General features: G+C 43.5%; 1 long non-coding RNA gene and 2 pseudogenes across 1 annotated transcript in view; 1 reads left to right on the forward strand and 2 right to left on the reverse strand.

The window, feature by feature from the left end:
- The first annotated feature begins 25204 nt into the window (after positions 1–25204).
- Positions 25205–25365, forward strand: LOC123953610 (annotated as a pseudogene).
- A 39944-nt stretch (positions 25366–65309) lies between these two features.
- LOC123952548 lies at positions 65310–66435 on the reverse strand (annotated as a pseudogene).
- A 2027-nt stretch (positions 66436–68462) lies between these two features.
- LOC123953404 overlaps positions 68463–72089 on the reverse strand; it is a 10382-nt gene continuing 6755 nt past the window's right edge. Inside the window, exons 3-4 of the long non-coding RNA XR_006820870.1 lie at positions 71352–71457; positions 68463–68672 (exon numbers count right to left, since the gene is read on the reverse strand). This is a non-coding gene — a long non-coding RNA (uncharacterized LOC123953404). The remainder of the gene's footprint in view (positions 68673–71351; positions 71458–72089) is intronic.

A 72089-nucleotide genomic window follows, 5' to 3' on the forward strand; every position in this document is an offset into this window, starting at 1 on the left:
TTTGGTCAGTTGATTTTTAACTGCTGGTTTCCCAATGTCATTGTCCGATTGGTTTGGAATGTTCTGGGTCCACCCGTGAGCCCACCTTTACAGCCTGTGAGACATTCGGAGCTGTGCGTTATTGGCAGTCCTCCCTGCTGAGTATAAAGCTTGGGGGGTGTTTCAAATTACTGGGGAAGGATGGATTATTAGGGAAGGGTGGGAATAAGTGTCTAACCATTTGGGGAAAACCTGTTTGCAATAAGCATGGTTAATAAAAGACTGAAGAGGCCTGCTACGTGAAAGTCTTATCCATCAGTAAGAAAAACTGTAAGCTCTTCCCACAAGGGGAAAAATGATCAGACAATGCCCAACAAGTCTACCGATGTTTTTCTCTGGAAGTCATACCTGTATTTTAGTTTTTCCTGCAGTACCGACAATGGAGCAACCCACGAAAAACCTGAGAACATTGGAGTTGGGAGCTGGGTGACCATCAGACAGCTGACCAGTGTTTTCCCTATCTAAAGGTGAGCTGTGATTGTCATCCTGGCTCACACAGTGTGTGTCTTCAACCTCTCTATTCCCAGATATTATTATTATTATTTTGCCTACCGCTAGTCTTCCCTAATTGATGGCTTTCAGTTGATCATATCTCTCTGAGTCCTATTTCTTCAACCCAAAGGAGGGCTTGATGTGTGTCCCCCATATGGAGTGTGCCCGGGAAGCTTCCCCGTAGAGTTTCAAAGGAATGAGACTGGAAGTGTAAAATTCAGTCCCATCTGTTGTTAATTTATCATTCATTCCCAGCAAATTGGATGTTAGCCCAACTGAAACAAACTGATTTTTTTTCTCCCTTTTCATTTTGGCCCTGAATTTCCCCTGTGATTGAGAGATCAATCCAACCTTCATTTCACAACACCCAGCAGATATCTGACTGCGTGCCACCGGGGATGGAGTTCCAACACTACACAGTGGATCAGAGTGACAAGCAGAATGATGGGGAGCAAAGCAGGGGGCCAGCAAGTCCATTCGTTGGGTGGATTTGGGGCTGGACCTTGGAGGATTGGGAGGGTTTTGTCAGGCAGAGAAGACCAGGGGGGAAATTCCAGTAACGAGGACAGGGGTATAAGAATGTGAACAGAGTGCTGACATTTCAGTAAGAGAGATGTTAAAGATCACAAAGGAGGAACTGGAGAGGAGGGTCCAATGTGAGGGAGACATTATGAAAGAAAACATGGGGGAGGTAATGGAGCACTGGATTGGCTGGTGTTGGAGGGTGCAGGGAGGTAGGTAGAGGAAGGGGAGGGTTTGCTTATTAAGCCTATCCAAATAACAGTTAGAAAGAAGAAAGCATCAGCTAGACAAATTGTGACTTTCATGTGACTTTTCCCCAAAAGCAAACCAGATGTTTATGGTTTTCCCCAAAACAAATCAGATTAGTCACTTGTGATGCAATTAGTGTTTAAAAGAGTCTTTAGAATTTCCCTTTGGGAGTTGCCTCCAGAATGTGTTAATGACCTATCACAGAGCATCAACTAGTTTTGCTACCTTATAACTTTCTCTGTCTCTGTGTGCCTCTATATAGGATGAGAACGTCCTATGTACATATAAGATAAACATCATTGAAACTTAACCAGTTGCATATTCTTTTTATAAGTTGGAGAATGTGGCAAATGGCTTTTACCTATTTCCAAAAATCAGATACAGTCTAAAAAGGATTTCACTTATGCATTCAGAATACCAAAACCAACGTGCTGTGGGCTCTGATGGCAAGCCCGGAAGAGAGACTCCAACGGTATTTTGAGCAACCATGCACTGGAGTCAGTGTTGGCCTCCTCACTGTAAACACAGGGACCGTGTTGTGTGATTATATAGATTCTGTGGAATTTTTGTCACCGTGAATAGACAAGTCGTTGTGTGACAGTTTATGCTTCACAGTGACCTACAGTGCAGTCAGTCATAATCAGACTCTCTTGCTAAATCACCCGTGAAGACGGACAAAACTGGGGAAGGAAGGGGATTTCCTAGCAGCATCAAAGACGCAGACCGACAACCTCATGGCGGAATCAGCTCATTGCACACTCTGGCTTTGTTTCACAAACACAGAGCTCTTGTTCAAGGGGAAGAGAGCCCTTCCCATGACTTGAACCAGGAAATAGGCAGCCATGCATGCTTCTCTATGTACTGATTCCACTGTGGAGGGCAGGCAGAACTGCCCCCTCCTCGACCACATCCCTGGGCAGTATTCTAGATTTAGAAAGAACATAAAACTTAGACAGAGCTGAGCAGTACACAAGAAAGGAACAGGCTACAAGGACACAGGAGTGATTCCTCAGTAAACTGCCCAAGGTGGTACGTGTGTGTGTGTGTTGCATGTGAACATATATATGTGGGGTGTGTGTGTATGTATGGTGTGTTGCATGTGTGCATATGTGGGGGGATGTGCGTGTGAAGGGCACTAGAAGAATCCTGGTAGGAGTGATGGTAGGAACTGCCGCTGGTCATACTTCCTCCCTTTTTCTTCAGAGGTCAGTAGAGTCAGAAGAAAAAATTATATCGGCTAGAAACTATATTTTTTGCTGTTTGTCTTTTTTCTTTGTTCACTTTGTCTCTTAAATTCCACATATGAGTGAAATCATGTGGTATTTGTCTTTTTCTGACTTATTTTGCTTAACAGAATACCCTATAGCTCCAGCCATGTCATTGCAAATGGCAAGAGTTCATTCCTTTTTCATGGCTGAGTAATATTCTATGTAGAAATACCCTACATCTTCTTTATCCATTCATCTATGGGTGAACTCGGGCTACTTCCATATCTTGACTATTGTAAATAATGCCACTATCAGCATGGGGTGTATGTATCTTTTTGGATTACTATTTTTGCTTTATTTCTTTTGATGAACCTACTGTTCTTTCTTTTTTTTTTAACTTGGAAGGAGGGATGATTTATTCTTAATTGCCCAGCTCTTTTTGTTAGAGTAGCAGCAGATTGCCTGTCATCTGTACTACACATATTTTCCCACATTATTCCTTTGTCTTTCAGCTTCATTTATAAGCTTTTGTTTGTTTGGCTATTGGAAAGTTCTCGTTGTTCACAGTCGAGGTTATCAATCTTTTGTGATTGCCGGTTTTCATGATGTGCTCAGAAAGACCTTCCACCCAAGATTATAGAAGTACTTGTAGAGTCTTTCTTCTAGGTCTTACGTAATTTTAGTTTTTACTTTAAAATATTTGTTGTATTTGGAATTTACTCTGAGTAATGAGTGAAACAAGAGCTTACATTTTATTTAAAATATTCCTCACCAAACCTGTGTTTATCTCTCCTACTATTCATCGCAGTGATAATAGCACAATTATTTATGTGTTTATCTTTTCCCAATCACAGATTTGAATATCACCTTTTTACTCTGCAGTTGGGATACTTTTTAAAATGCTCCCTCCCACAAATATAATGTTGGGATTTTGACCAGAAATAAAAGAATTTCCTGGATTATTTTGGAAGAATTTATGTTTTTACAACCATACTGAAGATTTATCCATAGCATATACCTTTTCACTTAGTTACCTATTATTTTACATTTCTTGGGAATTTTCTGCTTTTTCATATAATTCAAATTTATTTGTGTGATTTCATGCTTTTGTATTTTTACAAATGGACTGATTTGGGGTTATGTGAAACTTGTGGGTTTTGAATGTTAATACATCATGAGAACTTTTCTGACTTTTCAATAATTATCTGCTGAATCTTAGACTTTGTATTATCTGTAAATAATGATAATTTATCTTCCTTATTTCTATATTTAAACTTCTTATTTTGTTCTCTTGTCTAATTGGAGTATCTGTCACATAAGAACAATGTCATAGACATTATCACCAAGGATGATATTGACTTTTGGTTTAAGATATGTCTTGAGAGTGCCTAGTTGGCTTAGTTGGTTGAGTGGCAGCCTTTGGCTCAGGTCATGATCCTGGAGTCCCAGGGCTGAGTCCTGCATTAGGCTCCCTACTCAGCAGGGGGTCTGCTTCTCCCTCTGACCTTCCCTCTCTCATGCTTGCTCTCTCTCATTCTCTCTCAAATAAATAAATAAAATCTTAAAAAAAATATATATGCCTTGATAGGGATGCCTGGGTTAAGTGTCTCCCTTCAGCTCAGGTCATGATCTCAGGATCCTGGGATTGAGCCCCATATTGGGCTCCCTGCTTAGGAGAGTCTGCTTCTCCCTCTGTCTGCCTCTCCCTCTACTTGTGCTCTATCTGGCAAATAAATAAATAAACAAAGTCTTTAAAAAGGTGGGGGTGCCTGGGTGGCTCAGTCATTTAAGCTGCTGCCTGCCTTTGGCTTGGGTGGTGACCGCAGGGTCCTGGGATCGAGCCCCACATCAGGCTCCCTGCTCAGCGGAGAGCCTGCTTCTCCCTCTCCCTCTGCCTGCTGCTCTGCCTACTTGTACTCTCTATCTTTGTGTCCAGAAAAAAAAAAAAAAAAAGATATGCCTTGCTATTAAGAAAGTCATTCACTGAACCCCATTTCACAAAGAGCATTTATCAGGAGTGGACACTAAGTGTTAAGAATTATTGATTTCTACCATAAAATCATGTGCTTTCCCCCTCTTTGGTCAATATTAACTTAGATTTCCTAATATTTAGCTACCTTTGCATGATTGGAATACACACTCATAGTCATGGTGTATTGCTGTTTAAATCTACTCCTAGATTCTATTTGTTAATACTTTATTTAGAACCTTTTTTTTTAATTTTTTAAAAATTTATTTATCCCTTTGAGAGACAGAGTGAGAGAGTACGAGCAGATGGGGCAGAGGGAGAGAGAGAGAAAATCCGAAGCAGACTCTGCGTGCTCGTTTCGGCAGCACGTATACGAAGCAGACTCTGCACGGAGCATGGAGCCACCATGCCGGCCCAATCCTACAACCCCGAGATCACACCCTGAGCCAAAACCAACAGTTGGACGCTTAACCAATGGTGTCACCCAGGCGCACCTAGAACCTTTTAAAAATCAGTTTTGATATCCCTAGTTTCGTCTTGTGAAGTATATTCGTATTTGTTCATTGGCAGGAAATCCTTCTTTCTCTAACTTAAAACATTTTAAGTAACCTAGGAATCTCTTTCCACCTCGTTCTCCAATCAGACTGGATTATTCCATTTTCTCTGTGATTGTGAAGTAGCCTTTGCCCCTAGACATTGCCCCAGCGTGAAAGGAAACCGTGAAGAAACGGTGTGCTTGGCCGCACAGTCCCTCTTACAACACCACATACCTTAGCAATCAGTGATGGACCAATGGGCTCTATGGGGGACTGTTTCTTATTCTTCCAGAAGCTTGTCCATGCCTCTAGAACTCATACTGGTGGGAACCTTGGAATTTCCTTCACTTGAGACCTGAAACACTGCATTGAGTCATGAGCTGAGACTGGTGTTGGGTCATGGGATTCTCAGTTTGTTCCACATGGAACCTATCTGACTGTATTCTTCGGAGGGAGCTGATAAGCTGATGGGAGATGGTTATGTTTCCAAGGGAATCTAGAAAATTTAAAAATAAACCAATAGCTTGTACTCTGTTTACTTAGTGTATTTTTAGATTTTCACTGGAAAGAGGGCACTAAGGGTAGCTAAGAGACAGGAGAGCTACTTCAAAAGGAGAGTGGTCCCAGCTGAGAGACCAGAATCAAGAATTAAGATTCAGAATAGTACATCTCTAAGTGATACCATGTGTCCTTTATTCAGGCCAGAACATTTCAGCTATTTCTGTATGATCTTTACATACCAGAAAATGACAGGGACACTTCTAAATCTCTTAGTTTATAAACAGAATATGACTAGAGGAATGATGATAATCATTCGAATGCTTACCCTGTGCCCGGCATGGAGCTAAGCCCTTTGTAAACAAATTATGTTGTAGGTGTCTAACTGTCTTCATCATCATCATCATCATCCCTATTTTAAAGATGACAAAACTGAGGTTTAGAGTGGTTAAATCATTATCCAGGGTCACCTAAGTACCTAGCAGAGTTGGGATTCCAACCAAGGGCCTTGTACTCTCAATCTTGAGCTAAGAAATTGTTTTGAATACAAAGTTCCGTAACTGCGGACATTTGTCTCACCTGAGAGGAGTTTCTGGATGATAAACTCTACTTCCTGGTTCCTAGCTAAGGTATCACAAAAAGACGACCCCAGGAATAAAAATCAAACAGTAGCAAATACTTCTTTTCACTTCTGAAATGTCAAGGTGACACCCTAGTGCTCTTTTTTCCGAATGTGAATACAATTCATTTTGTTTCCCAGTAAATATCTTTTTAGTTTTGCAAACTTTGACCTTAGGGTGGGTGTGAATATGTGTTTGTTTTAGGTGCCCGTATGTCAAAACAGTTTGTAGTACAGTTAATTTTTAAATTCCTCTTGGCCGTTGGTTTAAACAGCATTCCAGCCACTGGAGAGTAGACAAAGAAATGAGGTCACCTCCTAGGAAACTCCTAAATGAACAACTCTTTTCTTGCTCTTAGTAATTAAATTCTCACATTCAACTTCATCTCAGGAGTAGCTTCTCTTTCATTTCCTGTGATATTTTAACCTATTTTCCCCCACTGCACAGTGGCCAAAACACACCATATGCAAACACTCTTGTGCTTTTCCGAGTCTTGCTTATGTTAGAAATACCCTGGTAAACACCTCAATTCAAGGTACCCCTAGCATTCTCTCCTTGAAGGACATCCCAAGTGAAGCAGGGTGCAGAGAATATGTCCTGTCACACGAAGGGGTGTTGGTCACCTGTCTCTAATATTTTTTCACTCTGGACCTTGCCAAGGCTCACATGTACCAGTTTCAGAAAACAGCATTGCATTGTCTGCTGATTTGGAAGCTCCAGATCTGTGGCTGATAATCTTTTTTTTTTTTCTTTTAACATCTTAATTTTATTTTATTTTTTTCATGTTCCAAGATTCATTGTTGATGCACCACACCCAGTGCTCCATCTAATACGTGCCCTCCTTAATACCCACACCAGGCGCACCCCAACCCCCTCCCCTCTCCCCTCCATAATCCTCAGTTTTTTTCTCAGAATCCAGTCTCTCACCTTTCGTCTCCCCCTCCAATTTACCCAACTCACTTCCTCTCCTCCTCCTAATGTCCTCCGTGTTATTCCTTATGCTCCACAAGTAAGTGAAACCATAATTGACTCTCTCTGCTTGACTTATTTCACTCAGCATAATTTCCTCCTGTCCTGTCCATGTTGATACAAAAGTCGGGTATTCATCCTTTCTGAGGCCAAGTAACATTCCATCGTATATATGGACCACATCTTTATCCATTTGTCTGTTGAAGGGCATCTTGGCTCTTTCCACAGTCTTTGCTATACACTGAAATCAGCTGGGAAGCTTTAAAAAATACTCATGCTTAGGGGCACCTGGGTGGCTCTGTCGGTGAAGCACCTGCCTTCGGCTCAGGTCATGACCCGAGAGTCCCCAGATATGGGATCGAGTCCCATATCGGGCTCACTGCTCAGCAGGGAGTCTGCTTCTCCCTCTCCCTCTGCCTGCCACTCACTCTTGTGCTCTCTCTCTTGCGTGTTCTCTCTCTCAGATAAATAAATAAAAATCTGTAAAATAAGGGCACCTGGGTGGCTCAGTGGTTTAAGCCGCTGCCTTCGGCTCGGGTCATGATCTCGGGGTCCTGGGATCGAGTCCCGCATCGGGCTCTCTGCTCGGCAGGGAGCCTGCTTCCCTCTCTCTCTCTCTCTGCCTGCCTCTCTGCCTACTGTGATCTCTCTCTGTGAAATAAATAAATAAAATCTTAAAAAAAAAAAATCTGTAAAATAAAATACTCATGCTCAGGTCTCACATGACTGATTTAATTAGCCTAGAGTACCACCTGGGCATTACCCTTTTTATTTTTTAAGCTCCTCTTCGAACTCTACTGCACATGCTCCGCCCTGCCCCCTCCACCCCCCCCACCCCGAGGGCAGGAGCACAGAGCTGGCTGGTTTCTTGTTTGGAGCAGAAGAAAAGGGAACTGGCAAATACTAGGTAAAACCATTGCTAGTTGTCAGGAAACAGAGTCTCTGTGATGCCTCAGAGTCCAGTGCCTTCCGTTGGTCTCCTCCCCCAGTGTCTATCCTCAGAATTGTACTTTATAGAGAAAAAAATGAACTTCATCTGTTTTTACCAATAGGGAGAATGCAGTTGGTATTATCTATTTATAACTGAAGTATAGTCGACACGCAATGTTATATTAGTTTCAAGTGTACGGCATTGGGATATGACATTCTTATGCATTACTACTCACCACACTAAGCATAGTTACCGTCTGTCACCACGCAAAATTATTACCATATTGTTGATTTTATTCTCCATGCTGTTCTTTTCACCCCCATTACTTATTTTGTAATGGGAAGTTTGTACCTCTTAATCTCCTTCACTTGTTTTTTATTTTCACCTGTGTTTTTAAATATAGTGTTTAATGTTGACTTGAGAGTATGGGAAATCTTAATGGCAATACATATGATACAGAGTCTGAAACTAAGTCACACCATTTTATGATAATCACGGTATTTTAGTTCTTGTGGGAAGAAGTTTAGGGATGTTTAGAACTCTGGTAGATGTGTATCCCCTTCCACTGACACCTTCCTTCAGGGTCACAAATGTGCAAATCTACCCTGGGCTTTAAAACATTTCTCTCTTGGGGCACCTGGGTGGCTCAGTGGGTTAAGCCTCTGCCTTTGGCTCAGGTCATGATCTCAAGGTTCTGGGATGGAGCCCTGCATTGGGCTCTCTGCTAGGCAGGGAGCCTGCTTTCCTTTCTCTCTCTCTGCCCGCTTCTCTGCCTACTTGTGATCTCTGTCTGTTAAATAAATAAAATCTTTTTTTTTAAGTCTAAAAAATTTTAAAAAATAAAACATTTCTCTTTTTTTTGGCTCCTCTTTCAATACACTGTACTGCCTTCTCGCATCCTCTCACTGCCGAATTCTTCAAGAGCACAACCTATACTTTCTACTCTTTCCCAAACATCGCTAAATCTAGCATCCATCTCCTATCTCCATGGAAACTGTACTCACAAGAGTGATCGAGGTTTGGGGACACAAGTCCAGACCCGGTAGCTTCTCACTCTTCATTTTTCTTGACCGTACTTACTTAGCACCTTTTATTTATTTTTATTTTTTAATTTTTATTATTTTATTATTTTATTTTTAAATTATTTATTTTGAGGCAGGGGAGAAGGAGAGCGTGCATGCAAGAGCAAGGAGGGGGGCAGAAGGGGAGAGAGAAGTAGAGAGAATCTCAAGAAGACTCCCTGCTGAGCATGAATCTGACAGGGGGCTTGATCCTACGACCCTGAGATCATGACCTGAGCTGAAACCAAGAGTCAGATATTCAACCGACTGAACCCCCCAGGTGCCCCTATTTAACACCTTTTTAAGTTCTATGAAGAAATGGTGATCAAAACACTATGAACTTGACACAAAAATCTATACATAGATCAGAGAAGCATAATTGATCCAGAAATAACCTTGGGTACGTTGGGGTAGTTAATATAGGAAAAAGGTGGACATCAGATTAAGTGGGAAAAGAATCCATCTATTTCATTAGTGACCTGACTGCCATCATGAGGGAAATGGGGTTGGACCCGTTCCTCACGCGTCACATACAAAAAGTGTATCTCAGACAGGTTAAAGTTTTAAATGTGAAAAAAAGAACATTGAAGAGAACATATGCATACCCTGGGATAAAGGGAGAAGTCTTAAACAAATCAGAAAACCCAGAATCTATAAAGGAAACATAGGTATGGTTGGCTACATTAAAATATTTTTTTTGTATCTTGAAAAACACCAAAATCAAAGCCAAAAGACTCCCAGCTAGTAAAATATGTAGTAGAGATTTAATGTTCTAATATACAAGGCGATCCTACAGATTGATAGAAAAAAACTGAGTCAAATTTTAAATGGGTAAGGACATCACTAGGCAATTTATAGAAAAGGAAATGCAAATGTCCAATAAATATGGAAGACAGTGTAATATCAATTAAGGCAATTGGGAGATACCATTTCCACTGACATTGGCAGGACACCAGGCACTGATGAGGCAGTAGGAATAGGAGTTGGTGGGGTCTTTAGAAATGCAATCCACGTATATCCATTACGAGGAAAAACATTGATATTTGGCCTTGAAATCTCACATTTGGTAATCCACCTCCAGGAAGTAAGGACACTGGTATGTAAGTATATGTGTACAAAGATCTTTGCTGCATCGTCGCTTCCCTTGTACATAAGAGAAGAGAGGCGTGGGGTGTGTCCCTTAGAATTAGGGGGCTGGGCCCCGAAACAGAGCTTACAAATACCTTTCTGAATCCGTCCTCACCTTATAACTTATTATTCAGTTCCTCTTTTCTCTGCTTTTCTTCCTTTCAGTGCAGGTTTGTTTTGTCACATAATGATAGAAACATTTTAAACTATTTTATTTTTATTCTATTTTTGTCATATTTTCCTTAGTTTTCAGCAGTTTGTACTTTTCCCTATTCAATACATAAAAGATAATGGCTGTTATAATTCAATCATAAATGATATGCCTTGTCTCCATTTTGTTCTTTTTTCTTGAATTCTGCCTTATCTAGAATAATGACAGTCTGTCTTTATGATGCACTTGCATCATATTTCTTTGTTTTTTCTTCTGTGTCGTTTTTTATGTTTCTCGAGGTTTGGGATGTCACTGATCACACTTCAATTCTACTTACTGTATTCTCTAAGATTTCTAAACGCGTTCTTGAAGCTGTGATTCCCTATTTGTCCACGATGGTATTTAAGTAGGGGGATTTGTTTTTCTTATGGAACATGAGGAATTCAGAAAACATCTGTTTCCTCCTGTTTTTGACAGAGCACTTGAAATGCTGCAATTCTGGACACATCTGGTGTGGAGTGGTGTCCTCATTTTTTTTACAATGCAGGTGTTTCTTGTTAGCCTACAAGCTGGAAGGAGTCAGGAAATTCAGATATTTAGCTTCATGAGCTCTCATTCCAGGGAGGAGCATCTCTCCTGCTGTTGGTGTCAGGTCTCTCCCTGCCGGCAGTTGGTCCGGTAGATCGGGGGCTCTGCCAAAGGAGGTAGGAGAAGAAAGGGTTGGGGAGGGCATGAGCACAGGGGTCTCTCCCCCAAGGCTTGCATCCTGACTTCATCACTTGCTGGTTGGGTAGCCTTGGATGATTAACTTATATTTAGTTCCCTCATCTGGAAGAAAAAGTTAGGGGGATGATAATAGAATTCCAAAGAGTGGTTTGGAGGATTAAATGATATCATCCATATTCTCGGCAAGTACTAAATGCTCGTGAAATGCCAGCTACTGTTACTATTTTTATTGTCATCATCATCATCATCATCATCATCATCATCCATGAAGAGGACTGACGAACTTTCAGGATCATTTCTGCCAGCTTTCAACAAAGTAGCATAACAATGGTTGCTCTCTCCTTCTCTAGAACTTTCTGTCCACAATTTTTCCTGCAGACCAAACACATGCTGGCTCATAAGGGGAGAATCACAGATCTATTAATAAGGAGTAAATTTACTGTCACAGAACAGAAACCGAGACTTTCTTCAGTTGACTCATTCCTCTTACATAACATAAGGGGCAAGTCCTTGCCATCTCCAGAAAGAAGGTCAAGTCAGTTAAGCAAAGGGCTTTGTAGCTCTGTGGAGAGGACTTTTTTTTTTTTTTTTTAAGATTTTTATCTTTAAGTAAGCTCTACACCCAATGTGGGGCTTGAACTCACAACCCTGAGATCAAGTCACATGCTTCACCAACTGAGCCAGCCAGGTGCCCCTGAGAGGGCTATTTTAGAAAATACCTTTTTTTTCCTCTAGAGCTGTGGGGAAATTTAGGCAAAATATGGCCAAACACCCAAGAGTGAGTTTCATTAATTTATCCATCTTACAAGGCTTGGTTGAGTCTTTCTTGCATGATGTGTTTGTGGCCATAAAAAGATGTCTTTGAGGCACCCGGCTGGCTCAGTCAAAAGAGCATGTGACTCTTGATCTCAGGGTCATGAGTTCGAGCCCTACACTGGGTGCAGAGATCACTTAAATAAATTAAAAAAAAAAGTGATCTTGTTGTCAGAGGTTGATGGGTGCAGAGATAAGGAGCAAGAAATCAACCTGGATGATGGTCTCTATTTTCCTCTTGAGTGAATAAGTGGGCAAAAGACACCTGTCTCCCATGGACACTTGACAAGGCAATTTCCCAGCACAAGCCCTTTGTATTTCCCAGGTTCTAGCGTTCACTCAATCCCTCCCCTCCGAGGATGCCTTTTCCTATCTCAAATTGCCTTGCGTAGAGAACATTCTCTTCCAGTAAGCCTGGCCACCCTAGTGGGGAGCAGGTGGCATGGGAACCATGTTTGAAGCCAGTGCTATGACTACAGGGGCTGAGATAGGCCAAGGGTACAACAATGACATGAATAGCAGGCACTGTTGAGTGTGTGCTTTGAACTCAGGAGGAATAGGCCTTTTGAGGCTGGGGGATTGGAGACGAGTTTGCAACTAATGTGGCACACGTTCTCCCATTCTAAGAATCATGGCTCGTGTTCCCCAGAGCTTAAGCAATTCACGCAAAGCAGAAGCAAAACAGGCTTTTGTGGGGAAAGTGGAAACTGGCTGGTAGGTGTTCTTCATACCACAGATATGCTGGGAGCCCTCCTGGAGTGGCAGCTGGTAGGGAGCAGTGTGGTTTGTCAAAGTGTTTAGCAAAGTGGCTGATAAGCCAACACTGTGAGTCACCTTCATTGGAGCCTGGTGTCCCAGGGGAGGCTGAATCATACACTTTCCCTCTTTGTCACCAGAACCTCGACCTCCCTTTGGAGGTTTTCCAAGGACACCCGAACACCAGGACCCATTGAGGTGTGAAGGGAAAGTCTGGACTTGTAAGTTTGGAATGTCAGCCCTGAACTTGCTCTGGGGCTAGAAAGTTCTGGTACAAAGCAGGAAAATTTATTGAATAAAGTGGTTTTCTTTGTTTCCTTTGTATATGACTCAGCATTCCGTCAGGTGCCCAGTAATTGGCAGGCCATCTCCCTTCCAGACTTTCCCCCCTTTCTCCTAAGGGATTTGAGCATCTTATATTAGGGAAAGGAGCTGAGAGTGACTTTGAGGGCTAGAGTTTCTAGTAGTGAAAGAGCAAAGATTTTTACCCAAGAGAAGGAACAGATGTCTGCCATTTGGCAAATACAGTTTCCCCAACTCCAAAAGTAGAGCCTTCCAATGAAAACTCTTCCGAAGCCAAAGTGGGGTAAAGTGAAGAAGCATTACCGGGAATTTTTACGCAAACATTTTTGAGCATTCCTAGACACCCCAAATAACTGCTCTCAGGCTTTTCCGGTACCGTAGGCCACATCTTGCTAACGGGGCCCAGAATAAACGGAGAGAGAGCACAGGTGTGCACAGATACAGCTCAGAGCTCTGGCGGCCCCATGCGGAGAGGCTGCGTGACCTTCCCGGGGAAGGAGCTTGGGGGCGCCCCTCACTGCCCAGAGGACCCACGTGGCCTCTATGCAGGCTCGCTGCAACACAGACGCTGAATGCTATTTTTGCTTTTTTTTCCTTTTTTCATGAAATTAAAAATTCCCGTTTTGGAGAAAACAGGTACTAATGTAGGTCTTTCATAAAAGCCAAGTGGCCTAATGTAAACTTTTGAAAAGCGAGGGATACCGGTCACGGTGCTGGGCGGTCCATCCTCCCTAGAAGGTCAGGAAGACGAGGAGCCATCCAGAGGCAACAATTCCCCTTGAGGAAGGTCTTCCCGGACTGCGGTACTGGGGCTCTCAGCCCTGGCAAAGGGCCACCCAACTTCAAGGATCTATGTAAGTTTGGCCTACGGGGATCTTGGTGGAAACCATGTTGATAAGCTGGTGGGCCCATGGGTCAAATCTGGCCCCCCATCTGTTTTTGTTGACCTGTTAGCTAGCATGGTTACCTATTACTGTCTGCCGCTGCTTTCAAGCAATCATGGCACGGTTGAGTAGTTGTGATAGAGACCCACCTGGCCTGCAAAACCTGAAATAGTTACTATCTGGTCCTCTACGGAAAAAAGGTTGCTGGTCCTTGATCACCAGAGATGCCTCCTGACTGTTTGGCTTCCCATCCCGACTTCTGATTATTAACTCTTGGAGAGGCAATGGCAGTAGGAGGTGGGGAGAGAAAAGAACCCTCTCAATCTTTTTTTCCTTTTCTTTTTTTAAATAAACATATACTGTATTATTTGCTTCAGGGGTACAGGTCCGTGATTCATCAGTCTGACAATTCACAGCACTCACCATAGCACACACCCTCCCTGGTGTCCGTCACCCAGCCACCCCATCCCTCCCAACCTTCTCCCCTCCAGCAACCCTCAGTTTGTTTCCTGCGATTAAGAGTCTCTTATGATTTGTCTCTCTCTGGTTTCATCTTGTTTCATTATTCCCTCCCTTCCCCTAGGATCCTCTGTCTTGTTTCTCAAATTCCTCATATCAGGGAGATCATATGATAATTGTCTTTCTCTGATTGACTTATTTCACTCAGCATAATACCCTTTAGTTCCATCCATGTCGTTGCAAATGGCAAGATTTCGTTTCTCTTGATGGCTGCATAATATTCCATTGTGTGTGTATATATATATATACACCACATCTTCTTTTTCCATTCATCTGTTGATGGACATCTGGGTTCTTTCCATAGTTTGGCTATTGTGGACATTGCTGGTATAAACATTGGGGTGCACGTGCATTTTCGGATCACTACGTTTGTATCTTTAGAGAACCCTCTCAATCTTTGATGTTAAATTAAATCCCGCCAGTGGGATGGAACAGGGGCTCACTGTCATACGTACCCTAATTTTATGGAAAGTAAACAGAGCAACGTGCTCATTCTTGTGCATATTCAGGTTGGAGTTACAAATTCACTCCTAACATGCTTCAGCTTCTAGGCCTTCTGTTTGACAATCATGACTTTTGTCTTCCTGAACCCCTTCTGGAAGTAACATCCATAGGTCCCCTCTATCTCTGCATATCCCAAGCCGACCATTAGGTCCCATCTTCAATGTTCGCCCTCCTCTTCACCCCTGAAAGTCTCACTTTGTTTCTTCAGCTTGCAAGTCCGCCTAACAAGATTTTTTTAAACGGATTTGCTTCCAGATATCCTGGCTTGTTTTTCCTCAGACTGTTGGACCATACCTCCCAAATTAAAAAGTTTAGATGTGGGGTTTCCATTCTCTCAATCCTTACTGGATTTTTAAAAAATATTTTATTTATTCATTTGGGGGCAGAGGGGGGCACAAGCAGAGGGGAGTGGCAGAGGGAAAGGAAGAAACAGGCTCTCTGCTGAGCAGGGAGCCCAACACAGAGCTCAATCCCAGGACCCTGGGATCATGATCTGAGCCAAAGGCAGACACTTAACTGACTGAGCCACCCAGGTGCCCCACCCTACTGGATTCTTTTTTTTTTTTTTCTTGAGATTTTATTTATTTATTTGACAGACAGAGATGAGAAGCAGGCTCCCTGCTGAGCAGAGAGCCCGATGTGGGACTTGATCCTAGGACCCCGAGATCATGACCTGAGTCGAAGGCAGAGCTTAACCCACTGAGCCACCCAGGCACCCCTCCCTACTGGATTCTAACACACATTCCCATTCTGGTAATTTGTGTACATTCCTTGTTCATTTCCTGAGTGCAGAACTGAGTCTTAGGTAGCTAAGCCAAACTGAACAAGAGTCAGCTTGATGTGGGTTCAAGTTCTGACTCGTCCGCTAGGCTGTAAAACCACGGGCATATCATTAACATCGTTTGGCTTTAGTTTCATCATCTGAGATGTTCTCAGAATCCCTTCTGTGCCTCCAGAGATGTGAGGATTAAATAAGATAGTGCCAGAGATGTGAGGATTAAATAAGAAAGTGCTTTTGAGGAATCCGTGAACTCGGCACCCTTCGCCATCCAACTTAGAGCCTAGAAAGCCGGAGGTGAAGTCACGTGCAGAACTGTGCCATTCTCCCTGGGGGGCAGGATAAGGCCCGGGCTTGGGAAACAGGCACTTCACACCAACATTTCCTTCTTCTTCAGGGGCTTGTGACTCATCCTGAGAATGAGGAGCTGACCCGACCCCAAGCTCAAGCTTCACAAGCACATCGTAATTGCATGATCCTCGCTGAGCTGGGGACACCCAGGAGGAGAGGAGGGGAGAGCTTGAACTGGACCAGGGTGAGGTGGGGGCCTGTGGAGCCTCCAAAGTAGAGGTGGTTGAGCAGAGCCCCCAGTGTCTGGGCTGGGGTGCTGCAGGCTGGCGGGCCACCCACCCTCAGCCTGGTCGCCAGGGCCACCGCCAATCACGTGTCTTTGCAGGAGATGTGACAGTTCCTTCTCTGCTCCCGTTGGGCCTGGGGCTTTTGTGTAATCTCCTTGGAAAGGGAGCCAACCGTCCCGGGGAGGACAAACAAATCTCAGGATGTACATCCTGCAGAGACAGGATAATTAATGATTCAAAATCCTCCAGATTTATTTATTTGAAATAACCAAGATACGGTTTACACTCCTTCCTGTGAAACATGCTCTGAGCCCTTACTTTGATCTTTTCCTTTGTGCGTTTAGTCGGTCCGCTCCCCAGGGCCTGCTCCATCGCAGGGGCGTCGCCGCTGTCAAACTGGGTGGGAATTAGAGTTTGGAGGCAGGAATCCTGTTTTCTGGCTCTTGCTCTCATCCACATGTTCCCACTCATTGCTCTCCCTTTACGCAATGAAAGACACTCACATGGAGGCTTTGTCAGCCTCTCCCGCAGCTGTGAGGGAACCCCTGAGGGAGGCGTGTGGATGGGAGCCAGGCAGGCTCTGCACCCTTCCTTGTCTGAGACGACTTCTGGGAAGTCACTCTGATGGGAGGACAGATGGGTCCAGGGAGTAGCCCTCCACCAGCCATTTTCTGTGGCCACACTGTCACCGCCAGGCAACTCCCAGCTTCCAGATAGGTTTGACAGACCGTGTGCCTGGTGGTCTTCCACCCAGACTCTCATGGCTGTGGTGGTGCCATCCTCAGGAGAACTTTGGCCTGACCCAGTCCTCTGCCTTCTGAAGGCCTATGGTATGTGGTTGTCCCCTCTTCTGCTCGTCAAATCTTTCCTTTATGGAAGACTCCCCAACCGCATTAAAACATGCTCTTTTCTTCCATGCCCCAACACAAAACCCCAAAACAACCCTCCAAAGACCCCATGCCCTTTTTTAGAAGTAACCCACTTTCTCTTCTCTCCTTAGTAATCAGAGTTCTTGACATTGAGAACCCTCGTGTCTGCCCCCCTCGCCTCCATTCCACTTGCAGCCCACCGCAATCTGGCCTCCCCGGGGCCTGCTCACCTGAAGCTAGCCTGTTCACCTCAGCTTCTTGGAGCTCTGTTGGCTCCCCTCTTTTTCTTTAAAGCTGTTTTCACTGGCCTCTGTGACATCTCATGGTCCCGAGTTTTTCTCTTACATCTCTCATCACTTTTTCGTGGCCTCCTTGTCAACGATGCCTCTAGTCAGTCTCTTCTGTTGGAGTTCTTTAGAGCTCTGTCCTAGACCCTCTTCCCAGCCAATACTCATTCCTCAAGAATGAGGCTTCACATAGCATCAGAGAGGGGCGCCTGGCTGGCTCAGTGGGTTAAACATCTACCTTCACCTCAGGTCATGATCCTGGGGTCCTGTGATCAGGATTGAGCCCTGTGTCAGGCCCTCTGCTCGGTGGGGAGTATGCTTTTTCCTGTGCCTCCCCCGCTTTGCACTCTCACGTGCACTCTCTCATGTGTACGCTTTTGGTCTCTTAAATAAATAAATAAAATCTTTTTTTTAAAGATTCTATTTATTTATTTGACAGAGAAAGAGAGAGAGAGATCACAAGCAGGCAGAGAGGCAGGCAGAGAGGGGGGGGGAAGCACGCTCCCCACTGAGCAGAGAGCCCGATGTGGGACTCGATCCCAGGACCCTGAGATCATGACCTGAGCCGAAGACAGAGAATTAACCCACTGAGCCACCCAGGCACCCCTAAATAAAATCTTTTTTAAAAGATCATCAGAGTGGGGTTATGGACATTGGGGAAGGTATGTCCTATGGTGAGTGCTGTGAAGTGTGTAAACCTGGCGATTCACAGACCTGTACTCCTAGGGCTAATAATACATTATATGTTAATAAAAAAAAAAAAAAAAGAGCATCAGAGAGCTTGCAGCAGAATGGCCCCGCCACAGTGTTGGAGCTGTTGGTTTTGATATGCACGATCAGGCTGGAGAAAAGGGAAGATGGGGTTTCAACCCATAGAATCACTGAAAAAGCAGCCCAGTTAAGTATCTTTCCTCATCCAAGAAAGTCATTCATTGGGTCAGTCAAGGAGAGCTGGACCGCAGTGCAGTCGGTGAGCCTGGGGATCTCCGGGCCTGCAGGCCTCCCAGACCAGGAGCCCTCAGTTTGATAGCTTAGCCTTAGCTCTCACAGATACATTATCTGTATGATTCCATCTATATGAAACATGCAGAAGAGGCCAATCCATAGAGACAGAAAGTAGATGGGTGATTGCCAGCTGCTAGGGGGAGGAGAGAATGAGGAGTAGCTGCTTAATGGGTTTGAGGTTTCCTTTTGGGGTGACAAACATATTCTGCAGCTCGACGACGGTGGAGGTTGCACAAAACTGTAGATGTACTCTGTGTTGCTCATGGTGTAACAACCCTGGGGGTTTCTCCGGAAGAGGAACCACTGCTCCTGAGCCAAGCCAAGTAGCCCACTGATGGGTTCAGGGTCAGCTGTGAGTAGTAGAGAAGGAGCCGTGAAGTGGTAATGACTCTTCCAGCGAAATGACTGAAAACCACACAGTCCTCTCAGATAGTGTACAGAATGTGCTATTTCTAAAGATAACCAGAGGGTTTCTAAGCTATCTTAGTTATCAGTAAATTACAGGTGTGTGTTGCAATGGTAGAATACAAGTTGAAAATTAAATGATATGGGCTTCCCCCCCCCTCTTCAAATCTATTTTTCTGCGACTATGATGAAGTCAGGTTGGATGTGTTGGTGGAACATTCTGGTAGCCTAAACTGAGGCTGGGGAAGGAGGCTGACCTGGAATGTTTAAGGCTGAGAGCTGGCAGAACCCTGTAACCAGGTGGATAGTCTAGAATTACCCTTGGCCAGTGACGTAAGTGAACGCTACTATATGGGGGTTTCTCTCGGATGTTGTCTTAGTGTATTTCTCACAACAACCCTATAAGGGGACCCCGTGGAATCAGGGTTTGAACCAAGTGTGTCTCCCTGTGAAGTCTGCTAAATCCTACTGTGTCTGTGAGGCTGAGTGAGCCCTTGAGTCAGAAAGGGAGGGATTGACTGCGGGAGGGAGCTGCTCGTGCCCCAGGGCTTCCTCTGACCATTGCGGAGCCCACATCTGTGATTTCTCTTACTGTGCCTGCAGTCTGGTGTGGCTTTGGGAGACAAGGCTGACACACTCATCTTGTGACCTTCCACAGCCTTGACCGTTTATCTCTCCTGCTGATAACAAAATGAGACGGAACCGTGCTGCTGAGTTAAAGCTCTAGAGCTGGCTTGCTTGTCAAGTTTCTCCTCACACTTGACATCCCCACTTCATTTCCTGCCTTGTAAACAGGCAGGATGAGAGCAGGTGATAACCGGAGAACTCCGCTGTGCTCAGCGTATCCTGTTATTGTGACTCTCAAGTCTACTTTGGCATCAACTGTTCTATTTCCCCCTCTTTTTTTCTGGCTGACTTGGAAGATCACGAACCTTGGAGACGGTGCTGGATTCAAATTCCAGTCCTAACACCAAACTTCAGTTTCCATTTTGCCTGAAAATAAGTAGAAATATTGAACTCAGAGTATGTTTTTTTGTTTGTTTGTTTGTTTTTAAGTAGGGTCCATGCCCAGGGTGGAGCCTAATGCAGGGCTTGAACTCATGACCCCAAGATCAAGACCTGAGCCGAGATCAAGAGCCTGATGCTTAACTGACTGAGCCAAGCAGGCACCCCTCAGAGCCATTTTTGAGGGCTACATGAGACCATGGAAAAGGATTCAGCACTTTTCCTGACTTTTAGTAGGCATTCAAGAAATCATCTTTCTTCTATTCCCTGTACCCCTTTGCCTCCCATTCCACCCCCAACTGTTTTAATTTTAGCACAAAACCCCGACTAAGCATTCAACCGTTGAGTGGCCTCCATAAGCTGTGGTGCTCAGACTGGAGGGAGTAGGGTAAGCAGGGTAGGTTTGGGAAGTCATGAAGAATACAGTTCAGCTGGAGACGGGGGAGGCAGGACCCCATCTCTCCCTCACTGATTGGAGCAGGAAGGCTGAGGAGATCTAAAGCATGTTCTGTCTTTTCTCTCCCCTCTTCCAGAGTGCACTCCCTGCCCAGAAGTCTCAGCTTGGGCCTCAGTTAGTACAAGTAGCTGTACAGGTTTGTCCCACTCTTTCCCTCCCTCTGGTGTCAAGACTGAGGGCAGCTGGGGCCCAGACTTGAGAGAAATGATAAAACATGGACTTAGTTCCTGGGGCAACAAAAACCCTGAATGTGGTTGGTCCTTTCCCTTGATAGGGTTAGCTTTCCTTGCAGTGCCCTGATGTCTCCATCTTCCCCCTTCACACACACACATCTATTCCCAGACCTCAGCTTCCAGAAAGTACATGGGTCAAGTCAAACCCACTCCAGTCCTGCCACAGCGTATTAGGACATGGTTACCCAGGAAATGCCCAGCAGAGCAGCCCCAGTAGAGTCAACAGATGACTCTGTACCTTTATTTATTAACTTGAATAAAGGAAGTAAGCTTGGTATTGAATTACAATATTTCTCTACTTCTTCCTTTCCTTCCTTCTGTATCAGGCACTTGAGCAGGTAAACCCAGAATAATAATAGCAGCCAGCATACATAAATGTATGATATGTTTTCCGAAAGATTCTGAATTATTTATTTAGGTGTATTAACTTATTAGTGACAACTCTACGAGTTAGGAACTGATGTTGTTCCCATTTTACCGATGAAGAAACGGAGGCATGGAAAGGTTAAGACCCTTGTCCAAGGTCATACAATTAATGGTAAATGAAGACTCACACCCAGGAAATTTAATTCTACATCCTGGGCTTTTAGCATTACACAAATGCAGAATAGGATATAACATGACTTTAAGTCAAGTGCTGAGGTATGAATTTTGGATCATGACATAGGAGTCAATAGTTAATGGGATGCAGTCAGTATCTTTTGAATGGAACTAGTTATTTGCACTTCCTTATAATCAGAGTATGTGGGCTGGGGTATATATCAGTGTAGCCGTCTTTGAAAAATATAATTTGCCCCAACATAGTTGAGGATGTTATAAAAATTAGGACTTTTATATAAAATATTAAAATTTATTCTACTAATAAAAAGTAAAACCCACAAAATTTCTTTCTTCTTCTAGGTTCTACTTATACATCTTCAAGGCATTACCTACGTAGAGGGCTGGGGTGACTCCAAAGCCATTGTCCTTATGTAAGGAGAAATTTAAAAGACCACATTAAAAGCTTCAGCTTTTAAATGTGCATGTTCTCCCAGGTAAAGGACATATTCCAATCCCTTACCTGATACTTAAAGACCAAGAGGGGAAATTACTTTCAACCATAAGGTTCAGAGAGAGAAGCCAAAGCCTTTGGAATTCCCCATGTCGAGGTGTGGTTGCCATAATGAGTGAACAGGACCATGGGTGAGTTCCACACTGTCTCAGATTTTGCTGGGCGAGGCCTGCACTCTCTGAACATGACTGTCACCTTCTTCTGGATGTTGCTGCCCGGCAGCCTGCCAGGAAACGTCATTCCTGGTGACGTTTCTGTGCAACAGACAGACACTTCTTATGGCGTAGGCTCCGTTATGACCAGGACCCAAACAAAAGTGGGGGCTCCAAAGTGATTTCTCCCCTTTGAGAAAAGGATAATCGAGCACATATCTTTGCCTCTGGACTGGAGAAACAGACTGATTAACTGGCATGGATGTGGAAACACACAACTTAACACTATCATCAGAAAAGAATCTGTTCTAACCACAAAGATGGCGAAAGTCAATTCGAAAACAGTGCAGTGTGGTTGCAAGAAGAATGTAATAGTATCAGTTGCTTATTGAGCGCTCTGTACAGGGTATTTTATTTAATTTTGACCAGGAGCCCTAAAACTGGGCGTTAAAATGATCTCTGTATTTATGGGTGGAGCAGTGGAGGCTTTGAAGGTTGAGATAACTTGCCCACAGAGTCACAGAGACGGTCAGTGGGGGAGCTGGAATTGCAATCCAGACCGTCTAACTCTGACATTCACATTCTTCACTACGAAGCAATCCTCTGGGCTCCACAAGCCTCTGCAAGGCTGTTACTTTTCTGCAGCCTGGTTGAGTTAATGGTATCACCTCCCCATTGGTCCCTAAACTCGGGAGTTATCTTTCACAAGGCTCCCCCTATTTCCCTCACATCCACTCTTTGTTTAACCTGTGGACTTAGGCTCTCCCACGTGCCAGACAGTATGGACAGAAGGGGGAACAAGGCTATAAGGACTCCTGCCTGAGTTAATCTGATCTTCTCTGGGGCTTTAAAATTTGGAACGAGACAGAGTAAATATCTGTCTCATTCTGGTGGTGAAAGAGGGAGACGCCAGGCCGGGGAGCCTCTTGCAGCCATGTCTCCTGTTGTGTGGAAAAATCTGGAGGAAAGTAAACTGACATTCGGAGAGAACCGGAAGTGAAAAATGGTGCTGGCAGGGTGTTCAAGATTCTGTTTCTGGCTGTTTTTTTGTTTGTTTATTTTTAAAGATTTTATTTATTTATTTGACAGAGAGAGTAGTAGGCAGAGAGGCAGGCAGAGAGAGAGAGAGAGAAGGAAGCAGGCTCCCTGCTGAGCAGAAAGCCTGATGCGGGACTCGATCCCAGGATCCTGAGATCGTGACCTGAGCCAAAGGCAGAGGCTTTAACCCACTGAGCCACCTAGGCACCCTCTGGCTGTTCTTAAGACCAGTTGTACCCTGCTCTCAGGGCCCTCCCGTTAGCCTTTGGATGATTTTCACCTTCTCCCTCAGATCATTAGAGTTGTGTTTCTGTTTCTTGCAACTAACACGTTCTTGAATGATACAAACCAAAACAAAAAGACAGTCTCATCCCCAGAGATAAGCTAGTTTCACACTGTGGTGTGTATTCTTGTAATAGTTCCTCTTAGAGCATCTGCCCAGCTCACCAAGAGTCTCTTCCTGGCCATGGCCCCTGATCCACAAGACCTCTCATTGCCATGTCGACATCACTTGGCTGTATCCACTTGGCCATAGTTTATTTTTTTTAGTTTTTTTTTTATAATTTTATTTTTTTTCAGTGTTCCAAGATTCATTGTTTATGCACCACACTCAGTGCTCCATGCAGTACATGCCCTCTTTAATACCCACCACCAGGCGCACCCCAACCCACATCCCCCACTCCAAAACCCTCAGTTTTTCTCTCAGAGTCCACAGTCTCTCATGGTTTGTCTCCCCCTCCAATTTCCCACAACTCCCTTCTCCTCTCCATCTCCCCATGCCCTCTGTGTTATTCCTTATGCTCCACAAGTAAGTGAAACCATATGATAATTGAGTTTCTCTGCTTGACTTATTTCACTCAGCATAATCTCTTCCTGTCCCGTCCATGTTGATACAAATGTTGGGTATTCATCCTTTCTGATGAAGACATAATACTCCAGTGTATATATGGACCATATTTTCTTTATCCATTCATCCGTTGAAGGGCATCTTGGTTCTTTCCACAGTTTGGTGACTGTGGCCATTGCTGCTATGAACACTGGGGCACAGATGGCCCTTCTTTTCACTACATCTGTATCTTTGGGTTAAATACCCAGTAGTGTAATTGCAGGGTCATAGGGTAGCTCTATTTTTAAATTCTTATGGACTCTTCACACTGTTTTCCAAAGTTTGGCCATAGTATATTAATCCTATGGTTCCTGAAATAGACAGTAGTAGGCATCTTAGTAGTCCAGATGAAAAATTTTAAGAGATAGTTTCTTGCTGGCCCAACTTGGATCAGGAACGACGGTTTGGCCATAATTTATTAATCCAAACTGTCGTTCCTGCCCCAAGTTGGGCCAGCCAGAAATTCTCTCTTAAAATTTTTCATCTGGACTACTAAGATGTATACTACTATTCCAGGAATTTCTGTCTTCCAAGTGCAGCCTCTGATCTTGCTACTCACAACACCAGACTCGAGGCCTCTTTGCACGCCTTCCTAAAGAAAATTCATTTAACAAAACATTAATGATCAATGTGGATTTGACTAAATATTTGCTAGAAGAGACAGAGGAGTGGGTTTCCATCACACGCCAACACTCAAACTGATCAATAAGCCCCCAGTCCCAGTGGGGCTGAGCCACCTCCGGTAGCCTGATCTGCTCTGTGTTTTTCCACGTTGAGTCTGAGTCCTGGTGGGATTTTAAACTATTTGTTTCATAGTTAAAAGTCAGTTCTCTAGATCTGTACTTGCACTTAAGCTCTTACCCAAAGGTCTTGGTGATCAAGAAATGTGGGTGCCCAAGAGGAGGAGCTAGGGTCCAGGTTGCCCTTGTTAATATCCTTGTGGGATTATTGGGCTCTGGAAGTATGCTACGCACCCCCCCACCCTTGACTGGGACAGCTGGACCTTCTGGTTTAAAAAGGGTCTTTAACCTCACTGTAGCCTACTGGCTGCTTCAAGTAGGTCTGAGGAGACCAAGGAGGACAATTGCATTTGAAAGTTGAATGTCATGACTGTCCTAGAACAGATTCAAGGCATGTGTTTTCTTATCTCACCCCTCACTGAGCAGTGAAACCTCTCTCCCTGCACTACCATCCTATCAAGCATTGTTCTTTGCAAAGTTTTTCCGCAGAGTCTACCTTATTTCCTCTAACAGTTCTGTGAGGTAAGTGATTATGTCCAATTTACAGGAAAGACAAAATCAGAAATCATACAACTAAAAACAGGAAAGATGGGACTAGATAAGAAACTGAACGGATGAGCCTGGTGCAAATTTGTTTAGCTTCTTCCCATGGAACATTTATGATCTTTTCCCTCCCCCGCCCATTTGCTTTCTCCTGTAACAAAGTCTTCAGTTCAGTATTTTCCAGGTCAAACACTGGGCTCTATGCCCTTTAGTCTCTAGGTTCTCCCAGCTTATTTTAGGCTTTCTTGCAAGGTTCTCAGTAGGGCTGCAGGTCAGCTTGAATAGAGACAAGGTCAACACTACTTGCGCAGTGGCAGTATCGTAGCCAATGAGGTTTATCCGAGGCGCGATTATTGCTAATTGAAAGGAGTAGTTTGTGCCCTGAGGCTTGTAGTGTAACCTTGAATTTCTTTGCATTGTTAGAGAAAGGGGCTGAAAAGTCTTGCCAAGCCTTAAGGGCCAACAGCCTTGTTCTGAGGAAATCTCACTTCTTCAGGGCTATTGAAATGAGGAGTGAGGTCTCAGGGTGTGATGAGGTCTGGTAGGTGGCAGGGAGCTTGGCACAGTGAGATTTGTTATTTCATTGAGCTCTTCGCAATCATTAGCACACAGAAATTTTTTATTTGTTGATGATTTCTAAATCTTCATGTCACTAAATAAATCCTTCTAAAACTAGGGACAAATCTGGGGCACCTGGGTGGCTCAGTGGGTTAAGCCGCTGCCTTCGGCTCAGGTCATGATCTCAGGGTCCTGGGATCGAGCCCCACATTGGGTTCTCTACTCAGCAGGGAGCCTGGCATCCCCCTCTCTCTCTGCCTGCCTCTCTACTTGTGATCTCTCTCTCTCTCTCTCTCTGTCAAATAAATAAATAAAACCTTTAAAAAAAAAAAAACTAGGGACAAATCTTATTATTTGTATTGTCTTAGTATTATTTTAAAATAACTAAATAACCCAAAGAAACAGCTCTTGGATTTACTTATCTGTTCTGTCCAATTTCGTTTCCAATTTATTTCCACCTTTATCTTTATTATTGTGATCATCTTAATTTCTTTCCTGTGGGTTTTATTTAAATCTGTCATTAAAATGTTAACGTGTTATTGTTATTCTTTGTTTGGTTAACAAAAAAAAGCATTAAGTGGAAGCATCTCATTATGTTTTTTTTTTTAAACAAGAAAATATTTTAATTTAATAGCAGAATCACCATCCATTCATAACAAGGTACAGGGTGGCATTTTTCCTTTTGTTTTGGAACTATGGCTAAAACTGAGGGCAAGGGGAGCTAACCAAGCACCACATATTCTAAGTTCAAAAGCTTCCGGAAGTTGGGGTCAGACGCCTCACAGACGGCTCTGTGACACATGGAAGAATAAATCTGGCCCTGCCACTCACCTCAGTCTCCCAACCCCAGGTCAGTACAAGAGGAGGCCTGAGAAGCACAAGGAGGTTGACACCTCTTTGAGAAAGGAGTGCTCCTAAGTCAAGGCTCTCCTCACACGCCCCTGGGGAAGAAGGAGACACTGACCCTTTCAATGGCTAGGTGGTTTCAAAATAATCACTTTTAAAGATCAAGAATGGCTTCAAGCATAGAGGATTGGGATTTTATTCCCTGCTTGGCTGTATGCTTACCAGTAGAGAAGCCTACTTCCTCAACATCTTGTGTGGTAGAAATTTTCCACAGGGAGAGTGAGCACTGACTGAGGAAGGTCGGGGGGCTTTAGCCTTCTTTCTGGTCCCCTACCAACAGGGCCATCACCCAGACAAGGAATCCCCAGAGATGGGAGCTGTCCCATGGGGGGTAGGGAAGGGCGGAAGAGGTCACACTCTTCACAGAATAAGCAGGGGAACAACTTTTTTGTAGGGCTTTCAAAAGACCTACCCTGCGAAAGAGCTAGCATTTTGGACCGTGTCTTCGTTTCCTGGGGTTGCCTTAACAAAGTCCCACAACTTGTGTGCCTCAGACAACAGGAATTCATTATCTCATGGTCCTGGAGGCCAGAAGGCCAATATCAAGGTGTCCCCAGGTTGGTTCCTTTGGGGGCTGTGAGACAGAATCTTCTCCATGCCTTTCTCTTAATTGCAGGTGATTTTCTGGCAAGTTGTTGAATTCCTTTGCTTGTAGACACGTCGCTCCAGTATCTGTCTTCACTTTTATGTGACGTCCTCCCCATCTTCACATCCTCTTCCCTCTGTGCAGGTCTGTCTCTGTGTCCAAATGTCCCTTCTTTATAAGGACACTGGTCATGTTGGATTAGAGACCACCCTAATGATCTTTTACCTTGATCACCTCTCTAAAGGCCCATTGTTTTTCTTCCAAGATTTTATTTAAATTCAGGTTAGTCAACCAATAGTGTAGTATTGGTTTCAGGAATAGATTTCATGTTATCACTTACGTACAACAACCAGTGCTCATCACAACATGTGCCCTCCTTAATTCCCATCACCCACATAGCCCATACCTACCCACCTCCCTCCAGCAACCCCCACTTTGTTTCTTAAAGTTAAGAGTCTCTTATGGTTTGCCTCCCTCTCTGTCTTTATCTTATTTTATTTTTCTTTCCCATCCCTTTAAATTCCATATATGAGTGAAGTCCTGTGGTATTTGTCTTTCTCTGACTGACTTATTTTGCTTAATCTAATAAACTCTAGTTCCATCCACGTCATTGCAAATGGCGAGATTTCTTTCTTTTTGATGGCTGAAGGATATTCTTGTGTGTGTGTGTGTGTGTTCTTTATCCATTCATCAGTCAATTGACATTGGGGCCCTTTCCATGGTTTGTCTGTTGTGGACATTGTGGCTATAACATTGGGCTGCATGTGCCCTTTCCAATTACTGTTTGTAGCCTTTGGATAAATGGCTAGTAGTGCAATTGCTGGGTTATAGGATAGTTCTATTTTTAACTTTTTGAGGAATCTCCATAGTGTTTTCCCGACTGGTTGCACCAGTTTGCATTCCCACCAACAGTGCAAAAGAGTTTCCCTTTTCTTGACATCCTCGCCAGTGTCTGCTGTTTCCTGAGTTGGTCACTGAGTTGCTGTTTTCTGATAGGCGTGAAGTGGTATCTCATTGTGTTTTTGATTTGTATTTCCCTGATGAGGAGGAATGTTAAGCATTTTTTCATGTATCTATTAGCCATTTGTATGTCTTCTTTGGAGAAATGTCTGTGTCTTCTACCCATTTCTTAAATGGATTATTTATTTTTGTAGTGTTGTGTTTGATAAGTTCTTTACAGATCGTGGATACTAGCCCTTCATCTGCTAAGACATTTGCAACTATCCTCTGCCATTTTGTAGGTTGCCTTCCAGTTTTGATTGTTTCCTTAGCTGTGTAGAAGATTTTTGTCTTGATGGAGTCCCAATAGTTCATTTTTTTGGGAAGCATCTCATTCGTTTTTATAAGTTCTATTTTATAAATAGTTTGTAATAGTATTTTAATGTTGGGCTGCACAGAAGTCTTTTCTAGTTTCCAATTGGTAGATATTAAAAATCAAGATGGAATGTTAGTGAAACTTGCCAGTAATATTTATATCTGGGATTGCAGAAATGTATAAATCATCCTCATTCAGTCACTCTATACTTCTCCTTGGAGATTCCCACAGAGTTTTATAGAAGAAACATGAATCAAATGGGAATCAAAGCCCTATCTTATTAAGAGCTGAACCAGTTCATAACAATGTTCTAGCTTCTGGAGAAGCTAGAATGGAGCACAGAACTCAGAGTCAAGCCCAACAGAGACCCTGTTCTAAATCTTGGGAGCAAATACCCAGGCATCAGGCTGGGAAAGCTGGCTGGGCTCTAAGGGGTGCCCTGATGGTGAGCACCTGGGCATCAGTGGTCCCCTAATGTGCAGAACTGGAAAAGGACAAAGAAGTGAGCAGAGCTCCACAGCCACCTGGCTTAGGGGAAGAGTGTGAGGGAGGAAGAGAGTGGGCAAAGAAGCATATGGCATGGGGAGAAGAACTAAAATTTCTCTTCCTCTAATGGTAGAGGTTTTATTTTTGTGTTGTAGTTTTGTTATTAATGTCTCTTAGGCTCTGTGGTCAGAGAATATGGTCTGAAAAAGTTCTGTGTTTCAGAGCTTGAGATTTTCTTGCTGGGCTGTTTCTCTGTGCCAATTTTTCCTGGACATTTAAAAAGAAACTATTTTATACGTATTTAATGTATCTACCAATTCAAATATATACATATTATTTGATGTTATTATAAACTTATTCATTGTCTGGTGATAGACCAATAGAAATAGGTACAATCATGTATTTAGAAAATCAGAACATGATGAGCTTTAATATTTCTGCCCTGCATCTCTTACCTTTTATTCATATAAAATGATTCTCTTTGTCTCATTGAAGACGTAGCCCTTGAATTCCACTTTTCTGCTGTGAATATTGCCGGGCTTTTATGTGTTTGCTTGATGTATATCTCTACCCACATTTTATTGAAACTTTTCTGAGTATTTTGCATTAGCTGTGTCTTAATCTGAAACTTCTGTGTTACTTCTGTCATATTGTTTTATATTTTCTTGTGTTAATATGTTAATTATATGTTAACTTATTAACATATAAGTTTATAAGTTATAAACTTATAATATAAACTTATATTACATATAAGTTAACATATAAGTTAACATATAAGTTAACATATAATATATATATAAGTTAATAAGTTAACATATAATTAAATATAACATATACTATATTAATTATATGTTAATGTGTTAAAATAAAATATTTCTTTCTGTTTCTTTTCTTCCTCTTTCCTGCCTACCCTCCTCTGGCAATCACCCCCCATTTCACTAACTGAAATATACACTTCAGTAATTTTTTGTAGATTCACAGAGCCGTGCAACCGCCACCGCACTCCAATTTTAGAACTTTCTTATCATTCCCCTTTTCTGTGAAATTCACACAAGTGAAACCATAGAATATGTAGTCTTTTGTCTCTGGCTTTTTTGCACATAGCCTCGTGTTTTTGAAGTCTTCTGTGTACATCATTTCATGGAGCAGTATTTTGTTCCTGTAATTGCTGGATAGTATTCCATTATGTGGATACACCACATTTTACTGTCTTACTCACCACTGGGTGGACCAGCTTTTGGCTGTCATGAATAATGCCACTCTGACTATTCTTGTATGATTATCTGTGTGACAGTATTTTCATTTTCCTTGGGTAGAGCCTCAGGAGTGGACTATGTGGTAAGATTTATGGTAAAATTCTGCCTGACTTTATTTTTTGTTATGAAAACACAAGTAGACCTGTAGATCATGTTTCTCAGACAAAACTGGTCTTCCTATTCCTCTCCATTCCCTTTTTTTTTTTTCCAAACTGAGAAAGGTATCCTTTATGTAGTTGGATATATCCATATAAAGTTGTTGATTCAGTTCAGACCTTTTGGAATGTGGGTCCCCAGTGTTTTTACTTTTAATTTATTTTAACTGAGATATAATTCATATAACATAAACATTTACCATTTTGAAGTATACAGTTGTGTGGTTTGGGGTACATTCACTACGTTGTGCAATCATCACCATGATCTAAATCCAGAATATTTCCATCAGCCCAGAAAGAGACCCCATACCCATTAGCAGTCAGTCCCAATTCCTCCCTCCCCCTGTCTCCTGAAAACCACACTAACCTACTTTCTATCTCTATGGATTTGCCTATTCTGGAAATTCCATAAATATGGAATCATACAATATGTGCCTTTTGTGCACACATACAATACGTGTGCTTCTTTCACACAGCAGAGCATGTTTGATGTTTTAAGAAATAGTGTAGGGGCACCTGCGTGGCTCAGTGGGTTAAGCCTCTGCCTTTGGCTCGGGTCATGATCTCAGGGTCCTGGGATCGAGCCCCGCATCAGGCTCTCTGCTCAGCGGGGAGCCTGCTTCCTCCCCTCTCTCTGCCTACTTGTGATCTCTCTATCTCTCTCTGTCAAATAAATAAATAAAATATTAAAAAAAATAGTGTATACCAGTTTACATTCCAGATTAGCAGTATATGAGGCTTCCAGTTCCTTTAGATACTGTTTTAATGATCTCAACTCTTGCCGTTCCCATGAAATCAAAACAGAAGAGATGTGCCTAACTCAGCAGTAAACACCTCCCTCTGTCCTGTGTCAATATGGCAGGAGCACGGACAAAGAGCTGGGAGAAGGAGACTTAGCCTAATCCCATGTGGATGGACCTTCTAGTGAGGTGGGCACACTCTGGTCTCATTTCCTTCCGGTGCTTCCTTGAGCCTTCAGGAAAGTCTTTCTAGCTCTTCCCGCATTCCAGGTCTGGATTGAAGTGAGGAGAGAAATGGTACCATGACTGATTTAGGAAGTGTAAAAAAGCAAGATGAAATAGTATCTCTGTCTAGGATGACTTCCTCTCGCTTTTCTTTTTTTCCTGGAAGGAATGAACGCTGCTTTCCAACTTAGCTTGCAAGAGTCATCTCTGTGATTTATTTGATGATACGGGTTAGTTGGAAAAGAGAACACTTGTAGTTCTGATAACCACCACTCATCCCTGCTTCCCAGCTGTCCCAGAGCTAGTCCTGTGGCGTCCATCTCTGCAGAACTGAGGCGGTATGGTGTAGCAGGAAGAATTCTGAGTTTAGCAGCCAGATTTGATTTTGGGGGCTAGCTTTGTGAAGCACATTGGGGAGGTACTTCACCCAATGTCATTGCTACTGAGGTTGGTTAGGACAGATGCTAGAAGAACAAATATAACCCAGCAGAGAAAGGAAGGGTGTGAAAACTGGTTTGCTAAAGGAAAACAAACAAACAAAATGAAATCTAGGCCACAATTTACTTCTTAAGTCTTCTGTTTGGGGCCCAAGAGCAATTAATAAAGACAAGTTGGATGGGTTTCTTTACAGGTTGAAAGACCAAATGTCTCTGATGCAAAAACAGAGTGACAATGTCCTTGAATATACATGAATGGCTTTTCCAAAAACTCTCCTCATGTTTTCAGCTATCACCTGTTGCCTATGGGCTCTTGGAGGCATCTTCCTGGGGAACAGGCTAGGTCCTATTTAATCACTGTTTTCCTTTCTTACTTATTCTGTAGGTTTGGGTAGAAAGAGCAGTTTGAGAATATGCTCAGTAACCCAGTGCAAATAACATACGGCAGGAAAAATAAATACATATTCCGAAGGCTACTTTCTCGGTGGAAAATGCTGAGTTTGGAAGGAGGGCAGACCTTCTCCAGTAACTGCAAGTCAATTCAAATAAACTCCCACGTATTTAAGTAAATTTGTAAATGCATTTTTAAGAGTTTGTATCTCTCCAGCCATTTTGTGGGGACTTTCCGCCTAAGGTTATTATTATACAGAATGATTTGCAGAAATATTTATTTAGGGGCACCTGGGTGGCTCAGTTCGTTGGGCGTCTGCCTCCGCCTCGAGTCATGCATGATCCCAGGATCCTGGGATTGAGCCCCATGTTGGAGGGGGTTCCTGCTCAGTGGGGAGTCGGCTTCTCCCTCTCCCTCTGCCTGTCACTGCCTGCTTGTGCTCCCTCCCTCTCTTGCTCCCTCTCTCTCTCTCTCAAATAAATAAATAAAACCTTTTAAAATAAATTTATTTATAAGAAAGAAAAGATCAGTTTTGAAGCTGTAAGTTAGGTAGTTCTAAATTGTGTTCTATTATCTTGCTATCTTGAACATCAGTACATTAGCATTTTTCAAGGGATTCATATTATTAAAGGTGGCTAATGCAATCTGGTTCAACATCTTGTTTTTTAGGCAATGTTTATCCCTGTGATCTGGAACATTTGAGAGCCTCCAGGTGCAAGGGGATTGAGCATACATAGTATTTAATGGGAGTCAGACAAACGTTCTGGTGACTGAATTGTCTAGAGGTTGTATTGCTTAGTTCAATAGCTGTTTTATTACATATCATTTATATTATTTGATTCATCCTCACAACTGATTATGATAAAAGCCACAAACTCATGAAGGCTATGTGGGAATAGTTCTGTAAGTTTGACTCAAACTAATCTTCATTCTGTCAAACGTTGCATTCATCCAAATCAGATTCGCACATAGCATAACAAAGAATATAAAATACAAAAAAAAGAAACAATGGTGACATGCATTTCCATTTGTCTTTTTTGCCTGTTGGGCATAAAGGTTATCTACACCTAGATTCTTTCATTTGCAGAAAAACTCTCCAGTTAGCTGCCTGAAACTTTCTTTCCAATCTTATTAGTCAGATATAAAATGCAAATATAAAACAGTAAATCAATTTATATTTAGTATTCAAAAATTTCAAGGTTAAAAGGGTTTTGTCCCCTTTTGATGACATAACACACTGGGGATTTAGTTCTTCATTTTGGTATGTGCTTGATTCCCAACTAAATTCAACAACATGTTATTTAAGTTTTTTGTTTGAAATTATGATTTTTAGAGGGGTGCCTGGAGGACTCAGTCAGCTGGGCTTCTGACTCTTGATTTTGGCTCAGGTCATGATCTCAGGGTCATGGAATTGAGCCCATATTAGGCCCCATCCTGAGTATGGAGCCTGCTCGGGATTCTCCCTCTCTCTCTCTCCCTCTGTCCCTCTCCTTGCCCCTGCTTAAGCATGCTCTCTCTCGCTCTAAAAAAAAAAAAAAAAATTATTTTTATATAGAATCAAAGAAATTTAGAGGCACCTGCATGGCTCAGTCAGTGAAGCATCTGCCTTCAACGGAGGTCATGATCCCACTGTCCTGGGATGGAGCCCCACACTGGGCACCTTGCTCAGCTGGAAGCTCACTTCTCCCTCTGCCTCTGCCTCTCCCCTCTCCCCTTCCCCCTCTGCTTGTGCTCACTCTCACTCTCTCTTTCTGTCAAATAAATAAATAAAATCTTTAAAAAAAAAGAAATTCAAAGTATGTAATTTGTTAAATAAGAGAAAATACAGTTTTGCCTTTACATATTATGAAAATGATCAGATTATATTTAAACGAACTTATACTACACTGATAAGATGTCAATCTAAAATAAATTATTTTAAAATTAAAATTGCTTCTATATTATATACCATACAAAAATGTTTTTTAATTCCTAAAAAATGGGGGAAATATATGAGTAATTAATAGAATGCATTAGATGAACTTTATATATAAAGAGCTATAAAATGTAAAAAACTACACATGTGTGTATACAGATGGATAGCTGATGATAGATACATAGGTAGATAGGTAGCTAGATGGTAGGTAGGTAGATAGATAGATAGATATAGATCTAAGGAAATACCTTTTACTGAAAATCATTTGTGAAAACATAGTCTATGTTTGATGAGAAGAAATGGAAGAGAAGAGTGAAGTAATGGAGGAAATAGATCATTAGTTTATATTACCAAATAATTGTCTTACACATCTCCTTTTAGTAAATCCTTGTGGTCCCACTTAGAAAACTTATGCCTCCTCCAAGCGTATGGGATATGAGGCTCTTCCCCAAATACCCCACCTTTTCCCCCCTAGGACTAACTCCTATTTGAGAAGTTAAGGGTTTGATGGCCGGTGATAACTCCCCTAGACCTTCCAAGGGTCGAGAGAGTAGGCCTGAATATTGGGTATTTCATCTACTTTCTCACACTAGCTTCTTTTCTCTTCTACCACCTTCAGGAGGCTGACCCACATGGCAGAATGTTCCCAGGGTCAGACAGACCACTAACGTGCATTGTATCACCAAAGAGTAAACAGCTGTCTTTGACATACGGACAAGGGTGTACAATGTTGGCATGGAACTTGGGCTGGTTTCCTGACATGAATCTCTTGACGTGCTCTCTTATTCTCAGACTAATTTTTATTTCCCCAGTCTCTGAGTTCTACAGTTTCAGAGTTGGTGTCCTGCTTATATTTATCTAGATAAAGTATCTGTTCATAAAAGCAGTCATTATGCAAGTCTCTAGTCCTTCCCCTTACCCCCTAGCCTGTGTCATGTCCCCCATGTCTGGTATGAGAGAGGAAACAGGTGCCATCTCAATCTAGACTCTGTGGGATCAGAGTCCATCATTTCAGTTCCTTTCTGGTTTCCTGAGATGCCCTTGCCCCCGCTACGACGACCAGACAAACCTCAACTCTGGCACGGCTATCTATGAGATCTCACTGTGGGTGCAGCAAAACTCGAAATGATCGTTGTCCCTATACGCAATGCATAAAGGTTCCTCCAGTTCCTGAAGTCTTAGAAAAATGTCTCTTTCAAAACTGAGCGGTGGTCTCTATAACTTCACTAGAAAGTTTTGGTTTTTTTTCATAATCCACAGGCTTGCTGCATGTACCGTGGTCCTCTGATGGTGAAAAATCACGAATGTATCAATTTTTCATGGTATTGAGTTCGCTTTGCCTTGCTGGCTCATGGAAGGCCCTTAAAAGAATCCCTTTACCCAGCTACTTGAATGACATGTTATAGCCTAGAAGAGATAAATAAAAGACCCAGTAATGGGAACATCATGGTAGCATGAAAAATCACTTACTATCTATAATAAAGGTAAACTCAGTTCCAAATGGACCACAAAGGCCAAAGAATATTCTTGCAATTGATTGTATAGTTAAACATGTATGACAATAACCTTACCATAAAACCTGTATCTGGCCTTATTTTACTTTTCTTTTTATGTTACGGTAAGTCTTCTTTGGTAAAGTATAGGCTCTGCGAGGGAAGAAATTGTTTCTTTTCTTTATCATTGTGTCATCTCTGTCTTCTGCATACTAGGTGGTCAGTAACCAATATTGAACAGTAAGGGGAAAAAGTGGTCTAGTCAAAATTTAATTTTTTTTCCATTTAAAAAAATTTAAATTCAATTAATTAACATATAATGTATTATTAGTTTCAGAGGTAGAGGTCAGTGATTCATCAGTCTTACATAACATGCAGTGCTCATTATATCACGTGTCCTCCTTAATGTCCATCACCCAGTTACCCCAACCCTCCAACCCTCTCCCTTCCAGCAGCAACCCTGTTTGTTTCCTATGACAAAGAGTCTCTTACAGTTTGTTTCCCTCTCTGATTTCATCTTGTTTCATTTCTTCCTCTCTTCCTCTATGCTCTTATGTTTTGTTTCCTAAATTCTACATATCAGTGAGATCATATCATAATTTTCTTTTTCTGATTGACTTATTTCACTTAGCATAATGCCCTCTAGTTCCATCCACATGGTTTGCAAATGGCAAGATTTCATTTTTTTATTAGCATATAATGTATTATTTGCCCCAGGGGTACAGGTCTGTAAATCATCAGGTTTACACATTTCACAGCACTCACCATAGCACATACCCTCCCCAATGTCAATAACCCAGCCACCCTATCCCTACTTCCCCCCACTCCCCAGCAACCCTCAGTTCCTTTCAGGAGATTAAGAGTCTCTTATGATTTATCTCCCTCCCAATCCCATTTTGTTTCATTTTTTCCCCTCCCTACCCTGCATGACTCTTTGCCCTGCCTCTCAAATTCCTCATATCAGAGAGATCATATGATAATTTTCTTTCTCTGATTGACTTATTTCGCTAAGCATAATACCCTATAGTTCTATCCATGTCATTGCAAATGGCAAGATTTGGGGGTTTTTTGATGGCTGCACAGTATTCCATTGTATATATATACACCACATCTTCTTTATCCATTCATCTGTTGATGGATGCCTGGGCTCTTTCCATAGTTTGACTATTGTGGACATTGCTGCTATAAACATTCTGGTGCATGTGCCCCTTCAGATCACTACATTTTTATCTTTAGGGTAAATACCTAGTAGTGCAATTGCTGGGTCATAGGGTAGCTCTATTTTCAACTTTTTTTCATACTGTTTTCCAGAGTGGCTGCACCAGCTTGCATTCTCCCCAGGGGTGTAGGAGGGTTCCCCTTTCTCCGCAGTCTCGCCAATGTCTGTCATTTCCTGACTTATTAATTTTAGCTATTCTGACTGGTGTGAGTTGATATCTCACTGTGGTTTTGATTTGTATTTCCCTGATGCCGAGTGGTTTTGAACACTTTTTCATGTGTCTTTTGGCCATCTGGATGTCTTCCTTGCAGAACTGTCTGTTCAGGTCTTCTGCCTATTTCTTGATTGGATTATTTGTTCTTTGGGTGTTGAGTTTGATAAGTTCTTTATAGATTTTTGATACTAGCCCTTTATCTGATATGTCGTTTGCAAATATCTTCTCCCATTCTGTTGGTTGTCTTTTGGTTTTGTTGACTGTTTCCTTTGTTGTGCAAAAGCTTTTGATCTTGATGAAGTCCCAATAGTTCATTTTTGCCCTTACTTCCCTTGCTATTGGTGATATTTCTAGGAGGAAGTTGCTGAGGCTGAGTTCAAAGAAGTTGCTGCCTGTGTTCTCCTCAAGGATTCTGATGGATTCCTGTCTCACACTGAGGTTTTTTTCATCCATTTTGAGTCTATTTTTATGTGTGGTATAAGGAAATGGTCGAGTTTCATTCTTCTGCATGTGGCTATCCTATTTGTTGAAGAGACTGTCTTTTTTCCATTGGACATTCTTTCCTGCTTTTTCAAAGATTGGTTGACCATAGAGTTGAGGGTAATTTCTGGGCTCTCTATTTTGTTCCAGTGATCTATGTGTTTGTTTTTGTGCCAGTACAATACTGTCTTCATGATTACAGCTTTGTGATAGAGCTTGAAGTCTGGAATTGTGATCCCACCAACTTTGGTTTTCTTTTTCAACATTCCTCTGGCTATTTGGGGTATTTTCTGGTTCTGTATAAATTTTAGGATTATTTGTTCCATTACTTTGAAAAAAGTGGATGGTATTTTAATTGGGATTGCATTAAATGTGTGGATTGCTCTAGATAGCATAGACATTTTCACAGTATTTGTTCTTCCAGTCTATGAGCATGGAATGTTTTTCCATTTCTTTGTGTCTTCCTCAATTTCTTTCTTGAGTACTTTACAGTTTTCTGAGTACAGATTCTTTGCCTCTTTGGTTGGATTTATTCCTAGGTATTTTATAGTTTTGGGTGCAACTGTAAATGGGATCGACTCCTTAATTTCTCTTTCTTCTGTCTTGCTGTTGGTGTAAGGAAATGCAACTCATTTCTGTGCATCTTTGCATCTGTTTTCATCAAGGATATTGGTCTGTAATTCTCCTTTATGATGGGGTCTTTGTCTGGTTTTGGGATCAAGGTAATGCTGGCCTCATAAAATGAGTTTGGAAATTTTCCTTCCATTTCTATCTTTCAGAACTGTTTCAGGAGAATAGGTATTAATTCTTCTTTAAATGTTTAGTAGAATTCCCCTGGGAAGTCATCTGGCCCTGGCTCTTGTCTTTTTGGGAGATTTTTGATGACTGCTTCAATCTCCTTACTGATTATGGGTCTGTTCAGGTTTTCTATTTCTTCCTGGTTCAGTTTTGGTAGTTTATATGTCTCTGGAATGCATCCATTTCTTCCAGATTGTCAAATTTGCTGGCGTATAGTTGCTTATAATGTGTCCTTATAATTGTTTGTATTTCTTTGGTGTTGGTTGTGATCTCTCATCTTTCATTCTTAATTTTATTAATTTGGGTCCTATCTCTTTTCTTTTTTGATAAGCCTGGCCAGGGGTTTATCAATCTTATTAATTCTTTCAAAGAACCAGCTCCTAGTTTCATTGATTTGTTTTACTATTCTTTTGGTTTCTAGTTCGTTGATTTCTGCTCTGATCTTTATTATTTCTCTTCTCCTGCTGGGTTTAGGCTTTCTTTGCTGTTCTTTCTCCAGCTCCTTTAGGTGTAGGGTTAGTTTGTATACTTGAGACCTTTCTTGTTTCTCAAGAATGGCTTGTATCACTATATACTTTCCTCCCAGGACTGCCTTTGCTGTGTCCCAGAGATTTTGAACCATTGTGTTTTCATTTTCATTTGTTTCCATGAATTTTAAAAATTCTTCTTTAATTTCCTGGTTACCCATTCATTCTTTAGTAGGATGCTATTTAGCTTCCATGTATTTGAATTCTTTCCAACTTTCCTCTCGTGATTGAGTTCTATTTTCAAAGCATTGTGGTCTGAAAATATGCAGGAAATGATCCCAATCTTTTAGTGCTGGTTGAGACCTGATTTGTGACCTAGGATGTGATCTATTCTGGAGAATGTTTCATGTGCACTAGAAAAGAATGTGTATTCTGTTGTTTTAGGATGGAATGTTCTAAATATATCTGTGATGTCCATCTGGTACAGTGTATCATGAAGCCTTTATTTCCTTGTTGATCTTTTGTTTCGATGATATGTCCATTTCAGTAATGGGGGTGTTAAAATGCCCTACTATTATTGTATTATCAACGATGTGTTTCTTTGATTTTATTATTAGTTGGTTTATATAATTGGCTGCTCCCATGTTAGGGGCATAGATATTTAAAATTGTTAGATTTTCTTGTTGGATAGACCCTTTAAGTATGATATGGTGTCCTTCCTCATCTCTTATGATCTTTGGCTTAAAATCTAATTTATCTGATATGAGGATTGCCACCCCATTCCACTGATGTCCATTAGTATGGTAAATTGTTTTCCACCCCCTCACTTTAAATCTGGAGGTGGAGGTGTCTTTGGATCTAAAATGAGTTTCTTGTAGACAGCATTTGATGGGTCTTGTTTTTTTTTAATCCATCCTGATACCCTGTATCTTTTGACTGGGAAATTTAGCCCATTTACATTCAGGGTAACTACTGAAAGATATGAGTTTAGTGCCATTGTATTGCCTGTAAGGTGACTTTTACTGTATATTGTCTCTATTCCTTTCTGGTTTGTTACTTTTAGGCTCTCTCTTTGAAGAACAAAACAAAACAAAACACCAAGAGGCAGTATGATGGCTAGGGACCTAATCCATCCATCTATCTATATTAGAATGGTGAATAGAACAGAGCCATATACTTAATTTTGGGTGTATTTTGACCTGTTATAAGAAACTACCTCCCAAAACTTTAAAGAAAGAAAAGCATATATATACAAAAATAAGGATAAACACGATGAAGGGATGCAATATGACTGTAAAGATGAAAATTTTAAAAGATTCTAAAAAAGGAATTGATAAGATAAAAAGTTGGTTGAAAAAAGAAAAGAAAGAAAAAGAGGAAAGAATGTGATCAGGCTGGAGACTAGAACAAAGCCATGTGTTAGATTTAAGGTATATTTCAATCTAGTAGAAGAAATTGTATCCTAAAATTTTAAAGAAAAAAAAAAGGCCATATGTATACAAAAAATAAGCTTAAATACAATGAAGGGAAAAAATATGACCATACCAATGAAAATTTAAAAGATTTTTAAAAAGGTATTAATAAGATAAAATAGTTTAAAATGTTAAAATAGGAAAGAGGGAAAATTTTTAAAAAATAGAATAAGAAAAATACAATTTTAAAAATTTAAAAAATTTAACTTTGGAAGACTAAAGGACCATGGGGAAAAAGCCATGAATTCTATGTGTTGCTTTCTCCCAGCCCTGGAATTCCGCAGTTCTCATTGATGGGTGAACTTGGTCTTGGCTGGATGTTCTTGCAGATCTTCTGGGGGAGGGGCCTGTTGTAGTGATTCCCAAGTGCCTTTGCCCCAGGCGGAATTGAACCGCTCTTGCCAGGGGCCAGGCTAAGTAATCTGCTCGGGTTCGCTTTCAGGAGCTTTTGTTCACTGAGCACTTTCCATAGAGTTCTGGAGGACAGGAATGAAGATGGCGGCCTCTCAGTCTCTGGCCTGGAGGAGCCGAGAGCTCAGGCCCCGCTCTTCAGAGCACACTCAGAGAAAAGCAGTCAATCCCTCCTGTCTTCCATCTCTGGGCACACTCTGAGCTCATCCGGCCCGTGACTGAGTGTTTCTATCTCTGGTGCACGCCCCATTTGGAGTTTCCAAACCCAGCAGATTCCTGCTGCACATTCCCGGGCTGCTCCCCCCCAGGGGGAGGAAGGTGAGTCTCCCTGCGTCTGCCACTTGTGGGGTCCTTGCTCGAAGAACAGTGGCTTACTGTGTGGCAGATCACGGTTTAACGTAACCAAGCTGAGAGCTCACTCCTCGGCTCCGCTCAGCAGCAGGCTTCCCCATTCCGATACCTGGCAGCTCTGCCACACTCAGACACCCCGATCTTTCTGTGACCCCGTGGGTCCTGAGACCACACTGTCACTACAAGGGCTCCATCCCCTGCTTAGCCTCTGGAGTGACGTCCCTCAGTGGAACCGACTTCTAAAAGTTCGGATTTTGTGCTCTGCTGCTCTGCTGCTTGCCGGAAGCCGACCCCTCCCCCCCCTCGGTCTGTCTTCCTGAATGTTGCCTTGGATTCACTTCTCCGCATGTCCTACCTTCTGGAAAGTGGTCAATTTTCTGTCCCTAGAATTGTTGCTCTTCTTCTCTTCTCTCTCCTGTTGAGTTTGTAGCTGTTTTGAATGGTTTGGTAAGTATCTAGCTGCCCTCTGGGACCTGATGATATTTCAGTCTCTTACTCTTATGCTATATTGCTCCTTCCCCCTCAAGATTTCATTTTTTCTGATGACTGAAGAGTATTCCATTTTATATATATACCACATCTTCTTTATTTGTCTGCCTATGGACAGCTAGGGTCTTCCCATAGTTTTGCTATTGTGGACATTGCTGCTATAAACATTCAGGTGCATGTGCCTCTTTGGATCACTACATTAGTATATTTAGGGTAAATACCCAGTAGCACAATCCCTGGGTCATAGGGTAGCTCTATTTTCAACTTTTTGAGGAACCGCCACACTGTTTTCCAGAGTGGCTGCACCAGCTTGCATTCCCCCCAGGGGTGTAGGAGGGTTCCCCTTTCTCCGCAGTCTCGCCAATGTCTGTCATTTCCTGACTTGTTAATTTTAGCCATTCTGACTGGGGTGATTTGGTATCTCATTGTGGTTTTGATTTTTATTTCCCTGATGCTGAGTGATGTTGAGCATTCTTTCATGTGTCATTTGGCCTTCTGCATGTCTTCTTTGGAAAAATGTCTATTCATGTCTTCTGTCCATTTCCTGATTGGATTGTTTGTTCTTTGGTGTGGAGTTTGATATGTTCTTTATAGATTTGAATACTATAATCAAAATTTTTAAAAATCATCATGAAAAGATATAAGGATAAGTATGAATAGAATTAGAGACATTGATTTATTTTCCAAAACAGTATCAAAGGTCCATCATAAAAACTTTAAGCTAAGGATCAGAAGACAGAAATCAAAGGGAGAAAAAGGAAGCTTAAGAAAAAATGCAAAACATAAAATTTAAGACAAGAGGCCAAATTTATGAGTCACAACAAGAAATGTTGAGAGGCAAAAGTCTCCATCAAGCCTCCCTTTGCTAACAACAGCTCCTGGAGGATTGGGCACTTAACTTTCAGATGGCCTAACAGAAAAAAGGAAGAGAAGTTTCTTATGAAGTTTCATTTATAAACTTCAAAGACTGTTCTTTTGGCCATCTTACTTTTAAAGGTTCTGCCCCCATGTAACCTTGTTAGAAATTAAATCCCTTTTTAATACAGTAGAGATGCAAATGAAAGATTTGGCTTCCTTTTAAAAATTCTTTTTGCTGGTAGAGTGGTGGACTATGCTTTTGAAACTATGACTTCATATTTACTTGGGTTTGGGATTCATAAACAGGGTCTGTGTTTCCCAGAACTCCTGCATTGGGGTCATTAGGCGGAGAGAGGCTTTGTAAGGTTCCAGGCATGCAGGCAGCAAAAAGGAAAGGAAAACTAAGAGGGAGAGCAGTGTCCACAAGACTGTCATGGGCCCATCCTCAGCCCACCAGGACCACATGTTCTCCTGCTGCATGAGGGTCAGTAGGAAACATCCTGGGATACTCTTCCCCTTCTCCCACTGCTGAGTCACATTGGAGCTAAGCCTGCAGGATCACGTCCCAGTGGAGTCCTGAGCTGAGTCTCAGATTGCCCCTCATGTGAGGACAGGTGTCCTGGACCAGAAGCGGGACATCTCTTGCGGTTGCTGAGCCATCTGGTGGTTCTTCAGTGTTTCTGGGTGCTAGCTTCTGGTCCGAGGGGCAGCTGAGATGTGAGGTTTGCTCCTCTCTTCATAGAAAGGTGTGACAGCAGAGAGAAATGAGGCAGACAAGTCCTTTGGAGAGTGTGTCTCTGAGTTCTTTCTAGACCCAAATCTGTAGTCCAGCATCATTCCATTCCTGTGCCTGGCTAAAGAGCCATGACCACGTGGTAAGAAGAGAACCCTGTCTACCCCCAGGCTGAAACTGCAGTCCAACACAGGGACTATCTTCATGCTGGATAAGGCCATTGAATATGCATCTTGCTGCTCAAGAACCAGAGAAACCTTGGAGCAGTGGCCTGCCTGGTCAGAGAAGGACCATCCTTCTCTCATCTTACCTGCTAAGAGTAAAATGACAAAGGGGGCTCAAGCTAGCTACCCATTCAGAAGCCTGTAGCATGTCTGCCAGAAGAGAAATTTCTGTGGGAGGAGTGAAGGGGTGTCTAAGGGTTTTAGTAGAGTGGGTGGGTGCTGTATGGGTTTTTTTTTCTTTTGTTTTTATTGTTGTTGTTGTTGTTTTGAGAGTCGGTGTATGTAGTACAGAGGTTGAATCACCAACTTTGGAACCAGACTTCCTGAGGGTTCGAGCCTGGCTTTGTTTCTAACTGGATGTGTGACCTTGGCCTAGTGTCTCAATCTCTCTGTACCCGTCTCCTTATCTGTAAAATGGTGATAATAATAAGAAGAGTGCCTCTCGCAGTGGGTTAATGTGAATATTAAATTACTAATATATGTAGAATACGTTAAGCCCAGTTTACGAACGGTGTTTGCAATTGCTCAGGGCCTTCAGCTGTAGGCACGTCGCTGCCACTAGAGGGAGCTGTTAGCCTTAGGGGCACAATCGTTCCCCTTAAACGGAATAGGATTTCCGGACTGAGGAACTCAGCCATGAAAAATAGCCCCTGCTCTCTCCCTCCTCTGAGTAAGAGGAATTTGTAACTGCTGAAGAACCAACTGACCATGGTGCAGGAGAAGGGCAGGGTGAAGCCAGGCCACAGAGAGACCAAGCAAGCCGGAGTTGTCCTATCAAGCCCAAGCTGGGGTCTAGGATAAATGTTTGCTGTACCCCTTGCAGAAATCGAACGGGGTTCACAGCTGGTGGCCCTGAGATGTTTCGCATTACCACAGCCAGGGCCTCCCCTCGCAGTGGATTTCCTTGATGAAGCTCTTTTGGACCAACTTACCCCCTCCTTGGCTTGCTCTCCCCGGCAATCTCGGGATTTGAGCAGCATTTTCTGTCTGTACGTTTCAGAGTATGGAAGGGAGATGCTGAGGTGAGAACGCGAGTCTGGATTGTGATGAGGAGAAATATTCGTCTCAGCAAAGTGGATGAGGGCCCGAGAAGACTCGTCCTGTTTGTAGAAACAAAGAAATGCAGCATTTCTCATATCTGAGTGTGGTGCACATCAGCTTTCCTGACTTCCCAAAGCTGCCTGTGTTCAGAAGGGGGCACTTTGTGGTAGAATTTGCCAGATCTTGCTAGAGGTTCCCCGGTCGCCCCGGAATGGCTCCCCAGCACCTCGCCCATGCCTGGCATTTTAGTCCTTAGCATTATTCCCATCTTAGAGTTGTTTCTGTAACAAGAGGAAAACTCTCCCAGCTGTTGCCTGACTGACACGGCCGCCTGCAGAGAGCTGCCCAGGGCCGCCCCAGCCGGGCAGCTTTGCTCTTTGTGGTTTCACATCTGGTGTAAGAGCTACAGAGGGGCCGTTTTTTCCCATGTTTTCTCCTTGGCTCAACCGCCTCTCAAGGCACATGGTGTGGTGGTGTGCGGCCTCCTCCCTGGGGCCCCTGCCTCCTCTTGCTGGCCCAGAGTCTTCCGTCATCACAGAAGCCGCTCTGACCGTGGTCCATCCATGGCAGTACAGATGACAGAAATACCGTGGGTCCCCGCGTCCCACGGGCCAGCCTTGCTCCCCGTCCCTCGGCTCCATATCAGAAGATAGGACACACTTCTCAAATTTCTTCATTTTGTCTTGGATAGAGTAGCCCCCTTTCAGGAAGTGGGACTATGAGTTCCCTACCGGAAGCTTCCTTCTGTTGGTCTCTATATCCATGTGCTCAGGCCAGGAATCTCCACGTCATTCAGATTCCTCTCTTTCTCTGACCCTCCCCATCCAGTCCCTCAACAGGGCCTAGTGGTCTGTCTTCCTGAGGCATCTCAAACCTCAATGGATGTATTTCACTTTTGTGACGAGAAAAAAAGAAGCATGTGGGTGTGCGCAGGGAACAGTGTATGGGCAGTTTTTCTATTTTAAAAAAAAGGCCAGAGAAGGTAGGGAGTGGAGGTCAAGGGTTTGATGGGGTGGGAACAAGAGTTTGGGTTTGAAAGAAGGATGAAAAAAGCTGAGATTTAAAATAAATTTCCCTCTCCTCCTCCGTGACAAGAAAGCTTCTGAGAATTAGCACGTGTAGTCCCAGTGGGAACATACTTCCCTGTTTTAGATACAAGGTTTTGGCGCCATTAGGTCAGATTCCCTACAAATCTGTAAATTTGACGGTGGAGTTCTGCCCGGCTGTGATAATCTCAGGTAATCTGGTGGTTTCCCTGGAAACAGAGTAGCTCAGGTGGTGCCAAACAGAGGCTTGGCCAAGGCAGGAGACTGATGGGTGGTGAGGACTTGTTCTTTGGGTCTGTGGCTCAAGGGCTGGTCTCCTTCAAGGCAGGGACCTTTTCAGACAAGGCCCAGGAGGGGGCCTTTCCTGAGGAAGAAGGTGGGGACAGGGAACACAGGGTGGAGGAGAGGAGTTTGTTACCCCCAGGAGACCATGAACCCCTGGGAGCTAGTCAGAGATTGACTTCATCAGAGGATCCTGTGAGAAGAGGCTTCTGTCTAATCTGAAGACTGGAGTAATTCTGGGGGCACGAAGTGCCCTGCCACCAGACCTGCCAGTTGCCAGATTCTACCTGGCACAGACATTCCCCACCAGCTGGGAACTGTGGGGACCAGATAGCCTCCTCAGATTCCTCACAGATGTTGGCTTCCCACTCCTAGAGACTGCTTACTGACAGTCCCAAAAGGAAACCCTTGTACGGACCTCCCCTCCTCCCTTGACCCCTCAGGCCAATGAGAGGATATGGAAATGGCAACAGGACCTAAGGCTTTGGAGGCTTATTTCCTGGGTTCAGATTTCCTGCTCTACCACTTACTGACTGGTGAGTTTAGGTCAGTTACCTAATCTCTCTAAGCCTGTTTTTTTTTTTTTTTTTTTTTCATTTGAAGAATGAAGGAAATAATACCACCTGCCTTGCAGGTTTGTTATGAGCATCAGGTGAGATAATGAAGTGTTTGGTGTAACACCTGGTCAAACCAAATACATGCTTAATTAATTTTAGCTGTGATTACCACCACTGCAAGGAGATGCATATTGCAGAGTGTCTGTTCCTCTGGAACCTGAGTAACAAAGGAGACAGCAGCGTTCTTCTTCTTTTTCTTTTTTCTTCTTATTTAAATTTTTTTTTTTAATTTTAGGTAAGTTCTTTGCCCAACATGGGGCTCGAACTCACAACCTCAAGATCCAGAGCTGCGTACTCCACTGACTGAGCCAAGCCAGGTTCACCAAGAGGGAAGAGTTCTAAGGTAAGGCAGTCGGAGCTATGATGCAAAGGGTCTTCCCTGGTGCCCCCCAACTATAACATCATTGTGATGAGAGGGAATGGATGAGGCAGGGAGGCAGAAGGGGCAGCATCACAGAGGCCTAAAGCTGCTCCATCTCAGCCCCCATCCCAGGCTTTGGGGCACACCCCAGGTTTGCTGTCCCCCAGAAATAAAAAAGCTCCAATTTCCAGAAGAGTCATGGTGAAGGACCACCATCCTCAGGAAGGTGATAGAGGTTGGTTAGAATTAACATGTGCCCAAAGAGAGAGACACATGGCCAGAAGAAAGGGAAGAAGTAGCCATCTGCTGGCCAATGCTTGGGGGCCTGCTACTTTCATCTTGACTCCCACTGCCCAAAGGGATCCATGGCTCACCTCTGGGGACGGATGGACAGGTGGGGGTGGTGGAGAGGAGAAGGGGAAGAATCCATGTCTGGACTCATGAAGCTGGGACTTCTCCAAGGGAAGGAAGTGGTTTCATCGGTCTGGGGCTTGGTAAGCCCACACTGCCTTAGCTATCCACTTAGTATGGAAAACAGGCAGGAAGAGGAACAGAACTGAGCAGAAGAGGAAGGTCATATACTGTGGTGGTGATGCTGTTGGTTTTATGTCATTCGGGGCTAATAACCAGCTGCATGTACAAGGTGGCTGCCTTTTAACAACTCCACAGCAGGACCCCAGATGACTCACCCATAAATGGAGTGAGGGTCTTACTTAAGGTCAGTAGCAAATCAGGGTTAGGGTTTCTGGAACAGGTGTTTCACTAGTGGCCCCTACAGGAGGAAAATCCCAGCAGCCTTCTCTCCTGCGTGGCTCTCCGTGGCTTCTCAGTCCCCAGCTGGCTCCCCAAGCTGTCTGGCCTTCCTGTGCTGTGGGTGCGGCCTTCCCTCCCTCCCTCCCAGCTCCTTTGGAGGTTACCACCACTGACCCCATGCCCTACTTAGGGCTTGACTGTAGTATAGAAGGAACTCTCCCTGCTTCTTCCGCTAGAAGGCCAGCACACAGATTATCTTCCTCTTAATGATTTTATCCCTACTCATGAAAGAAAAATAAGCACCATTGCAAAACCAACCCATCTGGGAGAGTTACAGAATGTATATAGTTCTTACCACCCAGGGCTCTGATCCATTTCATTCACTCCTTCATTCATTCATCTATTAATTCATTTATCCATTCGACAAGCATTTACTGGGCACCTGCTGTGTACCTAGGGACTGGGGATACAGCAGGGAACAAGGCCGACCCTAATGTGTGCCTGTTCTCAGGGAGAGCATCACTCCCCTGAGAGTCACAGCGCCTCTGCATTTGTGTCCTCATCGGCGCTCTAGGTTTCCTCTGGGAGGCACTGCCTCAAAGAGCTTTCATTTTAGGCCAGACGCAGCAGTAGGCAACCTGAGCTGTTGACCCAGAGCCTCTAAGAGCAGTGAAACCAGGGACAGATGTGCTAGTCCCACCAGAGGCAAGCCAGAAGTCAGGGCCAAAGTGGCAAGACTGTGGGTAGGTCTCAGGGGTCCAGACAGGGCTGCAAAGTGAGTTGAGGCATTTTTGGAAGAGGTCAGGAGTTAGAAAGGAGCAGCGGCCGCTGTTGGGTGGCAAGGGTTTCAGGAGCCCATCCTGCTGGGAGCTGGCTAAGCAGCTGGAGATCCGGAGTTTAATCATGGTAACGACAAAGGCAATCCTAATACTTGCCATCGAGTGTGCATGGAGTGCTCTCGGTGTCTGCGCCAGCCACCAGGCTAAGCGGTCTATAGTCATGGTCTTGTGTGCAGAGGTGAAGGGCTGGGCAGGACCTCTGCTCTGAAGCATAGAGAGGAATTCACCAAACCTCCCCTTCCTAGACCCTTGCCGAAAGCTAAGACCAAGCTGAGCACCCCCTACCCAACACCCCCACTCCCCGCTTTAAGCTCTTACTATTGTCTATATTTTGCAGTGGATAGGAAGATAAAGGCAGAAGAACAGTGGCTTCACCCCAAGTGGACAGTTAGCATCTCTGAGCAACTCGCCTCTTTACTAAACCTTTGTACGTTCCAGAACGATTCTCTTTGGGCGTCATCTTTTAAGGGGGCACAGATTCAAGTCTGTCAGGGGCCAGGCAGGAATGTAAGTGAGTGTCGCGGAAGAGAATGGATCCTTGTCTTCAGGGCAAGAGAAAACCCGTGGGATCTGAGGCCACTGGGGAGGTGCTCGTCCTTCAAAGCAGGAAAGCCAATGGCCAGATCATCTGGGGTTTTTTGTTTTTGTTTTCAAGAGAAGACAGAAATCCAGATTATAATATGAAACCTCTAAATTGTTGCACGTTGACAGCACCTCTCTGGAACTTCTATTATAGAAATCGTATGAAACCCAGCAGAGAGGGCTCCGTCGGGCACTCAGCCTCGCAACAGCTCAGCAACAGCAAAACTGAGGCAGTCCTTGGAACTCCTTCCGCTAGCGGGTTAAATCCCTCCACAGAGATAGTTAACACCTTTAGGGTAGTGATAAGACTGCTTTCCCCAAATTCTAAAGGAGCTTTGAATTTCCATTATCCACTGACTTTGGGAGAGGTGGGAGGGGAGTGGTGAGAAAAGCCACAGAAGGGGAGGGGAAGGGAAAAGGTGAGAGCACTGTGGGGAAGGCCACTCCTGTATTCAGGGCAGGACTATGTTATTGGTACCTAATCTCATTGACCAAACAGCTTGTGGCATGATACTTCCCTGTTTCCCAGAGGAGAAACCGTTCCAGAGCTTTTGTATATTCTGTAGAACTATTTCCAGTATATTCTGGAGAACTGACTGGAGGGCCATCTGGGCCCATGGCCTCAGCGGAGCTGACGCAGCCAGGCTCTTGCTCTGTGTCTCGCTGGACGCACTCAGCGGTGCGGTGCTGAGCACGCACTGAGCCCCTGGCAGCTGGGGCCGAAGGGATGGAAAGAATGCAGGGATTGTCCACAGTCCCTGAGGCAGCCTGGCTTCACGCACACACGAGTGTCTCCCCCACTTACCTGGCAGGCACTTGCTTTCTGTCAGCGCTGTTCTTGGAAGACTGAAACAATGTAGAAGCAGCTGAGAACCCAGCTTCTCCCAGCAGAGAGCTCTGAGTCTGATAAGGAAACCCAGGACCACCAGAGGACATTGGGTTGAGGATGTTGAAAGGCAGCCTCTTTCCTAGTGCTAAATGGGGGGGTCAGGTGTGCCCTCCCACGAAGACAGAATTGGAAGGAGGTTACTCTGAGCTGGGGGAGGCCCCGTGGTTAGAGCTCTTGGATGTCTTCTCCAGGAAAGAGGCCTAGAGGAAGGGGCCAGGGGTGGGCAGAGCTGCCCATCCGGCACCATTCAAATCACACATCTGGAATACTATTCGGTCATAAAAAGGAACAAAATATATACACGCTACGACATAGATGAGCCTCAAAAGCTTTATGGCAACTGCAAGAAGCCAGACACACAAGGCTACGTACTGAATGATCCCATCAGTATCAAATGTGCAGAAAAGGCCAAGCCATAGAGACAAGGGAGATTGGTGGTTTCCTGGGGTTGTGGGTCGAAATGGGGTTTAACTGTCATTGTGGATGCGAGATCTTAGTGGATGATGAGAATGTTTAATACCGGCCTGTGGTGCTAGTTACACATGTCAGTGAAATTATTAGTGAATTTTATGGTATCTAAACTTGTTTACACACACACACACACACACACACACACCTACCTTGAGGAAAGCAGAAGCGCAGCAGCTTTTCATACAAGGCCAAAGAGGAATGAAAGAATTCTGAGTCCCAGATCCGCCACTATCCCGTCAAACCTGATTGGACAGTTGGACAGCTCGTGGCCTCGAAGGAAGAAGAAGGTGGGCACACTCTACACGGGTATGGGCCAGACCTGCACAAAGGAGGCAGACCCCCATCTCGTGCATGAGTGGATCATACCAGAGCCTTCCCTGGACATGCAGACCTACTGTTGGCCGTGCTTTTAGCCAAGGGAAAGGTTGGTATTTTACTGTTCCCACAACAGTGGCTCCCTGGAGAAGGCAGGGCTGGCTTTGGGAATAAAAGAGTTAACTCTTTCCCTAGAAGAGAGAAATAAAGAACCCAAAGCGTGGGTGGTAACTGTAGGGATGATGAAATCGGTCACTGGATCCTGGATGATTTTAGCCTTTGTTCACTTGCCAGCTACCGATCTTATGTCACGGGAACTGAAATCATCATCTCTTCAGCCCGCTCAGCTCCAGTCTCCTGATCTGTACGATGGGGGTGGAAACCATGCACGTAAAGCCCTTAGCACGGTATCTCATAGACAAGTCCTCCATTCATGTACCTTGTTCATTTAATGAATGTATTGAGTTTGTACTATGTATCAAGGGCTGGAGGGACATCAACCAATACAGAAACAAGTGACATAATAATATCCCAGTGATGAGTGTTCTGAGAAAAGTAAAACAGTAATGGAATTCAGAGTAAATGGGCAGGGGTTGGCGGAGGGGATAGGGTGGGTGATGTTATAGCGAAGTCGGAGAAGAGCGGGCCTTCCTGAGACCATGACACTAGAGCAAAATCCTAAATAATGAGAAGAAGCCAGCTCTGCAAGGATTTGGGAGGAACATTCCAGATAGAGAATAGCAAGTACAAAAGCCCTAAAATGAGAATGAGTTCGGCTGGAGCACAGCCAGAGCGAGGGGAATGCAATGCTCACTCTCAGGGTCCAGCAAGTACAGGCTTAGATCCCGTCTCTCCATGAAATATTTTGGTTTTGTTTCGGTCTTAGTTGTTTTACTGAAGTATAATCCACACCGTGTTGTATTCATTTCAGGTGGTATGATGTAGTGATTCAACAGTTCCCTGCGTTGCTCGCTGCTCCACACGGAAAGTGTACTCTTTTTTTCAAATTTAAATTAAATTTAATTAACATGTAGTGTGTCATTAGCTTCAGAGGTAGAATTTAGTGATTCACCAGGTGCATACAACACCCAGTGCTCATTCCACCACATGCCCTCGTTAATGCCCATCACCCAGTTACCCCATCCCCCCACCCCCCTCCCTCCAGCAACCCTCAGTCTGTTTCTCTGTCATTAAGAGTTTCTCATGATTTGCTGCCCTCTCTGTTTTCATCTTACTTTATTTTTCCTTCCCTTCCTCTACGTTCATCTGTTTTATTTCTTAAATTCCACAGATGAGTAGAAATCAGATGGTATTTGCCTTTCTCTAAAAAAAATTTTTTAAGGTTTTATTTATTTATTTGACAGACAGAGATCACAAGTAGGCAGCGAGGCAGGCAGAGAAAGGCGGGGAAAGCAGGCTCCCCGCTAAGCAGAGAGCCCAATGCACCCTGATCCCAGGACCCCGGGATCATGACCTGAGCCAAAGGCAGAGGCTTTAACCCACTGAGCCACCCATGTGCCCCTGCCTTTCTCTAAAATTTTGCTCTTTTCTCCATTGTGGACTTTTTTTGCATCAGTGCATTAATGTATTACTTATTGTGATGACTAAGTTTTGGAGCAGCCCGTAAATTTTGCAAGGCCATTGCCTCACTTATCTTCCCCTACTCCCGACACTGTGGGCAGAAAGCCATGGAATAAAATGGTAGCTGCTGTTGATGTTGCTATTAGGGATGCTTTCTATAAAAGTTGGGAGGGGCCTCTGGGAAAGGCCTCTGATTCTGTGATTTTTTGTTTTTAAGATTTTATTTACTTATTCAGAGAGCACGCTCACACAGGGCAGGGGACAGAGCAAGAGGGAGCGATCTCGGGCCAATTCCCCACCCAGCGCAGAGCCTGATGTGGGGGCTCAGATTTCACAGCCTGAGATCGTGACCTGAGCGAAATCAAGAGTTGGCCACTTAAGTGAATAAGCCACCCAGGGTCCCCTGATCCTGTGATTCTGTGATTGGAGCATGAGGTCAGGATTACTGCAAACGTAGCCTAATGATAAATATTTCTCTGTTTTCCTTTTTTCGGAAAAATTAAGACCCTGGATTATACTCTGGTGTGTTTGCCAGATTATTCTCAGACTCCCTGATCGCAAGTCTGCCAGAGTCCCTTTGCTAAAGGGATCAACCCGAGTCTTCCCCCAATCACTCCAGGTGGGGGTAGAATCCTGGGGCTACCCACTCTGGGGCCCTTCCAGCCACTCCGTCCCAGGCCCGGCCCCATGCTAACCCCAGCATTCCTCCCCAGCCCCCAGGTGACCTCCCTGTTCTGCAGAATTCCTTTGAGATGAAGAAAATGTGTACACACAGCAAAGCTGTAGCAAAGTCTCATCTGCTGGCTCTTGCAAGGCCTCTCTGATGTCATTGGAAGGAAACCCTTCCACCCTCCCTCTGTTCTGCCAACTCCCTGGGAGGGCCAGCTTGGGGTGTTCAATGAAACCATGGCCCCCTGCAGGTAGCTTTGCTTCCCATCCCCCCCCCCCCCCCCCCCCCCCACCGTTGACAGAGCCTTGTGTTGGAGATCTTTTTGCCTGTGGCCTCATTTATTTTCCCTTGTTTAGGAACCTGAGCCTGGCTGGCTGAGTTATCTTATCCTCCTTCCCTCCTTCCCCTCTCTTATCCAACAGATACATTTTTTGATTGTCTGTATGCCTGTCCCTGTGGTGGGGACACAAGAATAAGACAGACAGACACGGCCCCTCCCATACTGAGCTCTGAGTCTGGTCAGAGAGACAGAAGAGGCAATGGCAATACAGGTACCCGGATGAGGGAGGTGTGGGGCATGGTAAATGTCCCTAGATGGGGCGGGGGGCAGGGATCTATTCTCTCATTCTTTTAAAATATGGAAATGAGGTTCAGAGAAAGAAAAAGTAGTGTCCTCGGGCATAGGGTCCCAAAGCTCTGGTCTTCTCATTTCCTGACTCATGCTCTTTCTACTCCTTTTACTTCCTCCTACAGATCTCTCTGGGGGCCAGAAAATCTCTCAAGGGAAAGGAAGGCAGGTGTGTGACATGAAAGCAGAGGGATTTGCTGGGGAACATTGGCTGACTAGGGAAGCTCACTGCCTGAAACACAGGGCAGGGACAGCTCCTGCCAGCCCTGGGCTCAGCCCTGGGCCACAGCCCCTCTGGTGTGGCCAACCTGCAGGAGGGAGAGGCCTAGACCAGCTGGGACCTCCCTGAGCCTTCTTACGTGTTCTTTGTGTGCTTCCTGCCACAACGCTTGGTTCACGCAATATTGCTTTCCTAGCAGCTGCTCCAGAAGTCAGGGATGGGCACTGCAAACAAGGAGTGTGTCCACACTGAGCTATCAGATAATTCTTTAAACCCATCCATCAAACCATTCCCATTTGCAACTTGCCCTCACCTCACAAAGGGACAGCTTTCACAGCTTTCCAGAAAGACCGGAGATGTTTCATAATTTCTGGCTCAGTACATCTCTGGGCGCTGTGGATACCTAAACGAGTGAATCTAGCAACTGACCCTGTTCAGCCTTATCTTTAGTGATCTAGTTTTAATCTGCTCCTCTCCCCAACAAAGCCATGGTCAACAGGTCTCTTCCAGTGTGAACTTAGGTGGTTAGGCCTAGGAAAAAAGATCCCGACTAGGAAAAGATAAAGGGCTTTCTTCTTCCCTGCCTAGAAGATGGTCATGCCTGACTAGGGAAAGAGGCCAAGGAACGTCCTCTCCAAGGTTACTTAAAGTTTCCCAGAAACTTTCTGGCCTAGAATAATCTTTTTCCTTCCTTAAATTGTTTAGTTCTTAGTGAAAGCTGAGAGCAGGTGGCTGGCTGCTTGGAAACCAGGAAGAAGTTTTGGAGATACAGCAGAACTTTCTGACTTTAGAAAGACTTTTGATTTCCTCATTATCTCAGGCACTATACTGGGGGCCTGGTGATTTCTCCGTGCTGTTAACTGACTCAGTCCTGCATTTTTAGTAGCAAACGAGTTCCGGCAGTTCAACAGGACCACTGGGACACCTGGGTGGCTCAGTCAGTTAAGTGGCTGCCTTTGGCTCAAATCATGATCCTGGGATCCTGGGGTCCTGGGATCGAGCCCCACCTCAGGCTTTCTGCTCAGCAGGGAGTCTGCTTCTCTCTCTCCCTCTCCCTCTGCCTCTCCCCCTACTTGTGCTCTCTCTCTCTGTCAAATAAATAAATAGATGTCTAAAAATAAATACATAAACAGGACCACTTCCTTTGCTGGGTTTGGGGGAGCTACCCAAACAGACAGAGAGGTCCGAGTTCAGCCATGCTGTGCAGATTCTTCTCTCACTCCTAACAGGGAAAAGTAAAAATTCCATCTGGTTAGGATAGCTCGAGCAATTAACATTCCTGAAAGAAAATCTAAATGCAAAGTGTGCCTGCCAACTAGGATCACCTAAGGGGAGGAACGCAGGAATAGGGAATCTCTTAATAAACAACTTGCGTGAATTTTTGCTCTGAGGAAATTAATCTTTCATATATCATTTTGGTAAAATAGTACCCTGTAAAGTAGTAGCTATTAATCTTGACTGCGTGCTGGAATCATCTGGGGGAGTCTTTAAAAATACTGAAGGATGGGCCCTATTCCAGAGGTGATTTAAATGTCTAGGGGGCCCCCCACCTGGCTGCTGTGGGTTTTGAAGGCCCTCCATGCGGGTCTGCTGTGCACCCAGGGCTGAGAACACTGTCCTGAGGCGACCCTATCCACCTGACTCCCAGCTCAGGTGGACACTCTAATTCATAAAAGGGAAGAGAAAAAGCAATAGTCATGGCACTAAATTAAACCAGCTCACGGGTCCATCACCATCCAGACCAGCGGGATGGCTCAGTTAGCTCAACCCTCGCCCATCACATCTGCAGAAGGAATGGAGATGCTGTGTTGGCGTCAGCTTTGGGTTCCCCTGCAGAGCAGCCACACATTTTCCCCAGTGGCGAGATGAAATAGCCCGTACTTTCCCCACTGATTCCACAGTCGTGTTATCCACTGATATCCCAGGATAACGGGGGCTTCTCTGAAGTCTCCAATCTAGTTCATTCATCTACCTATTTCTGCATCTGTCTCACACGGTTTTAATTACAGGAGAGTTATTATTCTTCATTTAATGATTTTCCTTGATTACAAAAGTAAGAACAGTGAAATGTTCCCCAGAAATAGACATTTTTAATAACCAAAGTAACGAATACTTTGTAAACAGCTGCCCTTGATCAACCACTCATTCATGGCGTGACTGGTTTCATCATTACAGGCCCGGATTTAGTCCCATTATTAGCCCCATTTTATGGCAAAGGAACTGAGGCCTGGAGAGATTATATATCTTGCTGGAGGCTACCCAGTTTGTAAATGGTAGAGCTGGAATCCAATATATGCAGTGTGACTCCAAAGTTCTTCCCAGGCTCTCTATGTTTCTCTGTTTCCCACTCTCTATATAATATATAATATATATCGCATAATTTATTATATATTTATTATAGATATTATATTAAAATTAAATAAAGTTATATACAATAAATTTAAATTAATATAAACTAATATTGTTATATATTTCGTGATATAATGTGCACTTACAAGGTATGTTATGTTTTTAAAGGAAATATTTTACATACTATTTTTGGAGTTAAATTCCCTCCCCCACCTAACAATGGATCTTGAGTGATTTCAAAAGGAGTCTACAGGGAGCCACTGCAGATCTCACGGACGAGAGGCATGTTAGTGATCACATGCTTTCGGCTGTTAGAGTGAACAGGGTTCGAGAACAGGATTCAAATACCTGCTCCATCGCTTCCTACTGCTGTGACCTTGGGAAAATTGATTAACCCTCCCAAAATTAGACTCCTCAGTTTAAAAAAATAGATATAATGGGGGCTCCTGGGTGGCTCAGTCAGAGCACAGCCTGCTTGGGTTCTCTCTCTCTCTCTCTCAGTGCCCCCCTCCAATGCACACATGCACATGCTCTCTCTAAAAAAATGAAGAGATATAGGAGCGCCTGGGTGGCTCAGTGAGTTAAAGCCTCTGCCTTCGGCTCAGGTCATGATCTCAGGGTCCTGGGATGGAGCCCCTCATCAGACTCTCTGGTCAGCGGGGAGCCTGCTTCCCTTCCTCTCTCTCTGCCTGCCTCTCTGCCTACTTGTGATCTCTCTCTCTCTCTCTGTCAAATAAATAAAATATTTTTTAAAATGAAGAGAGATCATGATGAATATTACCACTCACATTCTAGTATTTAGTATATTTTAATTGCTTACTTATAGCACACTTAGAAGTGGGGTAACGTTGAGCAAGATACTTAATTTCTTCGTGCCTCAGTTTTCTATAAAATGGGGAATATTAATGGTACGTAGCTCATAGAGTTGTTGTAAGGATGGAATGAGATGAAATATGATGTGGAACGGTGCTTGGCACCGAGTAGGTGCTGACTAAGTAGTAGTTCCAAGAACTGAAGGAGACGAGGTAGGGTTAGCCCAGTTCTAGATAGATATTCCATGTTTACATCAGAGTCTCACTCTTGTTTAGCCAACTGTCCTAGAATTTTGTCTCTTTCATTGTAGATTTTTAAACTTTTAGGCTTGCTTTATTTTTTTTGATTCTGTAAGTTTCCTTTATCATTATTAATTTTATGAGTTAGTGTTCGGTCGCTTTCTCAGCAAGACTTCCTGCTTTTGAGGCTATGGTGAGCCTCTTTCTTCAGATGTGCTGAGCAACAATGTTGCTAAATCCTTGTTTTAAAATGTCCAATCCTCAAAAAAAAAAAAAAAAGTCAGATCCTCTATTCAATCTTTTGTACTGTGGTTAATTTTTTAAAACCTGTGGGATCTAGCAGTTTCTGAGTGTTAAAACTTCTTCTAAAAATGGTGGTTTTATCTCTTTCTTCCCTAGTTGCATCAGTCATGGCTTTCTCTATTTTAAGGCTAAGGAGTTAGATGTATACATGCTGATAATCATTATTTTGGGGGTCTATTATACTTGTTCCATTTTATGACATCATTATTTTTCCCGTAGTCTGTTTTTTTTGGGGGGGGGGGGTTGCAGGGAATCAAGAGTTTGAAATCTAGTTTGCCTAAAATTAAGCTGCAGCTCTAGCTTTCTCCAGCCCTTATCATCTGATGTGTTCCTCCTTATCACCTTATACATTTAAAATTCTCCACGTCTTCTCCCCAAATGAGTCGAGTCTCTCAGCACAATTTCACATCCCTGTGACCCAGCCTTCTCTCCCAGAATGTTGGAATTCTCTAGCTATAGTTATGCATTGTCATGAACACATGTTTTGTTTTTTTAATTTTTGCCATTATTTAGTTAGGGGGCAATAAAAGTTATTTACTTAGCTTATTTCTCACATGACATTGCTTCTTCCTTACAACATCTATCATTCTTTCCATACCATGGCATTTCTAATACCTCCCCTGTGTTTCTGAGGACATCCGTAATCTGAATTTGATATTCATTTTGCTGGTCCTTCTCTGCTGTCGGCTTCTCAGTCCGTCATCTGTATTTTATAGTGTTTGCGTTCTTTGGATGTCTCATTGGTTTTTGTTTTTTTTTTTCTGGTGAGCTCATATTCCCTTGTGCCTGCTGGCCACTCTGGCTGACCATGTGTCTCCTGGGGAGGGATGAAGACCTGAGCACTGTATTCTTCTCTAGATGAGTGGGATGGGGGAGTCCTGGGTAAGCTCAGCTGCTCCACATTAGTGCACCCCCGGGGAATCCTCTGTCCCACGGCCCCCTGGCAAGCCTACTCTTTGGACAATCTCTAAACCACTGTATCCAGGCACAGATCTTTTCCAGAGGTGTATCCTAGTTTGTCATTTCCTAGTTACAGGAAAGGGGGAAGAAGCAAGGTCATGATCAGGGACCAAACACCCTCCTCACCTGTCATTATCAGAAGATGCTGTAGACGATAGGAGGGCCTTCTCTGACTGACCTCTTATGGGTTTTGCCATCCTCCTGCCATTCACCCAGGGAGGGCAATGTTGGGGGGAAGAAATGGCAAGGGATAGTGTACTCCTTCAGCCATTCCCTCACCCTATAGCTCCTGACACTGTAAAGGGAGGCAGCAGAGTACAGAGACAACAGCCCTGAATGTGGAGCCAGGCTGCCGGGGTCTAAACTCTGGCTCAGCCCTTACTAGCTCTGTGATACTCAGCACACTACTTATCTTCACCCTGCCTCCGTTTGCTCATCTGTGAAATGGAGATAGGAATTCCTGCCTCACAGAATTGCTCAGGGGATTAAATGACCTAATATGTATACGAGACTTAGAAAAATGCCTGGCAAACAATGAACACTTTGCATTACTTTTATCACCGTTAGGTTTCCAAAGGCCATTTCCCTCCCTCACCAAGACAAAGAATTGAGTTGCTTGTCTCATTATTATTAGCTGTAAAATTTCTTTATATAGTTTGGATATGCATACTTTGGGAAATAGACACACTGTGAATATTTTCTCCTAATCCATTTCTTTCTTAACAGCATTTTTGAAAGAACAGAGTTTTAAATTTTGAAGTCCAATTTATCTCTCTCTCTCCCTGCTTTTTTTTTTTTAATGGCTCATGATTTTCGTGTTTTATCTAAGAAAGCTTTGTCTAGAGGATACCTGGCTGACGCAGTCAGTGGAACATACAACTTTTGACATTGGTGTCATGAGTTCAAACCCCACATGGGGCACAAAGATTACTTAAAAATAAAATCTTTTTTTTTTTTAAAGATTTTATTTATTTATTTGACAGACAGAGATCTCAAGTAGACAGAGAAGCAGGCAGAGAGAGAGGAGGAAGCAGGCTCCCTGCTGAGCAGAGAGCCCGATGCGGGGCTCGATTCCAGGACCCTGGGATCATGACCTGAGCCGAGGGCAGAGGCTTTAACCCACTGAGCCACCCAGGTGCCCCCAAAATAAAATCTTTAAAAAAAAAATTTGTATAGGCAAAGATTGTAAGAATTTTCTCCTATGTTTTCTTTCAGAAGATTTATAGTTTTGACTTTCATGTGTAAGTCCATGATCTATTTTGTGTTAATTTTTGTGTACAGCGAGACATAAATGTTGATGTATAAATAGTGTGAGATAAGGAATTTCAACAACACAATTTATTGAAAAAGATTCTTCTTTCCTTATTTGCTTTACCTTGGCACCTTTATCAAAAATCAATTGACTGAGTGTCTGGGTGGCTTAATGGGTTAAAGCCTCTGCCTTCAGCTCAGGTCATGATCTTGGGATCCTGAGATCAAGCTCCACATCAAGCTCTCTGCTCATCAGGGAGCCTGCTTCCTCCTCCTCTCTCTACCTGCCACTCTGCCTACCATTGTGATCTCTCTCTCTGTCAAATAAATAAATAAAATCTTAAAAAAAAAAAAACCAATTGACTATATATGTAAAGTTCTACTTCCAGACTCTCCCTTGTATTCCATTAGTTTATTTATTGTTTGGGTTTTTTTTTTTTTTTTTTTTTTTTTTATAATCTTCTGGGAAGCAGCATTTCTTTTCAGGAGTTGTTAAAAATCCCATAGCTGTGAGCAACTTCACTGACTTAGGATCTTGTCTTTCTGGTGGGGGAACAGCGGGGTGAGTCTCCACACTCCTGTTTGATCCTAACTTTGGGGAAAGGCAACCATTTTGGAGGAGGCTAGGGAGATGCTAGTGCTTGGTCTTGTTGGCTGGCGTACCTCCCCCCGCCCCCCCAACGTCACTCCTGTTCTGCAGCTTCCCTGAAGACCTAACCTAACCTGTCCAGGATGGAAGCAGTATCAAGTCAACGAGGGGATCTACTTACCCAGTGTTCTCTGTAACTTTATTCAGATCTTACAGAGCAGTGTGTCCCGAATGTACTATCCCACAACCCACCCCAACTCTCTGCTGGCTATAATGGGACTCGCAGAATTTTGTCCCCTACCAGTACCAGCAATGCTCACCAACTCTAATGTTAATGCTTTCAATGCCAGCAACGCTTTTCAGTTTGGTATGAATTGAGTCATAGCCAGCCAGTTTTCCTAATATGTATGAGATGGGGACCTTCTCTATTTGGGGATATTTTTGTTTATTTTAATGAGTATAGGCTGGAAGGGAACTTATAAATTTGCATTGAAATGACCAGTTTCCCAGAAATGTTTATCTGATATATTTTCAACAAGTTGTTTCTTAACTTTCTTGTACATTCTATTTTTAATGTGAGGTTGGGTCAGCTCAGATCATCCCTTGCATGTTGTTTTGGCTTTTTTTTTTTTTTTTTCCCAATGGAACGATTGCTTTAATCCCAAATTCAATGGGAAGTTCAATGTCCATTGCCATTATGTTTGCAGATTCCCTGCGAGTTTATTGACCCCCAGTCACTTCTGGTTTTGAGTTCAAGCTCCAGCTGCCTCACACTGATGGTTTAATTTACATTCCACCTTCTGAAGCTATTCTCTCTTCTCTACTCTGTAACACAGCTCCTTTTCTGTGATTTCTTGCCCCACAACTGCCCCCCCCAAAACCTCCCACAGGCATATGGTCCAGTTGTCAAAGGTTTGAGGTGAAGGGTGAGATGGGGGCAGGTTCTCCACTCCCTGCTTCTGAAGTTTCCAGCTCCTTTCCTCCTAGAATCCCTCCAGCTCAATTCTCCTTATTTGAGCAGGCATGATAATAATAGGTGTATTTGCAGAATTTACTGTGTGCCAGGCACTTCAAAAGCATGGTACATACAGCATTAATCATGTCATCTTCACTGCAATCTTGTGAAGAAGCTATCATTATGATTAGCCACATTTTACAAATTAAAAAACGTAATCATATCTAATCTGTTCTGCTTAAAAATGGACCATTAGAAAAACTAGCAGAGGTTTTTAAATTTTGTTTATTACTTCTCTGTCCCCACTTGTTTCTGGGAGGGAGGTAAACTGAGGAATACGGCAATGCATTTTGCCAAAGATATGAATAATGAGGGGCAAATGTAGGCATAGTCAGTGAAGTTTTGGAGAGCTATAGGACATCAGCTAGGTTCATTATTCTTGCAAAAGTTATTGTGATTTAAAGTCCCCATTTTATAACTTGTAGAAACCAATGATCTTCCCCCAAGTTTTTGCAATAGTTTGAGGAACCTACCTGCTCATGGCTACCTCTGTTCTGGTTCATGTTTCTGCTGAATAAATTTAGGTAATGGATCATCCATGACATCACATAGACCGAGATATGAGCACAGCCACTGTCCTCTACGCCCCTCTCCACCCCCACTACACACAGGATTTTCATTTGAGGAGCAAAGGATGCTGAGAACTTGGAGAAATGCGGGAGTTTATGTCAAAACAATACTAACAGGGGTGCTTGGGTGGCTCAGTCAGTTAAGCATCAACCTTTGGCTCAGGTCATGATCTCAGGGTTCTGGGAATGAGCCCCATGTGGGGCTGGCTCCCTTCTCAGCAGGGAGTCAACTTCTCCTTCTGCCTCTGCCCCTCCCCCACCCCTGCTAGTACACACACACTCTCTCTCTCAAATAAATAAATAAAATCTTTTTTAAAAAATAGAATAACAATTCAACTTTGAATATTGGGTATCTTCGAAGTCCATTTAGCTTTCCCAGCCCTGGGGATTTTATGTATCAGTTGTTCTGCTTTTTCTGTCTTCCTTCCTTGTTTCTGTCTTCTTCTCATGAGACTCTAAAATAATTCGTTTTGTTCTCATAAAGCAATTGAACTCCCTTTTTGCACCTCATGACTAGGCTTTGTGACATGAGAACCAACTTTATCTAAGTGGACTATGAAATGTTTTTTAAACTGAGTGCTCCCTCCCTAAGATAAATCCTTAAGCCATTTGTTTTGATCACTTGAAGAATGATCTCTATAAGACTTGCCCCTCTCTGTTTAAAGAAAGTAAAGATTTGATAACTTCAGACAAATTTCTCACTCTTGAGTCACAGCATGGGTCCCTGGGCCCTGCTCTAGCAGCCTTACCCACAGGCCATAGAAGCTGTGCCCAAGTTTTCTTGTTTAGGACATATCTGTTGTGCTCTAATCAGGTTAGCATTATGACAGGACCTTGTCTGTGGGATCTAAGTGGGAGGTGAGAGTGGCGGGAGCTTTTACTTAATTTGTACAACTTTCAATTTCCTGTATTATAAAGCTAAAATTTTATGTATATTATGTATTCTGAAATAGATATAACCTGAAAAGCTATTTTAGTGGGGCTGAAGGAAAAGGCTGGAAAAGTTCTATGTCTATACATTATTTGGTATATTATATACACTATGGTTATAAACACTGTCCAGCAAGTTATATAGGTAGGAATGATTTGGATAATTTTTTAAATGATATTGGAAAAGTTGGCTAGCCATTTGGAAAAAAGTATACTTCCATATATAGATGAACATTTACATAACCTCGAAGTAAGAAAATCTTTCCTAATGATGACATTAAAGACACTAAAGTACATTTGACTGACACATCAAAGCAATGCTCAAGGAGCCCCAAGGAGCCTGCAAAGGAAATGAGCTTCACCTCAGGCTGGGAACATTCTAAAGACTGAAAGCATGCCCACAGGATGGGCCCTGACAAGGTCAAAAATCCCCAAATGCATGCGGGCACACACAGACTTCTGAAGGCAAACGATAGGGCATCAGTGTGCATTTGTAAGTACCAGGGGCGGAACATACAGGGAAGCCAAAGACACAAGGAGGTGAGTAAAGGAGAAACCACTCGCACTACTGAGAGTTGAATGGGAGGCTTGGAGAACACATCCCAGGGAGCAGCAGGGGCTTTCAGATAGCCCATGCCTTGTTGCATTTCCTACAGAAGAGAATAGAGCATGTGACCTCTGTGGAAAAAATAAAGAGATAAAAGATACAGTCATAAATCAATGGATTGAGATAAAACAAGGAAGCCAGAAGGGCTAAGAAAAGAAAGCAAGGACATGATAGCATTTTTCAATGAATACACATCATAGAAGGAGCACACAGGGCATAATTTATGCAATAGCCAGCTTAATGTGGGATCTGAAGAAAAAGCATAAGAAAGTCACATGGACTTTGGATGAAAACACAAAGTAATAAAAGAGACTGGAAGAAGAAGGAAGAGAGGCAGTGAAGGGCTGGCAGAGCTTTTGGATGGAGGCTATCAGGAGTTGACCCAAATGGTCATTCCCAGCCTCTTCTCTGAGAAAGCTAAATACTCAGTAGCTCAACCTCTTTGGGAAGATACAGTCTTCTGACTTGAAAATGTGTTGAAATTACAGTAAGCGGAAAAAAAAAAACCAAGTTGCAAAACTGTGCAGAAAAGGAATTATTATATGTGTGTGTTGCGGATGGAATTTTTATGCGACCCGCCAATTCCAATGCCAAAGCCCTAATCCCCACGATTTCAGGATGTGACTGTATTTGGAGGAAAGATCTTTAAAGAGGTAATTAAAGTTAAATGAGTTCTTGAGGGCGGACTCTAGTCCAATATGACTAGTGTCTTTCTAAAAAGGGAAATGAGGACATAGACACACACAAGTTAAGACCATGTGAAGATAGACGTAGAAGACAACCATTTGCAAGCCAGGGAGAGAGGCCTCACTCTGTCACCTCGAACTCAGACTTCTAGCTTCTAGAACTATGAGAAAATTCACTTCCTTTTTTTTTTTTTAAAGATTTTATGTATTTATTTGACAGACAGAGATCACAAGTAGGCAGAGCAGCAGGCAGAGAGAGAGGAGGAAGCAGACTCCCCACTGAGCAGAGAGCCCGACACGGGGCTCCATCCCAGGACCCTGGGATCATGACCTGAGCCGAAAGCAGAGGCTTTAGCCCACTGAGCCACCCAGGTGCCCTGAAAATTCACTTCTGTTATTTAAGTCACCCAGTCCTTGGTACTTGGATATGGCAGCAAACGAGTACAGCATGTGTATGAGATAGCACTGGAAAAAAATCCATCAAACTCTTGCTGAGGTCATTTCTGAAGAGGTGGTTCTAGAAGGGACTTTAATTGTGCACGTGACTTTATACACTTTCCCTCAAACATGTTACACAAAGCACAATTTCTTTCTTAATGGACATAGGGAACTGTAAAAAATTAGATAAGACAAAAGAAAGAACAAAAATACCCTAAAATGCATAGTGACTGACGTGTGTCTGTATGAGGCAGCGAAGTCTCCTCCCGGCTGTCAATACTTCAGTTTCCTCACGTACAGATTGTTCGGTACAGTTCACCACGTCCATGAGGTGAAAGCTCAGGCCGGGAGTTACAGGTACCCACCCCGCGTTGATAGCGTTATCAGTCGAGAGTTGACACACGAGTCAGCTCCTTACGAGGAGACATTGTAAGCGTGCGTAGGGTTCAAACCCTGGCTGGGTCCATAATGGCTGCTGTCTCTCTACCAGCCCTCACCACCCCAGGAAATGTAAGCAAAGGCGACTTTATGGGGCCAGGACCAAACTGTACTCTCCAGTTTGTCACCTGGGTCACCTGGCCTGCTTCACAGGTTTATATACCTGTCTGTTCTCTGTGGATGTTTACCATTGCAACCCCAGTGTAAACAGAGAGAGCCCGGAGAGAGCTGGGGCTTGGAAGTAGGCCCTCTTCTTCCTCCCCTCCCTGACCCGTGCTTTGAGCAAAACCAAAGGAGTGATCCCTGTGACCAGCTGTGGAAACCTCAGTATCAGCTACCTAGTAGCTTGGTCTGGGCACAAGAATAGGGGTAGGAGGTGTTTATCCCAGGCTTTAGGGGGAAAAAAGACTGTACTTTGCTCCCCAAACATGTCCTAAACACTTGCTTTGTATAAGTCAGTTATATCAAGTCATTTATTTCTATTATTTTTTATTTATTATTTCATTTATTCATCTATTATTTATTTATTATTTCATTTAAGCCTGACAACAACCCTCTGAGGTAGAGTCTGTTACCATCTCTATTTTGATACATAGGGCAGCTGAGCCTGAAAGAGGGTGACATTGGTCAAATCGCTCAGCTAAGAGTGGAGGAGGCCAGATTTTTTTGGGGGGGCTCCAAACATACTTTAATACTTCCAATGGAATTATATGAGTATAATTATTTATACAAACTCTAGTACATTAAAAAAAAAGATTGGGGTGATCTATCTGAGTATTTTGTGGACCATCACACGCAGACAGGCGGGGCTGGCATCGGTTTTGTTCAACAAAGCTGCTTGTAGAAAGTGGCAGGGTTTGAGTAGGACTTCCAGGCTGACCGTGCTAAACTTTCTCCTCGAGGCCCAGGTCATCACTGGAGTTAGCCTAGTGGGGCTCCCCCTGTGCTCCTCTCAACATTGACTTTTCTAAGTAGTTTCCGCAGATCCACCTGGCTTTTACCAGGAGTAATTAAGACATGCGGAAGTCAAGTTGGTAACACTTTGGAGCTGGGTTTCAGGATAATACACCGCAGGTCAGAGACAGTAACTAGTGAACGCTGTGCCTCTGGTGATGATACAAATTTCTTCATCAAAACCGTGTGTTCTTTCATTTCAGTCAGTAGATCTTTAACTGTTATCTGCATGGGTCCATCTTATTTTTAATGGTCCAGTCTGATGTTCTTTAGTACAATCAGAATTTCTGAGCAGCCCATGTGAGGGAGTACAGGCAGAGAGGAGGCGGGGGGAGCGGAGGCAGAGATGGATGAGGAGGAAGGTGGGTGGGTAGCTGGCTGTGGCAGTAGGGGAGGAAGTGCAGCTGGGCATTCTCCAGGGATGGTTAGAACAGGCAGGCACATTTGTAAATTTACCACTTGTGTGACCCATTTGACCACAACTTGGACAAGGACGAGTCCTCCAAGATGGTCTTCAGTGCCTCCCAGAGTCTGCAGGATTCACTTGCCAAAATGTGAAACTGTGGTTTTAGACTGTTAAGTTTTTGGTGGCAATAATAGGATGGAGAGATGATGTCTTTCAAGACTTCTAAATTCTGGGCCATGCAGTTCTGGCACCAGTTGTATATGGACCACACTCTTTGTCCTAAGATTTACTGTATCTTTGATATAGGGAAATTTGAATTTCCGGTTTCATCTTAGCCAGCTTCTGCTAAGGGGTATTGTTATCTGTGGAAGGAATAACCACTCTTTCTGGTGACGGTGGCAGAGGGGGAGGTGTAATTAGCTTGAACTGAAGTGGAAGGATTCCCTTTTTGTGAATAATCTTTTCACTTTGGCCGTTAGGTTTTTTCCTCATTGTTTGAACTTGGGCATTATTTAAGTCTAAAAGCCTGGGGATTATTAGATGAAGTTAGGGTAGTGGCTTCTCCCTTGCCATTGTGGCTACACCATTTTACATTGCCACCAATATTACACAAGAGTTTCAATTTTCAGGACACCTGGGTGGCTCAGTCAGTTAAGTGTCTAGGAGGCCAGATTTTGAGGGTGTGTGCTGTCTGGCTCTGAGGCTGATGTTCTCTTAACCGCTACACCTTGTATAAGAAGGCTTGACGCCAAGTTTAAATGCAGCTAACTGCTAGATGAATGACTCTGACAAATCTTTTCCTGTCTCTGAGCCTTATTTTCCTCCTTGGTAGAGAGAGGTCTTCACTTAGGTACCCTCCAGCAGCCTTTGAGCTTAGCCCTGTCACACGTGGCCTCATACTGACGTTTTGGTAAGTGGTCTGGTCAGAAGACTTCAACAACAGATGAGACCTTGGCTTAGCTTTGAGAAGGCACCTATCTCCAGAGGTTAGAAGCTGTTGCCAGGGAGAATGTGGTATCTTCTCTGCAAGGTCTACCCTGGGGTATGACTCAGTGAGAGCCAGGCTATGCTGTAAGATCCTGGGTGGCTTTTAGGACCCTGCATGCCTCCTCTTCCTTCCCTAACCCTACTTCTGCCTCCACTTTCTCTCTATGGCCATCTTCCCAGCACTGTCCTGCCCCTCAAAGGCGACAGCGGATCCTGAAATATGGACAGTTACGAACCAATCAGATACGTCTTCCCAGGCCAACCTACAACTCTGGGTATTGGGACCAGAGAATCTGTAAAGAGTAGAAACCCTGTTAATGGGACATTTTCCAGTGCTACTTCCCATCCAAGACCTGACTGTCATCCCCACCCCACCTGACACTTCACAACTTTCCATGGCTTCATTAATTCTCTTGAACCAAGGTTTTTCTAAAAACCTCTTTCTCACAGTACTATAGGGCAGGCCTTCCTTGGAGGAAGGGTTGTAGCTGGTTGCTTCAAAGTTTCCTCACCCCAGCATCACTCCCACCTGAAACCAAAGGCCAAAACCTACCTGGGAAGATAATGGAATTAGAGAGCCTAGAGTTGACATTCTCTGAATCTAGAGTTCTGTGTGCAGCATTCAGACCAAGAGAAGTCCCAGAGATAAGGCCAGAAGCCTAGATGAAATGTATTCAGTTCAAGTCCTTTCAGGGGCAGAAACAGAAGGAGTGAGAGATTGTAGAAGCTATCAGGACAGAGGTCCCAGAGGTCACTGTGATGGACTCCCTTGGTGTACAGATGAGAAACTGAGGCCAAGAGAAGAGAAGGGACCTGTGAATCAGTGACAAAGCTAGGTTTCTGAATGTCATTACAAGGTCATTTCCACTACAGCACAGCAGCATTTGGAAGCTGCATCTTCTTCCTCTGTATCCAACTGCATGGCTTAGGAAAGGCCTCTGCCTGGTGGATCTGGAGATAGTTTTGTTTCCAGCCTCAATCTCTGGGGTACACACAGGCAGGGCCTTTTAGGACACGATTTATACTTTCTTCACTCTCCCCTTTTCATTCAGAACTTTTGTTAAATAAAAAACCTTTTTGAGAGCTATCAGTGCTTAGGTGACAACCCATACAACCTAGTTAAATTACTGAATACCAATTTTCTTTTATTGAGTGGTTATTATACCTTTGGAAAAGCATGTGACTTTACTCTTTGCTTACCAGACTTCAAAGACACCCATTGGGGACAGCCAAAAGGCCAAATCCTGTTTGCTGACTTGACAACCCTCCAAGGTCTGGCCCCACCTACATTTCTAGTCTTATCTCACACTCTTCACCCACCAAGCTATGCTTGTCCAAGCTGACCTTCATTCTTCTCCCTGGATACACCCAGCCTTATCCCAACTCTGAGCTTTTTGCTCACAGACTAGCCCCCTTCTTCACATCTCTAAATTGTTCATACTCTTCAAGGTGCAGCTGGAAAGACCTTCCTCCTTGAAGCCCATCTTCAAATTGGAAGTGACTTATTGCCCATTTCAGAGCTCCCATTGGATCTTATCAATTCTTTTCTTAAAGCACATACCAGTCCCTACCTCACAGCGGAGTTATCTGATAATGTCCCAACTAAAAAGCAGAAATCGAGTCACATGGAGCATCTTTCGTGTTGCATAGCACCTAGTACATATTAATGATTGATGGAACTCAGGGTACTTGAGTACAGAGCATGGGTAGTAAACTCATTGAACACCATTCCAGAGACTCTGGAGCATGAAGTGTAAGGCTGGAACAGAGAGATAAAAGAGAACAGAGTTACTCAAGGGGACATTTATGGTGGTGTGGAATCAATTACCTTAGGCTAGAGACTCAGTGGAGGGCACATAGGTAAGGAAGGATAAGCAGGGAGAACATATAAGAACTTTGGTTGTGGGAAAGAATTGCATCCCACCCATCCAGCTGAAGGGAAATAAAGGGCAAGATAATGGCAGTACATGAGCTCTCCACACTCTCCTGAAAATCTCACTCAAGGAAGACCCAAATGTGGGGGCATCCAATCAGATGGGGGGCACCAAATGTGGGGTGTCCCAATTGAGTGGGGCCCAGTGGTTCAGACAGTGAAGGAATTCACCCAGGGCAGAACAAAAGAGAGAGAAGTTTATTGACTATATCACTAAGGAGAAGTGGGCAGGACAGCAAAGGAGAGACTGCTGTGAGGTGGTGGGGAGGGGCCACGGTTATAAAATAGAGGGAGTATGGGAAGGTGTGGAATTTTCCCTTTTTTGGTAATCTTAGGAACTGTGCTTGGTTGTAATTGGTCAGTTAGGGTTTGTGGCTATTTCATAGTGGGTCGTTTAAGGAGCCTGTTTGCATTCAGCCTGGTGGTTGCTGTGGGCCCTCTTGCCTTGCTCAAGTTTCTGCTCCTCAAGCCTGCTGCCTAAAAGTGGCCTCTCTACCAAATATGTGGCAAAGTTCTTGCTATGCTTTCCTGATGGTTTCATGGAGAGGAAGTTGGGGTGGGGGTTGGGGGACAAATCTGTTAAAAAAGCAAGGGTAGAGAAGCAGAGTGGTTGTGTGGGCACAGAACCGTGGTAAATGTGTCTGTTTTTTGCTCCTGTGATCACATGGCTGACAGGGAGCTGTGGCTGCCACTCCCCAGCATCATGAGAGACAATCCTAATATCACTAGCCTGGAAAAAGATCAAAATTCAAAATTTGAAGTATGGTTTCTACTGAACGTGTATTGCTTTCACACCATCCTAATTTCAAAAGATTGTGAGGCAAAAGATTATAAATTGAGGGTTGTCTGTACTAGACCCTCCAGCCTTGATAGTGGAAGAATGCAAGGAAGAAGGCCTGGGAATGGGTTGATGTATGAGTTTTCTCTCTCTTTCTTTCTTCTTCCTTTTCTTTCTTTCTTTTTTTTTTTAAAAAAAGACCCCTCTGTTTGTTTTAGAGAGAGACCATGCATGAGCAATGCTGTGAGGGACAGAGGGAGAGAGAGAGAACCTCAAGAAGACTTCTCTCTAAGTGCACAGCCTGACACAGAACTCAATCCCACAACCCTGAGATCATACCTGAGCTGAAATCAAGGTTCAGATGCTTCATTGACTGAGCCACACTGGCATTCTTCATGTATGAATTTTCTGTGGCTGCTGCAGCAAATCTACCACAAAGCCGATAGTTTTAAAAACCCCAAGTTATTCTCTGACAGTTCTGGAGGTCAGAGTCCAAAGTGGGTCTCATGGAGCTAAAATCAAAGAGCAAGCAGAACCATCTCCCTTCTGGAGGCTCTAAAGGAGAATCCATTTCCTTTCCTTTTCTAGTTCTAAGCCACCTGCATTCCCTGGCTCATGGTCCCTTCCTCCATCTTTAAAGTCAGCAATGTAGCAATCTTTCCTGGCTCTCTCTTCCACATTTAAAAAACCTTTGTAATCACACTGGGATCATCTGGATAATCTAGAATAATCTTCTCATTTTAAGATCTGCTGTTTAGCAAGCCTTATTCCATATCCAACATTCCCATTCCATATCCATATCCCCATTCCATATCCATATCCATAATTCCTCTTTGCCAAAAATTACAACATATTTACATGTAAGAACATATATCCCTCCTAAGCCAGGGATTAGAATGTGGATGTCTTGGGGAGGGGGAGCTTATGCTGCCTATCAGTTAGCCAAGATTATCTGTCCTGAAAACATGGAGAAAGGATCCTTATCCTTATTTTCTTTTGATCATTCTTATCAAGTACAAAGTTCTTTGGATCTGATAGAGAAGAATAAATAGCTCAGGGTGGGTGAAGGGGCAGAATGTGCTCTGGGCTCTCAGACTGGAATGGAATTCACTCCAAGATACTGAGCATTTAGGAATGAGATGTCCAGATTGCTCATGAAGAGTTTGAAGGACTTACAGAGAAGAGTGAACATGTTAAAAGATTAGAAATGTACTGATTTTTAAAAAGGAGAATATAGATTGCTTAACCTATAAGTGAATGAGTTCAACATTGCTTCTGGAAGTAACTTTGGATGAAACATTTAGGCTCATAAGCACTTAAAAGGGTCTATTACAAATATGAAATGACATGGGTTCACTGAGAACAAATCATATCTGACAAATCTTATTTTCTCCACTGATAGGGTTTCTCCATAGTAGATCTAGAAGGAAGATAGGCACTGCACATCACCAGACTGTAAGAACCTCTTGGAACTTTTCTACAGCAGAAATGAGATCTCTGGTTTGGGGAACTTGGGTGGCTCGATCAGTTAAGCATCCAACTCCTGATTTCGGCTCAGGTCATGATTTCACCATCATGAGACAGAGTTCCACAATGAGCTCTTCACTCAGCACTGAGTCTGTTTGGAATTCTCCCTCTCTCTGTGCTCCTCCCACAGCCCTCTCTCTCTCAAAATAAAAAAAGTCTTAAAAAAAAAGAAAAAGTAAGCACTTATCGTTCATACATACCTCATCAGTGGTGTGCTGGAATTGGCTCATGCTGGCTCACAAGAGCTGATCATACACATGTCTTCCCAGCTCCATGTTCAGTGACATCACATTAATAGTTTGGAATCTGCCATTTGGGAAGTAACTTATGTCATGGAAATCAGCAAATATTACATATTCCAGCACAATACTGCCTGGACTCTAGGTGTCTACTACTGCCAAGACAGTTGTCAGAATGAATAAATAACTTGGACAAGAAACTCAACAAAGTCTCCCATAGTAAGTCTGTGGCCAATAAAGAGACGCCTTAACTGGATGCTAGTGCAACAAATATCAAAAGGGAAAAAGAAAGAGAAGGAAGGAAGAAAGAGAGAAGGAGAAAGAGAGAGAGAGAGAATGAATGAATTTATGTTATCTTGGAGGGAATTTTCTAAGAGTGGAATAAAGAGCTCTGCCCATTGTCCTATGAGTCTTGGGCAATCTTTGTAACAACATGAGCGAATGAGTATGTTGCATGATACAAAGATGTCTTCATCATCTGGAATGATGAGTTGCACCTAGCAGGATGAAATTTCATAGGGCAAGTGTAAGGATTAGTCAGAACTAAAATAATAAAAACACATCATGCAAATTAGGATGGAGTAGTGGGAGAACATAGCTTAGTAGAGTGAAATGTGAAATCTCATTTCTCCCAATTGGTCAGGTGATGACTAGAGCATTGTGCCCAGATTGAGGCAGTACTTAGTTGAGCACTGAGGA

The sequence above is a fragment of the Meles meles genome, chromosome 11 (genome assembly GCF_922984935.1).
Source record: "Meles meles chromosome 11, mMelMel3.1 paternal haplotype, whole genome shotgun sequence".
Lineage (NCBI taxonomy): Eukaryota > Metazoa > Chordata > Mammalia > Carnivora > Mustelidae > Meles > Meles meles.